General features: G+C 48.0%; 1 protein-coding gene across 1 annotated transcript; it reads right to left on the bottom strand.

The window, feature by feature from the left end:
* Positions 1-31,357: 31,357 nt before the first annotated feature.
* On the bottom strand, positions 31,358-71,073 carry LOC147124649 (ciliary microtubule inner protein 2B-like). Its single transcript, XM_085990935.1, has 5 exons — positions 70,737-71,073; positions 63,336-63,568; positions 61,061-61,242; positions 60,779-60,971; positions 31,358-31,628 (listed from the first exon to the last, which is right to left on the bottom strand). Exons 1-5 carry the CDS (start codon positions 70,802-70,804, stop codon positions 31,528-31,530), a joined length of 777 nt encoding a protein of 258 aa, XP_085847061.1. The 5' UTR covers positions 70,805-71,073; the 3' UTR covers positions 31,358-31,527.
* Between the last annotated feature and the right edge of the window lie 1,016 nt (positions 71,074-72,089).

The raw sequence follows: 72,089 nt of genomic DNA, 5'->3' as shown, positions 1-72,089 counted from the left end.
GGAATTTAACCCTGAAAAGTGCGAGGTGATGCATTTTGGACGGACAAATAAGGCAAGGGAATACACAATGAGTGGTAGGACCCTAGGAAGTACAGAGGGTCAGAGGGACCTTGGTGTACATGTACATAGATCCCTGAAGGCAGCGGAACAGGTAGATAAGGTGGTTAAAAAGGCATATGGGATACTTGCCTTCATTAGCCGAGGCATAGAATATAAGAGCAGGGAGGTTATGATGGAACTGTACAAAACGCTGGTGAGGCCACAGCTGGAGTACCGTGTGCAGTTCTGGTCGCCTCACTATAGGAAGGATGTGATTGCTTTGGAGAGGGTGCAGAGAAGATTCACCAGGATGTTACCTGGGATGGAGCGCCGCAGCTATGAAGAGAGGCTGGACAGGCTGGGGTTGTTTTCCTTGGAGCAAAGAAGGCTGAGGGGGGACCTGATTGAGGTGTACAAAATGATGAGGGGCATAGATAGGGTAGACAAAGAGGAACTTTTCCCCTTAGTAGGGGGGTCAATAACAAGGGGGCATAGATTCAGGGTAAGGGGCAGGAGATTTAGAGGGGATTTGAGGAGGAACTTTTTCACCCAGAGGGTGGTTGGAATGTGGAACTCAATGCCTGAAAGGGTGGTAGAGGCAGGAACCCTCACAACATTCAAGAAGCATTTGGATGAGCACTTGAAATGCCATTGCATACAAGGCTATGGACCAAATGCTGGAAAATGGGATTAGACTGGACAGGGATGGATGGGCGGCGCAGACATGTTGGGCCGAAGGGCCTCTTTCTGTGCTGTAAAACTCTATGACTCTATGACTCTTGTGAATTGCGAACTAAGGGAGCTTTCTTAAAAATGGGAAATGTTGACTTCCCATTTACCAGATAGAGCAAAATTACTCAACATAATCGAGTCTTTTGATCAATAGTTACATGGACTAGGTGAGTATAGTGCCTCACCGCGAGAACACTATCTCTGTTACTCTGTGATCTCATTGAAACGTACAAAATTCTTACAGGGCTTGGCAGGGTAGATGCAGGGAGGATGTTTCCCCTGGCTGGGGAATCTATAGCCAGGGGTCACTGTCTCAGAATAAGGGGTCGGCCATTTAGGACTGAGATGAGAAATTTCTTCACTCAGAGGGTGGTGAATCTTTGGAATTCTCCACCCCAGAGGGCTGTGGAGGCTCAGTCGTTGAGTATATTCAAGACAGAGATCAATAGATTTTTGACTCTTAAGGGAATCAAGGGATATGGGGATAGTGCAGGAAAGTGGAGATGAGGTAGAAGATCAGCCATGATCTTATTGAATGGCGGAGCAGGCTCGAAGGGCCAAATGGCTTACTCCTGCTCCTATTTCTTATGTTCTTATATTCTTATCATACAGACCAGGAAGGACCCTCGTCTCAACCAGTAGGGACCCTGCATCCTCAAGCTAGAGAGACAGAGATGAACCAATTTGCTCAGAGGATCTTGCAGCTAGTTCTCATCCTGTGAGACCTCTCTGCTGGAAGAGCGTATGTGTGGATTCTGGGTGATAGTACTAGGCTCAGTAACTGCGACTCGCACAGTTGAATAGGACACCAGCACTGGTAGCCCAAGCTGCCATGTAATGAAAAGGTCACTTGGATGAGATGCCACAGGGGTGGCCCCATTGAACCAAACACAAAATGAATTGTCACATTCAGGAGGGGAGGGATTAAAAGAGTAATGAAGACAACAATATTTTTTTAAAACCCATCTAATTTATATAAAACATTGGTTAGGCCACAGTTAGAATATTAGGTATCCCATTATAGAAAGGACATTAAAGCCATAGAGGGCACACAGCATAGATTCACCAGGATGATACCAGCAATGGGAAACTATAGTTTTAACCAATTTTCACAGCAAAAAGGCAGTTTTTATAAACCTCTCCAATGAACTGCAACTTACAGTCGTGTGTTTGACATGAATGGGATGGTGTGCAACAGGACTAACTATTAACATACGATTATTCACGGGGATCTGTGGGGGCTGGCCAATATGTTCCCCGTCTACTTTGAAAGATGGTCAATATCACAGTGCCATATTTGATCATTCAGGCTAAAACAAAGTCAAATTTGCTTACAAATGAGATAACACAGTAGCAGAAACATACAATAAGAAACTAAGAATAGAATATTTGGCTTAATTAATACATTAATAATCTTCGAACACATGGATGAGGATTTTAAATTTGAGACATTGTGTGACTGGGAGCCAGTGTAGGTCGGCGAGGTGTAATGGGTGAGCGGGACTTGGTGCGGAATAGGATATGGGCTGTATACTATTCCTGGCCAGAATGAATATGATTGGGTAATTCCCCTGTCAATCACACCTGGAGACTGCACTGCTGTAAGTGACTGGGATTGATTTTACACATGTAATTTGTATTATGTAACTATCCTCTACTCACTGCCTTTGCTGGAGAAATCACCCTGCCTTTATCAGGAGAAGTTGCTGCTGTAAACTCTAAGTACAGGAAACTCTCGATTTACCGGCACCCAAATAACCGGAAATCTCGGTTAACTGGCAAAATTCAGGAGTAAGTTCAGGTAAGTTTTACTTCATATTAGTGGCAGTTCCTCGATCTGTGGCTGTGCAATCGGGGTTCCTGCACATGTTGCTAAGCAACAGGGACGCTTGGTCTGTGGCTGGGGTTCCTGCACATGTTGCTAAGCAACAGGGAAGCCTGGATTTGTTGCTGTGTATGGAGCTCTCGTACCTTTTAACTACACCACTCTGTAATCCGGACTTTTTGATAAACCGGCACCACGCCGGTCCCGTCAGTGCCGGATAAAAAAAGAGTTTCCTGTAGACTCTATAAATAGACTGTTTGCTGTAAAATACATTGGCCCAGAAATTCGTGTCGGGGGCTTCCCGCGGGTGCAAGTCCCTGACCTACACTTACCTAGCGCGCCGGCAGTTGAGGCCTGGGCCTGCGTGGATTTCCTCTCTGTGGCCCGGTCCAGCTCCCGGCGCGCTGTGCTTGCGTGATCCAGCGGCGTAGTTAGTGCGATGCGTCGGCTGGGATCACGTGAGCACAGGGCAACCAATCGGAGGAGGGAAAAGTCCATTCATGAGATTGACAGAAAGACCTGTCAAACTAATGAAAACTCCAGCCCCCAAAACAGTACTTAACCTTCAAATAAATATTTTTAAAAATCACACTTTTAAAATAAACTATAAATAACATTAAATAACTATTTTAAACAATAATTTAAATTTTTGAAAAAAATAATTTTATAAAAAACCGGGCTAAAAATACACTTACCTTACTTTAAAGTATTAAAAAATAATAAACCTGTGGAAAAAATGTTCTAATTTTAATTAATTGACCACTTACCTTTTAAAATGAAGTCCTTACGCCTGGTTTTTAAATGTGTAAAATGTAGAGGCCTTCACGCACAGAAAAACCTGTTTTAAAAAAAAAGGAAGTTCAACGTGCACGCGCAGACTCCCGCGCACACGCGTTCGACCTCTGAACCCCTTCATTCAGAGGATCGGAAATGCCGGTTTCCCGCTCATGCGTAGTGCATGCAAGAAACCGGCGCTTCCATCGGGTCCACGCGTGAGTACTCCGTGCGTACTCACGCATTGGGACCCGAATTTCTGGGCCATTGTTTGCTGTGAGTACTGCCGTAAGTCCCACCCCGCCTCCAACTCATTGGCTAACACAGTGCAAGCATTGACTGACACAGTGGTGTCAATAGACACTCTGTAGAATATGGACAGCAGAGTTTTGGATGAGCTGATGTTTACAGAGGGTGAAGGATGGGAAAGCATTGGAGTAATTGAGTCTGGAGATGATAAAAGACATGGATGAGGCTTTCAGCAGCAGATGGGCTGAGGCAGGGACAGAGACGGGCGATATGGAGGTGGAAGTAGACGGTATATGCGACGGAGAGAATCTGGGGTCGGAAGGCTGCCATGGAAATGTGGATCTCCCTAGACAGTTTCAAATATTGTTTTTGTCTCCTGACACCAGGAGTAAAGAATATGCCTCATCCAAAGCTAACTCAAGTTAATTTAAAACTATTTGCTCTGGCTGCCTGTTTGAGGCACAAAAGAGCATTTCTTCTGCCACAGGAAATCCTGGTTTTAACGACTTGAACTGTTGTTACTGACCCTACATTACAAACAGTGAAAACTGAAGTAGCTGACTGGCGTCTGTACCTTGCAAGCTTCCTAATCGACTAGCCAGGATCACTATACCAGCTATACCATCTCCCGACGTTGCAGGCAAAACTTCCTACTGAATTACACCCATCTCCTACCTGAAGCAGTGCAGCTGGGAGCATCACCTTGTAAGGCGGTTCTGCCTGAATGACTTGTAAAGAAAGAAAGACTTGCATTTATATAGTGCCTTTCACAACCTCAGGATGTTCTAAAGTGCTTTACAGACAATGAAGTACTTTTTGAAGTGTAGTCACCATTGTAATGTAGGAAATGCGACAGCCACATTGCGCGCAGCAAGCTCCCAGAAACAGCAATGTGATAATGACCAGATAATCTGTTTTTGTTATATTGATTGAGGTATAAATATTGGCTAGGACACCTGGGATAACTCCCCTGCTCTTCTTCGAAATAGTGCCATGGGATCTTTTACATGCACCTGAGAGCAGACTGGGCCTCAGTTTAACGTCTCATCCAAAAGATGGCACCTCCGACAGCGCAGCACTCTCTCAGTACTGCACTGGAATGTCAGCTTATATTTTTGTGCTCAAGTCTATGGAGTGGGACTTGAATCCAGAACCTCTGACTCTGAGGTAAAAGTGCTACCCACTGAGCCACAGCTGACACATTGAATGTAGAAAATTCAGCAACCAATTTGTGCACAGCAAGTCCTGCAGACAGCAATGAGATAATGACCAGATCATTTGTTTTAGGTGTTGGTTGAGGAAAAAATGTCGGCCAGGACACTGGGAAAACTCCCCTGCTCTTTGAATAGTGCCGTGGGATCTTTTACGTCCACCTGAGAGGGCAGATTAGGCCTTGGTGTAGCGTCTCATTTGAAAGGTGGCATCTCTGACAGTGCAGCACTCCCTCGGTACTGCACGGAAGTGCCAGCCTAGACAATGTGCTCAAGTCTCTGGAGTGTGGCTTGAACCCACAACCATTCAAAGGAGAGATTGCTATGACTGAGCCACGGCTGACACCGTTTAAGGTTTAGGCCTCACGAATTGTTACACAGATTTCAACTGTGTCTCAGGTGGTCAGTTGGTAAATGCTCTGTGTGGTGTAGATATGAACCATAGAGGTCAAGGACCCTTACTTATTTGACTTAAACTGGGGTAGCAACAAGATGTCACAATTGGCTTCAGTGCCTTTTGATTAGCGGGGGGAAACTCTACCTATGTTCCCATTCCTGATTGCGAGTTGCTGAAAAGAACACGTGTATGGACATCGGGTGAGTACAGGATCGAGTTCAACAGTGATGCCTTCCATGGTGAAATAGCTTGCTATCATTCACTGTCTAGGCTCGTGCAGGAAGAATGGCCACTTGCGTGAAGGACTGGAGGGTTCCTGGCATCCGTGCAATTGTACTCCAGCAGGAGACGAAAATTGGATTAGAACAATAGATTTTAACCAGACTTACAAGATTTACATAAGTAGCTACAGAAAATGCTGGAAAAACTCAGCAGGCCAGGCAGCATCCGTGGAGAGAGAAACAGAGTTAACGTTTCAGGTCGAAGACCTTTCGTCAGAACTGTTCTGACGAAAGATCTTCGACCTGAAACGTTAACTCTGTTTCTCTCTCCACGGATGCTGCCTGGCCTGCTGAGTTTTTCCAGCGCTTTCTGTTGTTATTTCGGATTTCCAGCATCCGCAGTATTTTGCTATTACATAAGTAGCTACCCTGACTGGCTGCCTACTTGGGCGGTTGGTGAGTGGTGTCAGCAAGGCAGTTTCTAAACTTGGTTTCTTCCTTGTCAGAGACATGCAATCTCTAAAGAAAGACTTTATATAGCAACTTTCACAACCTCAGGATGTCTCAAAGTGCTTTACAGTACTTTTGGAGTGTAGTCACTGTTGTAATGCAGCATAGCAAGGTCCCACAAACAGCAATGTCATAAAGACTTGATAATATGTGTTTATTAGTGATACTGGTTGAGGGATAAATATTGGCCAGGACTCCAGGGAGCATTCCCCTCTTCAAATAGTGCCATGGGATCTTTTATGCCCACCCAAGAAGGCAGATGGGGCCTCGGTTTAACACCTCATCTGAAAGACGGCACCTATGACACTGCTGCACTCCCTTAGTACTGTACTGAAGTGTCAGCCTAGATTTTGAGCTCAAATGTGGAGTGGAGCTTGAACCCACAGCCTTCTAACTCAGAGGCAAGATTGCTATCACTGAGCCAGAAGAATGAGGAGGTTACATAGCTGGCTAAACTCATAACTGCTTAAGCAACATGTTTTGTATCGCGCCCCTTAGTCATTTCTTTTGGCAGACACTTCAGGGAGTAAAACCCATTTTGAAAACCCAGATTTGCTTGCGAATTATTAAAAAAATTATGAAGTCTGTGTTGTTCAATGTTATTTTTAAGGGGGTATTTTGGGTAACTTTCCTCCTCTTATGTTCTATGTAAATGCGAGGAGTATTCAAAACAAATTGTTAGAACTGCAATCATATGCTGTATTGGAAAATTAGGGTCGCGTCTATTTGCAACACCAGATTTCTGATTGGTCCCCAAGACACACCCAGCAGTTTATCTGGAATGTGTAATTAGATCCTACCTGCCTAATTTGAGCCATTTATTCTGCCTGCCAGGCTCCAGAGAGAGCTCACCCTCATGGGTTAGGACCTTCTCTCTCCCCCCCCCAACAAGTTCCTAACCTTCCCCCCCACCCCTGCCGAGTTTCTGATCTTTTCCCTCCCCAACACGTTCCTGACCTCCTTCACCTCTGCCCCCCCCCCCCCCGCTCCAAGTTCCTGACCTCACTCTGCCCAAGTTCCTAACCTCCCCCCGGGTTCCTGACCTCCTTCCCACCCCCACTCAAGTTCCACCCCACTGGGATCCTGACCTTCCCCCGGGTTCCTTACCTTCCCCACCCCCCCAACTCCTCATAGTGGGGCATTTTGTGTGGGTCATGGATTGTTAACAAAGTTTATTGGGTATGAAGTGAATAGTGACAGTGCTTCTGGATTTTGTCCAGTCCAATCATGTCACTTGCTGCACATGCTTTCCGAGAAATCAACCAGGTCTAGGGGGAGGAGAGGGAGAATGTAATGCGGGTGTAAAGGGGGTGGGGTTTGAAGAATGTGATCCATCTTCCCATCTGAATCATGTTCTCACTCTCACCCCCTGCACCCACCCCCACCCCCCTGCCTTTAGACCTGGATCATGTTCTTCACCCATTCCCACTGTGCTCTTTACCCTCCCCCCACCCCCGAGTTCCTGACCTTCTCTCACCGAGTTCCTGACCTTCTCTCCCCCCCTGAGCTCCTCTCCTCCCCCCGCCAATCACCTCTCTCTTCCCTCCGATCTCCTCTCCGATTTCCTCTCTTCCCCCACCCCGGCTACCAACGAATCTCTGCACAGAGCCAAGGAAAGCGTGGCTCACGGTGCAGGTCACAACTGCAGGTTGGGTACTGGGTATGTGCAGCTCCGGTATACGCGCTTATGCGCAGAAGGTCGCAAAGGTGTTTGTGCAAATAATCACAGCGGAAAAATTCGATATTTTGTGCATTTCTGAGACATGGCTAGATGAAAGTGATGGGACAGAAATTCACCTAAAAGGCTATGAGGGATTCAAGAAGGATAAAGTAGGTCAAAGAGGAGGTGGGGTTGCTATTTTCATCAGTGAGAAGCTGACCGCTCTAGGGAGACTTGATTTTGCCTCATTCAGTGCAGCTGAAGCTATCTAGATTCAAGTGGACCAAGCTCATGGGCAGGGACTAGTTAGTGGTAATGGTTACAGAGCCCCAGGCATTGGCACATGATGAGTTACTATGGAAAGAGATTTCGGGGGAAAAGTTCGGTTGCGTTGTGCTAATGGGGCGCAAAGCAACTAGCGACCGGATGTGGCGATCTTTGCGCCGCTCGCGAAATTGACCAGACATTTTGCGGTGGCGCTAAACACTACCGGCACGATCTCCTGCGCCCGCAGATTGTGACGTCAGTCGATCGTGCCACACCCTGGTAGCGCCCTGGACTGGATATTGAGTGGCGCCCCCTGCCTTACCGCCTGCTGCTAGCAACGACAGGTTGAGGGGAGCGTTTTGCAGTCGGGAAGGGACTGAGGAAGCGCTATTTAAAGGCGACCGCTTCCTGCCTTTTTTTGTCAGCGATATTTTTGCACCACGCATTCTGAGAGAGAGTGAGAGAGAGACTTCTGGAGAGAATCAACACCGTGTGAAGGAATTTTGGGTACTGAGCAGCACTTTGCAGGTTCATTTTGATTTGACCTTCCTTGCATCGATTTAGAAGAGACTATGGTGGCTGCACTCTGAGCTCTTTCCCTGGGCCTCTCCATTGTTCTTTCCAGCAGATTTGATGTACAGGTCTCTCCAGGCCGAGATTCAAGGCTGCAATGAGCAGGATGTGGATGGAGAGCAAGATCAACCCTCCCCTTTAAGAATTGGCCGGTGCCAGTGTGTCTGTGTTCCACTGCTGACTGATATCACTTGAGCTTCACCAGCGCGCAGAGGTAGCGCCTTGCTCCTCAACGTTAGCGCCTTAAGAAAGGTGTGTAGCGCCTGATTTAGCGCTCCAATCACCTCTGGGGCGATAGAAGCCAAGTTTGCAGTTGGAGGCGATAATTAGCGCCAGGCGCTAAACTTTGCGCCTGGCTGATAATTGCACCCCAAACGGGGCAATGCCGAATTTCTCCCCCTTCTACTCTTATAAAATGCCAATTAAGATGGCACAGGTGTCATCAATAGATTAACAAAAGTGCTCCCTTTTTAAAGGGGCACAAACAATAAAATCCAAATTATAACTAAAAACAAAGAAAACATCAAATTAGATCATAATATTATTTACACTGTCGCGGAAAGTCTCAAGCGTACCAGCAGACACCCTGTGTTCCCTCTCCAGGGACACCTGGGTGCGGACATAGCCATGGATGAAAGGCAGGCAGCTGGAGCGAACAATCCTATTGGCCGTGTCCAGCCTGGACCTGTTAATGGCCACCTTGGCCAGTCCCAGGAGCAGACCCACGAGGAGATCCTTCAACTTTTCCACTCCACCGCCGCACCGGGTAGCCGAAGATCAGGAGCGTGGGACGGAGGTGCAGCCAGAAATTGAGGAGCAGCCTCTTTAAATAGTGGAAGAGGGGCTGCAACCTTTCCCATTCCATGAATAGGTGAAACGCAGACTCATCCAGGCCGCAAAAGTTACAGATGGCCTGGGATTCCATTCAAAATTATGTCACCTTTGTTTGATGGGGGCCTTTAATTTTCCTGGAATTCAGTGGCACAATGGTTTACTGTCTGTTGTGGGAAGTGCAGCTAAAATATTTGTTGAAAATTTACAAAACTGTTTTCTGACTCAACATGTCAATGAAGTAACGATGGATAATCATATATTAAGCAGTGAGCCTGACCTTGTATTGGGCCTCCCTGTGGGGGAACATCTGGGCAACAGTGACCACAACATTATACAGTTTCAATTGGCTGGTAGAACCAAAGGTACCGAAAATCTACAACTCGTACCATATTTCGGAAGGGCAAACTTCGCTAAAATGGCAGATGATTTGGAGTGGGTTAATTGGCTAACCCTACTGGGTGGTGATGAACCAGATGTAGAATACAACTGGAAAGTTTTTAAGAACAAGATAAAAAATGTGGAAGATAAAATATGTACTCAAAGTCAAAAGAAGGGAATGCGGTAAGAAACAGCCAAGGTGGCGGACTCGTTATGTACAAAGACGAATAAGATGTAAACAAAAATGTTTCTACAATCTAAAGGCATCTAATACTCAACTAAACAGAGATAAGTACAAGGAACAGCTAAAGAAAACTACGTCTGCTATTAGATCAGCAAGAGGAGAATGGAAAAAAGTCATAGACTATTGTGGAAGTAATGGGAAAAGCTTTTTCGGTTATGTGAAGAGTCAGAGGACTGTCAAAGACGGTATTGGGCCATTGAAGGATAGGCTACGATGGACTCACTGGGTATGGTGGAAATATTAACTGAGTACTTTGCATTGATCTTCACTCTTGAGATGGGACACGTGTTGTGCGAGCCCTTTGCCGTATTTTTAATAGCTCACTGCACTCTGGCATGGTTCCCATAGACTGGAAGGAGGCTAATGTAGTCCCCATCTTTAAAAAAGGAGATAGGACAGATCTGGGTAACTATAGACCCATTAGTTTGACATCAATAATTTTGACATAATTGAGGAAATCATTAGGCGTGCAATATATGATTACATAGATAGAGAGGCACATATTCAGGACACCCAACATGGTTTCAAAAAAAGGTCATGTCTTACAAATTTGATTATATTTTTTGAAGAAGTCACCAAGGTGGTGGATGAGGGAAGCCCAGTAGACATTTACCTATTTAGACTTCAACAAGCTTTTGAAAAGGTACCTCACATTTTTGCCTTTATTTACGTTCAGTCTAAGTCTTGTTATGCAGCAATTAAAATAATTTTAAATCCACTGCAATAGGAACATTTTAAAATGTATGACACTCCCCTTTCACCTGCCCCTCTATTTCTCTTTTTAATTCATTGCCTAGTTAAAAAGGTATTTTTCATTCCTTCTTCAAAGATAACTGTAGTGAAAATATTAACCTACGTTAATCTATGATCCTTCTGGACAGTCCTATTTACATTTTTTTTGGATTATATTCACTTTAAGCTCTGAATCTCAGTCCCTCTTTAGAAATAAAAATTTTTCCTTAATCTTTGAATTTTTTAACACCTATAATTAACATTATCATTCATTTGCTAAGTTTATAAAAAACCTCTAGATGTCAGCCTTGGCTCAGTGATAGCACTCTCACCTCTGAGCCAGAAGAGTGTGAGAAGATTGTGGATTCCAAATTCCACTCCAACACTCCAGTGTAGTACTGAGTGAGTGCTGCACTGTTGGAGGTACTGTCTTTCAGATGAAATGTTAAACGAAGGTCCTGTCTGCCCTCTCAGGTGAAGTGAAAGATCCCATGGTACTATTTTGAAGATTCCATGGCCAACATTTATCCCTTAAACAACACTAATAACAGTTTAACGGACTTTTATCTCATTGCTATTTGTGGGATCTTGCTGTGTGCAAATTGGCTGCCATGTTACCCTACATTACATAACAGTGACTACAGTTCAAAAATAAGTTGGCCATGAAACATTTTGGGGTGTCCTGAGGTTGCAAAAGGTGCTATCTAAATGCAAATTAGGGAACAGTAGCATAGTGGTTATGTTACTGGACTAATGATCCAGGGACGTGAGTTCAAATCCCACCATGGCAGCTGGGGAATTTAAATTCAGTTAATTAAAGAAATCTGGAATAAAAAACTAGTATCAGTAATGCTGACCATGCCAAACTATCGGATTGTCGCAAAAACCCATCTGGTTCACTAATATCCTTCAGGGAAAGAAATCTGCCGTCCTTACCTGGTCTACCACATAACTGCCCTCTGAAATGGCATAGCAAGCCACTCATTTGTAACAAGACCGCTATGAAAAACAACAATAATAAGAATAAAACCGGACCCTTAACAGAGAAGGTTCAATGAGGAGTGTAGAAGAGCACACCAGGCATACCTAAAAATGAGGTGCCAACCTGGGGAAGCTGAACACAGGGCAAATGCATGCTAAACAGTGGAAGCAGCATGCTATAGACAGAGCTAGGCGATCCCACAATCAAAGGATCAGATCAAAGTCCTGCCACAAGGAGTCGTGAATGTTGGTGGACAATGAAACAACTAATGCGAGGAGGAGGTTCCATGAATATTGCCATCCTGAATGAGGGCAGAGCCCAGCACACGAGTGCAAAAGACAAGGCTGAAGCGTTTGCAACCATCTTCAGCCAGAAGTGCCGAGTGGATTATTCATATCGGCCTCCTCTCAATGTCCCTATCCCTACCATCACAGAAGCCAGTCTTCAGCCAATTCGATTCACTCCACATGATATCAAGAAATGGCTGAGCGCACTGGATACAGCAAAGGCTATGGGCCTCGACAATATCCCGACTGTTAGTGCTAAAGACTTGAGCTCCAGAACTAGCTGCATCTCTAGCTAAGCTGTTCCAGTACAGCTACAACACTGGCATCTGCCTGACAATGTGGAAAACTGCCTAGGTATGTCCTGTCCATAAAAAGGACAAATCCAATCCGGACAACTACTGCCACATCAGTCTACTCTCAATCATCAGCGAAGTGATAGAAGGTGCGTTGACAGTGCTATCAAGTGGCACTTACACACCAATAACCTGCTCGCCGATGCTCAGTTTGGGTTCCGCCAGGACCACTCAGCTCCAGACCTCATTACACCCTTGGTCCAAACATGGACAAAAGAGCTGAATTCCAGTGGTGAGGTGAGAGTGACTGCCCTTGACATCAAGGCAACATTTGACCGAGTGTGGCATCAAGGACCCCTAGTAAAATTAAAGTCAATGGGAATCAGGAAGAAAGCTCTTCACTGGCTGGAGTCATACCTAGCACAAAGGAAGATGGTTGTGGTTGTTGGAGGTCAATCATCTCAGCCCCAGGACACCGCTGCAGGAGTTCCTCAGGGCAGTGACCTAGGCCCAACCATCTTCAGCTGCTTCATCAAGTCAGAAGTGGGGATGTTTGCTGATGATTGCACAGTGTACAGTGCCATTCACAACTCCTCAGATAATGAATCAGTCCAGGCCTGCATGCAGCAAGACCTGGACGACATTCAGGCTTGGGCTGATAAGTGGCAGGTAACATTTGCGCCACACAAGTGCCAGGCAATGACTATCTCCAACAAGCGAGAGTCTAACCACCGCCCCTTGACATTCAACAGCATTACCATCACCGAATCCCCCACCAACAACATCCTGGGGGTCACCATTGACCAGAAACTGAACTGGACCAGCCACATAAATACTGTGACAACAAGAGCAAGTCAGAGGCCAGGTATTCTGCGGCGAGTGTCTCACCTCCTGACTCCCCAAAGCCGTTCCACCATCTACAAGGCACAAGTCAGGAGTGTGATGGAACACTCTCCACTTGCCTGGATGAGTGCAGCTCCAACAACATTCAAGAAGCTCGACACCATCCAGGACAAAGCAGCCCGCTTGATTGGCACCCCATCCACCACCTTAAACATTCACTCCTTCCACCACCGGTGCACCGTGGCTGCAGTGAGTACCATCTACAAGATGCACCGCAGCAACTCGCAAAGGCTTCTTCGAAAGGACCTCCCAAACTCGCGACCTCTACCGCATAGAAGGTCAAGGGCAGCAGGCTCCTGGGAACACTTTCACCTGCAAGTTCCCCTCCAAGTTACACACGATCCTGACTTGGAAACATATCGCTGTTCCTTCATCGTCGCGGTTCAAAATCCTGGAACTCCCTCCTGACAGTACTATGGGAGTACCTTCACCACACGGACTGCAGTGGTTTAAGGCGGCAGCTCACTGCCACCTTCACAAGGGCAATTAGGGATGGGCAATAAATGCTGGCTTTGCCAGTGATGCCGAGATCCCAGGAACGAATTAAAAAAAAATTCTTTCTGGGTCATTCTGTGACAGTGGGACTGGGCAGGTACCCATTACCCTGATTGAGATTAAGATTTTAAGACTAAAGATCAGTTCAGATTAAGGGACTCTAGCTAACACATTCCATTGCCTTTTCTCTTCTCAGATGCTGATGTATTGCTGTTTCTGTTTTTCTTTTGGGTTCTAGGTATAGACCAAGATGATCAAACATACAAGGAGACAGAGGGCTGTTTCAGCTGGGAAATTGGAAACTGTGCGCTCTACCTCTCCCCCAGCTCTTCGACGCCTCCACTGTCCATGCGAAATCAGGCTGATTGTCTGACATTCAGTCTTCAATGAGCCACAATTTTCTCCATTTAAATATTGGGAAGACCAAAACCATTGTCTTCAGTGCATGCCATAAACCCTATACACTTGCCAACAACTCCATCCCCTTTCTGGCTACTGTCTCAGATTGAACTGTTCGCAAGCGCGCCGTCCTATTTGACCTTGAGTGGAGCTTCATAATCCTCTCCATCATAAAGATTCCCTACATCCACCTCCATAACATCACCTGCCTCCACCCCTATCTCAACCTATCTGCCACTGAAACCCTCATCCAAGCCTTTTACACCTCCAGACTTGACTATTTCAATGTTCTCCTCCCATCCTCCACCCTGCAGAAACTCTGCTTCCCATAATCTATCCTGCATTAAGTCTTAGTTCCCCATCACCCCTGTCTTTGCTGACCTACATTAGCTCCATGTTATATCGTTATATTATTATATCGTTAAATGGAACTACTTGTTACATCGTTATATGGAACTACTTTGGTTAGTGTATTTATATTGCTATGGGACACACTGTGAAAGGCAGTGCGCAGTGCAAGGTCGGACATCTTGTATCACTCCGCACCATGCGGCAGCAACATCATAAAAGCAAGAATACAACTGAGTGAAAGTCGTAAACTAAATGAGTTAAAAGTGTCTGTATTACATAGTAATAAGAACACAAGGAGACACAACATGGTGGCAGCGGTATAAGTGAGTACAACTTGTGCCATTCGAACTACGAATAAGACGAAAAGTGAATATATGAGCTGATCGTGAGTGCCGGTGTCTGTGGTGATTGAGCGCGAATCGTACGGGCAACTAAGATGGTGGCTGCTGCTGCACTGACTGCGCAAATGCAACCCCTCATGAACTGGGAAGCCGACAATATAGTAGAGGCATTCCGCAAGTTCAAACAGAAATGTGACCTTACATTCAAAAGCTTCCTGAAGGGTACTGCCAACGAAGAAAAGGTTAGTTACATTCTGTTGTGGACAGGAGAAAAAGGTCTAGATTTGTATAATAGCTGGAGTTTGACTGAAGAGGAAAAGGAAAACCCTGCGACAATCTTTGAGAAATTCAGCAACCATCTAGAGCCTAAATCCAATCACTGTATACACAGATATAAATTTCAGAGTCTAAGACAGGAATCCGGTGAAACAGCTGACAATTTCCTGACAAGGCTGAGAAATGAAGCCAGCAAGTGTGCATTTAAGGAAATGGAGGAAAGGCTTGTGGACCAGCTGATATGGGGGTCAGCGCATGCAGAGGTACAAAAAGCCCTGATAGGGAAAGAAAAGCTCAAAATAACAGAGGCTGTAGATATTGCAAGAGCTCATGAAGCCATGAAGCAGCAAATGAGAACGCTGATTTCTCAAACAGCTGACATGTGGACGGCTTCTGAGATGGACAACAGAGTGGATACAGTGAGAGAAAAGTACAACACACAAAGACATGCACATGACAACGGGAGAAACATGTGCAGAAACTGTGGAAGACCGCACGATTATACAGACAGGAGGAAATGTCCAGCATATGGAACAAGCTGCAATGCATGTGGCAAACTAAACCACTGGGAAAAGAGGTGTAGAACGAAGAAAGAAGGAACATACATTAAAAACAAAGGCGGACAGCAGAACCAGAGAAAGAAACACAATATCCATGCCATGGATGAACAGGATGATGATGATTATGGTCATGACAATACACTAAACATCGAAACCATAAAGGTACAGCTTCACGAGATGTCCAGAGCAGAAAATACTCCGAAGAGAGAATTGCACACCATCATCCAAATCGAAAAGAGGGTCAAAGGTCAGCCCACAACCATCAACTTAAAGTTGAAGCTGGACACAGGGGCTCAGAGCAACATTCTCCCATTGAGACTGTACCAGCAGATCTTTCCCGAAAATCTGAGAGAAGATGGCTACCCGAAAAAGGGTTGTTTAAAGGCAAGTAATGTCACGCTGACAGCATACGGGGGGAGTGAGATTAAACAACTCGGAATAACCTTTGTCAAAGGGACACATAAAAGAAAGAACATCAACTGCATGTTCTATGTCACCGACACTGAGGGGCCAGCGATCCTGGGATTAAACAGCTGCGAGAAGTTGAGATTGATCTCAGTGAATCACGAGCTGACGGAAACATCACTGAGGATAGACAGCAACACCCCGCTGGAGAACTGCCCACAGATCAAGTGTAAAAAAAGACTTGATAGACATGTATCCGGAATGTTTCGATGATACAGTGGGATGTTTTGGAGATTTCCAATACCACATCACCATCGATCCAGAGGTAAAGCCCATTATCCATGCTCCACGAAAAGTACCCATCGAGCTGAAGACAAAGCTTGAAAGAGAGCTAAAGGAGATGAAAGAAAAGGGAGTGATCGTAAAGGTCACTGAACCCACAGACTGGGTAAACTTAATTGTGGTACGAGAAAAGCTAAACGGGCGTCTCAGAATATGTTTGGACCCCAAAGATCTAAACCAGGCGATAAAGAGGGACCACTATCCCACCCCAACGCTGGAGGAGATTACGCCATCACTGGCAGGAGCCAAGGTTTTCTCAAAATTAGATGCCAGAAATGGATATTGGAACGTAAAGTTGGATGAGGGATCAACAACACTGACAACATTCTTCACACCATTTGGGCGTTACAAATTCCTGCAGCTACCATTCGGGTTAAAGGTCAGTCAAGATATCTTTCAACAGAAAGTAGACGAGACATACAGAGGCTGTGGAGGAGCTATAGGAACAGCTGATGATATTCAGATCTATGGAGCAGATGAAAGAGACCATGATATGCACCTACATGAGGCCATGGAGCGTACCAGGAAGGCTGGCATCAAGTTAAATGCCGATAAGTGCATAGTTAAAGTCAAGGAATGCCAATTCTTTGGTATGATTTACACACCAGAGGGAGTCAAGCCAAGTCCTGAGAAGATTGCGGCGATTGCTGAAATGAAACCACCCAAAGATAAGAAAGAGCTGAGGAGTTACCTCGGCTTGGTCCAATACATGAGTTCTTTCATCCCACACATGTCGGAACATACAACAAATCTCAGAGAGCTAATGAAAGAAGACGCCAAATACCAGTGGTCTGAATCACATGCAAGGAATTTCAAACAACTTAAAGAATTGTTGTGCAAAGAAACAAGTCTGTCATATTATGACAGAAGAAAACCAGTCACTCTACAAGTAGACGCTTCTACCAGAGGACTAGGGGCAGCTCTTGTGTAGGAAGGAAAGCCAATAGCTTTCGCATCAAAAGGCCTTGACGTCAGCCGAGATGAGATACGCCAACATAGAAAGAGAACTATTAGCAGTAGTGTATGGATGCGAGAAATTCCATACATACCTGCATGGAAGGCAGTTTACAATAGAGAGTGACCATCGTCCACTAGAACAGATCTACAAGAAGAATCTGTGCAAAGCACCTACAAGACTGCAAAGACTACTTCTAAGGCTCCAAAGCTACGACTTCACACTTAAATATAAGCCAGGAAAGGAAATGGTGCTAGCAGATGCGTTGTCTCGATTGTCACCATATGAGAAACACGAGGTGGAGGGCCTAACAGTAAAAATCCACCACCTAGTGAGTGTTACCCCTACAAAGCTCAGTCAAATCAGAGATGAGACTAGCAAAGATGAGGAATTGCAACTATTCACACAACAAGTGATACAGGGGTGGCCAGAGAGAATCCAGCAGGTACAGGCGACAATTCGTCAATACTGGATGATTAGAGACGACATCGCAATAGAAGACGGTATTACATAAGAACATAAGAAATAGGAGCAGGAGTAGGCCAATCGGCCCCTCGAGCCTGCTCCACCATTCAATAAGATCATGGCTGATCTGATCCTAACCTCAAATCTTCTATCACTCTGCATCCACCCGAACCCATGTGATCTCCCGGGAGAGGCGAAAAACCAGATAAAGACCCAATGGCCAATTTGGGAGAAAAAAATCTGGGAAATTCCTCTCCGACCCATCTAGGCGATCGAAATTCTTCCAGGAGATCACTCTGTCCCTATATTTTCTACAGTACTTACCTTCTGTAAAGGCGATCTCCACCCCAGCCAGGAACAGGAATAAAACCATCTCCTGAAATCTAACACAGAATTAGAACACAGTAGGAGCAGAACAAGGCTACACGGCCCCTGGGCCCACTCCACTACCCACAGGGCCATGACCATTCCGAACCTAGACTCATGTCCAATTTCCTGCCCACTCCCCGTAACCCTTAATTCCCTTTACTTCTAGGAAACTATCTATTTCTGTTTTAAATTTATTTAATGATGTAGCTTCCACAGCTTTCTGGGGCAGCAAATTCCACAAACCTACCACCCTCTGAGTGAAGAAGTTTCTCCTCATCTCAGTTTTGAATGAGCAGCCCCTTATTTTAAGATTATGCCCCCTAGTTCTAGTTTCACCCATCATTGGGAACATCCTCACCGCATCCACCCGATCAAGCCCCTTCACAATCTTATATGTTTCAATAAGATCGCCTCTCATTCTTCTGAACTCCAATGAGTAGAGTCCCAATCTACTCAACCTCTCCTCATATGACCACCCCTTCATCCCCGGGATTAACCGAGTGAACCTTCTTTCTCCTTGCTGGATCGAGGATCATCGTGCCAAAGATGATGCAGACAGAATTTCTTCATCTAATACACGAAGGCCACATGGGAATGGAGAAATGCAAGCTGAGAGCCAGATCAGCTGTATACTGGATAGGCATGTACAAAAATATCGAACAGATGGTTTCTGCATGTGGTATATGCCAGAAATACAGAAATGCACAACAGAAAGAGGAGATGATACCTAGTGAAATACCGTCAAGACCATGGCACACTGTTGGGGCAGATCTCTTCATGTGCAATCAAGAATGGTATCTCATAGTGACAGATTACTATTCCAAGTTTCCTTTTGTGAGAAGGATGAAAGATCTGAGAGCCACAGCTACCACCAGATTGCAAAGAGCTTGTTTGCTGAACAAGGAACCCCGGAAAAGGTCATCTGTGACAATGGAACCCAGTTCACATCGAGTGAATTCAGAGCTCTGGCAGAAAAGTATGGGGACACGGGTTCATCGAAAGACAGATCCAGACTGTCAAGAGAACTCTCATCAAAAGCAGTGAGATGGGGGAAGACCAAGACCTTGCCCTCCTATCACTCAGATCAACACCACTGAAAGCAGACATGAAATCACCTGCGGAATTGCTGAATGGGAGGAAGTTTAAGACTACCCTACCAGCAAAAATACATCCTCCCCAGGACCAGGAGGACTTCAGACAGAAGCTGGCAGAAGCACAAGTCATAGGGAGCAAACATTACGACAAACATGCAAAGATGCTACCAGAATTGCTGAATGGGCAATCAGTGCATGTGCAAGACCCGGTGTTGAAAACCTGGAATCCAGCCAAGGTCATTGGAAAAGCTTATACTCCAAGATCCTACTTCGTAGAGACCGAACCTGGTAACCAATACAGATGGAACAGACTCCACATCAGACCTTCACCTGAACTGGTTAAGCAGCAGACAACATCAGCAACATTGACAACACCAGCTACCACAAGCAATACAATGCCAGAAACAAGCGCCACAAATCAAACAACCACGAGCACGCACACTCCAACTCCAAGTGCGACAGCAACAACAACAACAAGAGCGGAACACACCAAAACACCACAGAGAGGAGTGGTCACTGTTAGGTCCGTGATTCTGAGAGTATGATGTTTTTCAATAACCACACGGATGCTGTAACTTAACAATCAACAGGTATTTACTGGAGTAGGGTAGTCTCAAGACTGGGGGTACAGAGGCATGCTCAAGGCTTATATACAGGTGTGGTCACTGCCGGTACTACAGTATACAGGAGCTGTAAAAGTAGTTCTCTCTTAAAGGTACATACACTACAATTCCTCCCCTTTTAGATTAGTAGTACCCATAATATTCAAATAACAATTAACACTTTAACATGTACATTAAACAACAATAGTCCATTTATAGATTCAGTCTTTGGGGCGGCTTCCTGATCCTTTCGGGATAGCGCCTTTCCTGAGGTTCTTGTTCTTGGTGCGGAGGCGATTCTGGCCCCTTTTCGTCGGTTAGTTCATCGGGTTCCACTGCTACTGGTTCAGAGGTAGATGCTACCGGTATGTCGGGTTCATCCCCAGGTATGCGAGACATGGGGTTGACTCGTTCCTGTGACGCTAAGATCTGATCGACGTGGCGTCTCACAATGTTCTCCCCGACATCCACTGTGTACATTAATGGCCCCTGCCTTGTGCATATCTTTCCGGGTTGCCATTTCTCTGTTCGGTAGTCACGGGCCAAGACTGGTTGTCCTACGTTGAAGCTCCTTGTCGGCTTCTCATTGATGTGCTGGAATTGTTTATCCTCAACATTTCTTCGCACATTTGGTCTGAGCAAGTCCAGACGAGATCTCAACCTTCGGTTAAGGAACATCATGGCCGGGGTCTGGTTGGTAACTGCATGTGTCGCGTTTCGGTAGGCTAATAAGAAATTGTCCACCTTATGCTGTAGTGGAATTTCATCGTCGCACATGGCCTTTATCGCCTTCTTAAAGGTTTGTACGAACCTCTCAGCCAATCCATCTGTGGCTGGATGATACGGGGCGGATGTGTAATGCCTTACCCCATTCCTTCTCATAAATTTTCGAAACTCTTCGGACACAAACTGTGGTCCATTATCAGAGCAAATCTGCTCTGGCAAGCCGTTCCTGTCAAATATGGTCCGTAGGACTGCAATCATTTTCTCTGTAGTGGTTGAGGACATTTTTATCACCTCAGGCCACTTCGAATGAGCATCCACTGCTATTAAGAACATTGAGTCCATGAATGGACCAGCGAAATCAATATGCACCCATTGCCATGGAGAGGAGGGCCACTCCCATGGGTGTAGAGGGGCATGTGGTGGTGCATTTTGGACCTTCTGGCATCCTGAGCAGCTCTTGGTTAGGTCTTCGATTTGTTGATCAATTCCCGGCCACCACACATAAGCCCTAGCAAGGCTTTTCATTTTCACTCCCCCCAGATGACCTTCATGAAGCTCATTTAGCACTCTCTCCCTTAACTTGGGTGGAATCACCACTCTGGATCCACACATCACTGTCCCCTGGCATACTGACAGCTGTTCTCTTCTGGATGAGAATGCTGGCAACAGTGAGTCACCATGTGTTGGCCATCCCCTCACCGTCAAATCATATACCCGAGACAGCGTCGGATCATTGCGGGTCTCCTTCTCTACATCCGCGTTCGTTACTGGCAATCGTTCAATTATTGACGAATAAAATATCTCGATAGCGTCCACTGCTGGTGCTTCCTCCACAGTAGGCAGTGGCAGGCGCGATAGCCCATCAGCGTTTCCATGCTGTTTCGTGCCTTTATATTCTATTTCATATTGATTCGCCCCTAGAAACAGGGACCATCTTTGTAACCGTTGTGCAGTCATCACTGGAACGCCCTTCTTAGGATTAAAGATGGAGACAAGTGGTTGGTGGTCAGTCAGCAAGGTGAACTTCTGCCCATGCAGATAGTGGTTGAATTTTTTTACTCCCCATACTAGGCTGAGGGCCTCCCTGTCAATCTGGGCGTAGTTGCACTCGGCTGAGGTCAGTGACCGAGACACAAAGGCTACTGGACTCTCCAACCCGTCTGGGAATTTGTGCGACAGCACCGCTCCAATACCATAGGGTGATGCATCACATGCCAAACAAATTGGTAGTGCTGGGTTGAAATGGGCCAACACCTCTTTTGATGTGATCAATTCTTTACACTTCTGGAAAGCTCATCTACGTTCGTCATTCCACTTCCATGGTACCCCTGTTTGCAGTAGGGTGTTCAGTGGGTGTAATGCCGTGGACAAATTTGATAAGAACTTATGGTAGTAGTTTACCAGCCCGAGGAACGACCTCAGTTGTGACACATTTTCCGGTGCTGGAGCCTTGACTACTGCCTCAATCTTTTCAGGGGACTTATGTAACCCCTCTTCATCGATGACGTGGCCACAATGCGAGATCTGCTTCTGGAAAAACTCGCACTTGTGGCGATTGGCTCGTAGCCCATATTCCTTTAATCTGTTGAGCACCTTCTCCAAGTTGGCGAGGTGATCACTCTCATTTTCGCCCGTGACCAGGATGTCGTCCAAATAACACTGGGTCCCTGGAATCCCTTGCAGGACTTGATCCATCGCCCTTTGCCAAATAGCCGGAGCCGATGCTACCCCGAACACCAGCCGGTTGTATTGATAGAGACCATTATGAGTGTTGATCGTAAGGTATTGTTTCGAGGCTTCTTCTACCTCCATTTGCAAGTACGCCTGGGCTAGATCAATTTTGGTGAAGCGTTTACCTCCAGATAGCGAGGCGAAAATATCCTCAATTCGTGGAGGCGGATATTGTACCGTGTGAAGGACTGGCTTCACTGTCACCTTAAAATCCCCACAGATGCGGACCTTCTTTGGTTCCCCAGGCGTATTACTCAACGACCTCTTCATTACAGGAATGATGGGTGTAGCCCACTCGCTCCAGTCTACTTTGGACAGTACTCCTGAATGTTCCAACCCTTCCAGCTCTGCTTCGACGGCTGGTCTGATCGCATAAGGCACTGGTCTGGCCTTAAGAAACTTTGGGCTTGCATTTTCCTCTATTTTAATCATTGCTGTTATGCCTTTTAGTGTTCCGAGTCCCTCCTGGAACACTTCTTTTGCATCAGCTAGCATCTTTGACAGTCGTCCAGGTGTGACGTCGTCATCCCTTTTGGTCTCAACCTTCAGTGCCTGTATGGAATGCCAATCTAATTGTATCTTCCGGATCCATTCACGTCCTAGCAGTGGTGGTCCTCCATCTGGCAATACATATATATCCATCTTAGGTATTTCCTGGCCTTTGTGTATCACTTTCACCCTTATTTTTCCTTTGGGTAGACTTTTTGCCCCGTGTACGTCTTCAAGACAATCTCTGTAGCTTTCAAGGGTATATGTGAAAATAGCCGCTTGTAGTCCCTTTGGTTTATGACTGTTAGGGCTGATCCTGTGTCCAATACCATTTTCACTTCGACTCCGTCTATCTTGAGTGTAACCCAGACAGTCTGGTGATCCTCCATTTTGGTTACGTTATGTAGTTTCAGACAACCCAGCTCCTTGCTTCCGGAGTCTGTGTCACTTTTCTGTTCGTCTGAACTACTGTCCATCACCTTGTGTACCTTTTTGTACTTCTCCTGTGGAGATTTCTTGCTGTTGGTTTTCTTCCCAGACCTGCAGACTCTTGCTATGTGTCCTGCTTTTCCGCACTGTCTGCACACTTGGTCCTTGAACCAACAATCCTTCTGGTCATGTGTTGTTCTGCCGCAGCGATAACACTTCCCTGTTCCATAGGACATTTCATTGGTGCCATATTCTTGCGGTCTCCGTTGTATCTCTGCAGCGCCCCTTGCGGCTGCTTCGTGTGATACTGCCATGCTGAAAGCCTTGTCCAGCGTAAGATCCTTTTCTGATAGAGCCATTTCTGGGTTCCTTCACTTTGAAGCCCACACACAAACTTGTCCCTTAACGTATCTGCTAGTCTCACTCCAAACTGGCAGTGTTTCGATAGCTTGCGCAGTTCCGTTAAGTACTCAGCATTGCTTTCGTCTTTGTGTTGGTTCCTTTTATGGAACTTAAATCGTTCTGCTATCAGCAGCGATGTGGGGTTTAAGTGGTCCTGTAGGATTTCTACTATGCTTTCAAAATTCTTGTTCACAGGCTTCTCTGGGGTTATTAGGTTTCGCAGTAACCCATAAGTTTTTGCACCCATGGAATTTAACAAAACCAGTGCTTTCCTAGCATCTGGCACTTCATTCGCCCTGCAGTACACCTCAATATGTTCCACATATGTCGCCCAATCTTCGACTTCATTGTCGAACGTAGAGATACTGCCACTCTTCGGCATCCCTGGGTGTGATTTACTGTCAAAAATGGCGTCTCCCGCGCTTTCCCTTCTTCTCCGCTGGCACAAAATGGCGTCTCCCGCGCTTTCCTTTCTTCCTGCGCTCGCCCTTCTTCTCCGCTGCGGCTTCTAAAAATGGCGTCTCCCGCGCTCTTCCTTCTTCTCCGCGGCTCAATGGCGTCTCCCGCGCTCTCCCTTCTTCTCCCCACGGACACTGTTCAGCCCTTGAGCCCTGGCTGCGCTCTGCACGTTTTTTTTCTTCTGTGCGCCTTTCCCCTTTCCGCCGCTCGGTCCTGAACACGGCTGCTGCTTTACCCTCTCTCTCTCCGTTTTGTTTTTCCTCGACGCCACTCGGTTTTCAACCCCTGGCTGCGCCCTGTGCGCTTCACCCTCTGTCTTACCCTGTCGACGCTGCTCGGCTTTTTCTCCGCCGTCGGTCGGCTCCAGCCGCCGCTGTCCGGGAAGGGTCTGCGCTGTACCTGTCGTCAGTCTGTTGCTGATCGTCGTGGCTGGGGAACCAAGCCCGGCTCTCCACAGCCTCCCCTGCGATGTTCACTCTCTGCCGGACGACTGGGCGGTTGCTCGTGGTCGACGCCCTTGCTTCTGGCCTCGACTTTCTTCCACCGCCCTCCCGGAGCGAATCCTCGAAGGGAAATGCAGAGTTGCAGGTAGATTCGAATCGACACTCGTCGCCACTGTTAGATCCGTGATTCTGAGAGTATGATGTTTTTCAATAACCACACGGATGCTGTAACTTAACAATCAACAGGTATTTACTGGAGTAGGGTAGTCTCAAGACTGGGGGTACAGAGGCATGCTCAAGGCTTATATACAGGTGTGGCCACTGCCGGTACTACAGTATACAGGAGCTGTAAAAGTAGTTCTCTCTTAAAGGTACATACACTACAGTCACCACCAAATCCACAAGATGGAGGTACAATATCCAACCACCCGAGCGATATTGCGAATAAGAAAAGAAAACTCATGATTCTTTGTATATTTGACTAGCTGGCGTGCCCGGCGGTGCCGAGGCTTTTTCGAGGGCATGTTGTTGTTGGAAGAGAGAGAGAGAGCGAGTGGGAGGAAGAGAGAGAGCGACTGGGGGGAAGAGAGAGAGCGACTGGGGGGAAGAGAGAGAGCGACTGGGGGGAAGAGCGAGAGCGACTGGGGGGAAGAGAGAGAGTGACTGTGGGGAAGAGAGAGAGCGACTGGGGGGAAGGGGAGGGGGGAAGGGGGGAAGGGGAGGGGGAAGGGCAGGGGGGAAGGGGAGGGGGGAAGGGGGGAAGGGAAAAGGGGAGGGGGGGGAGGGGGGGTGGGGAGGCGGGGGAAGAGGGGGGGAAGGGGAGGGGGGAAGAGGAGGGGGGAAGAGGGGGGGAAGGAGAGGGGGGGAGGAGGGGGGAGGGGAGGGAGGGAAGGGGGGGAAGGGGGGGAGGGGGGGGAAGGGGAGGGGGGAGGGAAGGGGGGGCGAAGGGGAGGGGAGGGGGGGGAAGGGGGAGAGTCCCCGAGCCCCCTGATCTCTGCCCCCATCACCCGAGCCCCGCCCCCCGAGCCCCGCCCCGCCGAGCCCCACCCCCCCGAGCCCCGCCCCCCCGAGACCCGCCCCCCCGAACTCCCGAGCCCCGCCCCCCTCCCGAGCCCCGCCCCCCGATCTCCGGAGCACCCCCCCCCCCGAGGCTCGCCCCCCCCCTCAACCAAGCACCGAACTCCGGAGGCCCGATCTCCTGAGCACCGGCCCCCCGCCCTCCCGCTCTCCAGAGCCCCGCCCTCCCGAGCTGGCTTCAAGTCCCGCCCGAGATCCGCACTCCCGAGGGCCCCGCCCCCCCCCGCCAGAGCCGAGCGGGGAACAGAGAGAGACGCCACGTCTCAGCTGCTCCTGCTGCGTGCGCACCTTCCCGCTCACTAAGCCCCGCCCGAGAGCTCCTGCTGCGCGCGCACCTTCCCGCTCACCAAGCCCCGCCTGAGATCCGCACTCCCGAGAGCCCCGCCCCCCCCCCGCCCGAGCCGAGCGGGGAACAGAGAGACGCCGCGTCTCAGCTGCTCCTGCTGCGCGCGCACCTTCCCGCTCACCAAGCCCCGCCCGAGATCCGCACTCCCGAGAGCCCCGCCCCCCCTGCCCGAGCCGAGCGGGGAACAGAGAGAGATGCTGCGTCTCAGCTGCTCCTGCTGCGCACGCACCTTCCCGCTCACCAAGACCCGCCCGAGATCCGCACTCCTGAGAGCCCCGCCCGAGCCGAGCGGGGAACAGAGAGAGACGCCGCGTCTCAGCTGCTCCTGCTGCGCGCGCACCCTGACCCTCGTGACCCTCGTGGCTGACGCCGTTGCCCCGGGTAACGTGACACGGGGGCGGGGGGGGGCGCTGAGGAGCTTAGCAGAAGCCGTGGGACAATTACCTAGCTCGGGCCTGGCTGGGCAAGAAAGCCCCAGGCTTTGAGGCCTAACAAAAACGGGGAAAGGTAGGAAAAAGAATCTTCAGGTTAGAGAAAATATTTACAAATGAATGAAGTTTTTTTTAAAACAATTTTAATAAAAGCAATTTTATTTTGCTGGAAATGTATATTTGAAAAGAAAGACGCAGAAAGCAGGAAAAAGAATGGAAGCAAGATGGCGGCTACTCACCTCGGTTCAGAACGATAAGGCCCGCCCACACACGCACCGATTGGTCGACCGTCAGGTCACCAAAGCATAGGATTGGTCAATCGTCCCGTCACTCGACCGTAGGAGGGACCGGCCGCACGTGCCAGCAACCCGGCGTATGATTGGTCGACCTCGAGGTCACTCTGTCGCTAATGAGCGGATAATGAGATGCTAATGAGCGGAATGTTGAAGGTTTTTCGGATACTGCGGGCGCGATTTTTGCCCGGCCGAAACGTAAATACGCTTAAGACCGTTTTGGAAAGGTAAGCTTTCTTTCGACGTAACGCACGCGTAGGTACGCTCTATAACTTTTGAGCGCATAGCCAGACAGACGCACACGTGAGGACAGACAGAAGGACAGACAGAAGGACAGGCAGAAGGACAGACAGACAGAAAGAAGCATCTGTTTATATATATAGATAATAATAGTTTAGATATAATATATTTTTTAATTAAATTAAATTTCATGTTTTAGCTTTTTGAGAAAGAGGGATGTTACATCGTTATATTATTACATCGTTAAATGGAACTACTTGTTACATCGTTATATGGAACTGCTTTGGTTAGTGTATTTATATTGCTATGGGGCACACTGTGAAAGGCAGTGCGCAGTGCAAGGTTGGACATCTTGTATCACTCTGCACCATGCGGCAGCAACATCATAAAAGTAATACAACTGAGTGAAAGTCGTAAACTAAATGAGTTAAAAGTGTCTGTATTACATAAGAACACAAGGAGACACAACAGTCCGTATTTCCCAATGACTTAAATTTAAAATTCTCTTCCTTGTGGCGAAGGTAATGAAAGGCTGCTAGTGGATGTGAAAGTGCACGCGGGCAAGGAGTCAGTTATGTCAGGAGTGGAGAGGAGAAATAAACTTCCCACGACCAGAGTTTTTCAGGCAGTAAGACATCAATTAGAATTCAGTTCTAAATATTCCACATTACCACTTGAAACATTAGACGTAAGCACTTTACCTTTGTGCAAACAGTATTTATTTAATTCTAAGTTAGTTAACAGAAAAAAATAGCATCTCTGTCGGGCATGCAGCCATGTCCCTGATCCTTCAGAATGGCTGTAAAAGTTCTTATGAAGCAGTTTACAGAGTTTATTATTTCTAAGCCCAAAAATATTCCTACTGCACGGAACCAAGTTTAGCAAATTATTGCTGGAGAAAAGGTGGACTACGTGTAATTGGTCACACACATGGATGTGTGTGGCGCCTTCGGGTAAAAACCCAAGGTGATGGAATGAACGACAATACTTCCCGTCACCTTTGTGCCCAAAGGAAAACATTAATACGGGGAGATATTTTCTACTTCATCCGATATTTACTGGGACGGGTTTTGTGAGTGGCGGGGTGGAGGGGAGGAGTTTTGGTCGCACGCTGTGCAGTTTTAACATCGCAGCGTCTGCTTTTGTTCAAGCAGTTTCCCTGCCCGGAAGCCAGGATGATTGACAGACTTGGCTCCCTGTCGGGCGGGGAACGCTCCGGAGGAGGCTGCAGCTGAGTTAGTAGGAGCATTGGTGGGGCGGGGGGGGAGAGAGGTGGGGGAGTCCGGGTCTTGGGGTGAGGGATGGTCGCCGATCCCGGGAGGGGTTTCTGATATCCAATCCCGGGGGTGTGGTGGGGTCCAATCACCAATCCCGGGGGTGGGGTCCAATCTCCAATCCCGGGGGTGGGGTGGGGTCCAATCTCCAATCCTGGGGGTGGGGTGGGGTCCAATCTCCAATCCCAGGGTCGGGTCCGATTTCTGATCCCGGGGGGTGGGGTGGATGGTCTTTGGATCCGGGTGGAGGAGGGGTCCGATGCCAGGCAGGGAAGCAGGTTAGCTTCGGGGGCTGGGGGATGCACTCCTGTCCCTCTTGGCCTACAAGCAGTGCTGGAACGGCACTTATCTTTTCCATGAAGCAGTCCTCGCCTTCCTTTAGCTGCCATGTTGCCCAAGGCCCGGCAAACCCAGCCGGACAGCATTAAACCTGGAAGATAGGTTAAATTTGAGGCACACAGCCTTATTATAATATTTAAATGACCAACCCGCCTCCTGGGAGCGGGTGAGTTGCCCACCAATCCGTCCCAGCTCGGTTAAAGGCGGTTGGAGGCGGGTTGTGGTCGGGTTTGAGATGTTTTAAATTTACACATCTCACTTGACCCAAACCCACCTGTATTTGGAGTTAAAATTCCACCCTCTGATTCTGCTGAGTGTTACTTTGTCACATTCGAGGATGTAACTGGTAAAATAGATAGGGGAGAACCAGTGGATGTGGTGTATTTGGACTTTCAGAAGGCTTTCGATAAAGTCCCACACAAGAGATTAGCGTGCAAATTTAAGGCACATGGGATTGGGGGCAAGGTATTGACTTGGATAGAGAACTGGTTGGTGGACAGAAAGCAGAGTTGGAATAAACGGGTCATTTTCCGAGTGGCAGGCAGTGACTAGTGGGGTACCGCAAGGATCGGTCCTAGGACCCCAGCTGTTCACAATATATATTAATGATCTGGACGAGGGAATTGGATGTAATATCTCCAAATTTGCAGACAACACAAAGCTGGGCGGGAGGGTAAGCTGCGAGGAGGATGTCAGGAAACTCCAGTACGATTTGGACAGGTTGGGTGATTGGGCAGAAACATGGCAAATGCACTATAATGTGGATAAATGTGAGGTTATCCACTTTGGTGGCAAAAACAGGAAGGCAGATTATTATTTGAATGGCAATAGATTGGGAGAAGGGGAAGTGCAAAGAGACCTGGGCGTCCTTGTGCACCAGTCGCTGAAGGTAAGCATGCAGGTGCAGCAGGCGGTTAAGAAGGCAAATGATATGTTGGCCTTCGTAGCAAGAGGGTTCGAGTACAGGAACAAGGAAGTCTTGCTACAGTTGTACAGGGCCTTGGTGAGACCGCACCTTGAGTATTGTGTGCAGTTTTGGTCACCTTACCTGAGGAAGGACGTTCTTGCCATGGAGGGAGTGCAGCGAAGATTCACCAGGCTGATACTTGGGATGGCAGGAATGACGTATGAGGAGAGATTGTGTCGATTGGGCTTATACTCACTGGAGTCTAGAAGATTGAGAGGGGATCTCATCGAAACCTATAAAATTCTGTCAGGTCTGGACAGACTAGATGCAAGAAGGATGTTTCTGATGGCCGGGGAGTCCAGAACCAGGGGTCATAGTCTAAGGATAAGGGGTAAGCCATTTAGGACTGAAATGAGGAGGAATTTCTTCACCCAGAGAGTGGTGAACCTGTGGAATTCTCTGCCACAGAGGGCAGTGGAGGCTAGTTCATTAAATATATTCAAGAAAGAGTTGGATATATTTCTTGAGGCTAAAGGGATATGGGGAAAAGGCAGGGACAGGGTACTGAATTTGGATGATCAGCCATGATCACATTGAATGGCGGAGCAGGCTCGAAGGGCCGAATGGCCTACTCCTGCTCCTATCTTCTGTGTTTCTATTCTATTACTTTTCATACATACAGCTGCACACTGTAAGGTTTTTCGAAATTTTCTGTGCCAGTAATCACTGGGTTTTACATAATTTCAATGAAAGAAATAAAGAGCTCGCATTTATATTGCGTCTTCCACGACCTCAGGATGTCGCAAGTGCTTTACAGCCAATGAAGTACTTTTGAAGTGTAGTCACTGTTGTAATGTTGAAAACGTGGCAGCCAATTTGCACACAGCAAGATCCAACAAACAGCAATGGGATAAATAAGCAGATAATCTGTTTAATCTGTTGGTTGAAGGGTAAATATTGGCCAGGAGAGCGCACCTGCTCTTCTTCAAAATAATGCCATGGGAATTGTTAGATTCACCAGAGAGGCAAACCTCAGTTTACCATCCCATCCGAAAGACGGCACCTCCAACAGTGCAGCGCTCCTTCAGTACTGCAACCTTCTGACTCAGAGAGGAGCTAAAACTAACATTTGAGGGAAATCAAAATTGGGTGTTTCTAAAATGGGCGGCCCATCTGAAACGTCAGTTTTAGATTGTACGGCAAGTTGAAGGTCTATCCCCCTAAGTTTAGAGATCAGAAATGATTTTTCTCCTTATAAATTTTAAGTTCCTTGTAAGATATAATACATTGACTGTAATAAACCTTGACTTTTGAAATATAATACAGGTAGACTATCCTTTATCCGAAAACCTCGGGACCAGCTGTGTTTCGGTTTTCGGAAAATTTCGGATTTCGGAAGGTGAGCGAAAACACTTCGGTTTTCAGAGTAATTCGGTTTTCGGGAGTGCGGATAAAGGATACAATATCCCTTATCCGAAAGGGTGGGGGTCGGCGGGGGGTCGGCGTCGGCGGGGGGGTCGGGGGTGGGGGTCGGCAAGGGTGGGGGTCGGCGGGGGTCGGGGTCGTGCGCACGACTTACGCTGAGCGAAAACACTTCGGTTTTCAGATTAATTCGGTTTTCGGGAGTGCGGATAAAGGCTGGTACACTATATCTTATCCGAAAGGGGGCGGGGGTCGGGGGTCGGGGTCGGCGGGGGTCGGGGTCGGCGGGGGGTCGGGGTCGTGCGCACAACTTACGCTGAACAATTTCGGTTTTCAGAAGTGCGGAAAAATGCTACACTATCCCTTATCCGGCTAGGCCTGCAATCTCCTACCCAGGAGGGAACTCAGTGACACTCTGCCCTGCTCAGCGTAAGTCGTGCGCCACTCTGGTCATGTCGTGCGCACGACTTACGCTGACCGAAAAAACCTTCGGTTTTTAGAGGGTTTCGGTTTTCGGAAGTTCGGATAAAGGGCAGTCTACCTGTACAGGCAACAGAATTCTTCATGAATTTCTGAACACATCATTAAATATGTGAAAGAATTAGTTCCAACTTTAATTTTATGGCATTTAGCAAACATAATCAAATGAGTGACTGGTATGATTATCGGGAAATCAGATCAATCTGTCAGCACCCTCAAATTTTAATGATGATCTTGTAAAAGTCAAAAATGCTATCAGCTAGAGAGCTCATTCCTAAATCGTGGGGCATGGTGATGGCATGGATTCCTTCTCACCGATTCCCAGAGCATTAAAAGTACTGCGACTCCAGCTCTTTCCGGTCTCAAACTGTTGACCTGTAAGAAAAAAAACCAATATATTGATTTATAAATCACAACAACTCACAAAGCAAATAAATCAGTCATAGAAATTAGGAACAGGAGTAGGCCATTCTGCCCCTTGAGCCTGTTCTGCCATTCAATGAGATTATGGCTGATCTGTACCACAACCTCATTTACCCGCCTTTGCTCCATATCCCTTGATACCGATACCCGTACCCATCAAAAATCTATTGATATCAGTCTTGAAACTTTCAATTTTACCAGCATCCACAGCCTTTTGGGGAGCCAGAGTCCAGATTTCTACTATCCTTTGTGTGGAAAAAGTGCTTCCAGATTTCACTTAAATAGCCTAGCTCTAATTTTAAGATGGTTCCCCTTTGTTCTGGATTCCTCCCAGAGGAAATAGTTTTTCTGTCTCTACCCTACTGAATCCTTTTATTCTTTTAAAGGGAACATTTCGATGCAGTCTTTGGACTAATGCAACTTTGACAACAGGTTGCGGGGGGGCGTTGGGAAGGGAAATTAAATCTGTATCAACTTCAAACACAGGGGTACATTATACAATACCTAAAGAAGTTTCTCCTTTGCACTATGCGTAGTGGAATCGTAAAAAAATGCTTTTTAAATAGGATTATGACTTTGTCACACCACAGTGAATTTACTTTGGTGTTGTGGCCAGCTGTGTGCGGCTAGCAGTGACTATTGCAGGGCATTTGCAGTCTGGTAAATAAAACCAACTGGTATAGACTCAGATCGGCAGGGATGGTGAGGAGGCAAACAAGAACAGGAGGATGAAATGGGAAAAGAAGATGGAGTGCTGGAAGGACAGACAATCCCAGGGTATTTGTACTGGATAAAAAAGATCTGCGCCAACAGGTTAAATGTCACATCTTTGTGGAATGTAATTGTCTGTTTAATCTTTACTTGAATTTGGTGCAGAAGGCGAAGGACACAGAATAGACAATTACTTTGTAGCATCAGGTATTGGACTATGGGGAAAAACACGACTGGCAAAATTCTCAGCATACATCCCCAGTTGGTAACGTGTTCTACCTGGGTGGGCTGGTGCTGAATAGCTCCCATTCTGCTCTGATGTTGTGGTTCCCATTAATACCAGCAGATCTGCTCGTGGACACAGCCATCTCTTCTCCATCAGCCAAGTGGTCTGGAGGAAAGGAGACTCCAACGGGGGTCGGAGGGAGGTGGGGATCTTACCACAAAAAACACAAAGGCCAGAAGCAGATGTTTATGTTGACCCACAATGGTACAGGGAAAAACCATGAGCTACTCTGTGCTGCTGAATTCACTACAGATTACACCTGATAAGTCAAAGTCGGGGGTATTTTTGTGCTAAAAAAATCGAATTATTCAATCATTTCAATTAAGCAATCATGAAATGTACTTTTGCCTCATTAGATGATTGACTTGAATCACTTACTAGAAACAGTACACAAAGGGTTACATAAGAAATAAGAGCAGGAGTTGGCCGTGCGGCCCCTTGAACCCGCTCCACCATTCAATAAGATCATAGCTGATCTTCTACATCAACTCCACTTTCCCGCCCTACCCCCATAACCCTTGATTTTCATAGTACTCAAAATTCTATCGATCTCAGCCTTGGGTAGAGAATTCCAAAGATTCACAACCCTCTGAGTGAAGAAATTTCTCCTCATCTCAGTCCTAACTGGCCGACCCCTTATCCTGAGACTATGACCCCTAGTTTGAGACTCTCCCGCCAGGGGAAACAACCTCTCAGCATCTACCCTGTCAAGCCCTCTAAGAATGTTATATGTTTCAATGAGATCACCTCTCATTCTTCTAAATTTCAGAGAATATAGGCCCATTCTACTCAATCTCTCCTCATAGAACAACCCTCTCATCCCAGGAATCAATCTAGTGAAACTTCGTTGCACTCCCTTTAAGGCAAGTATATCCTTAATTTGGTTAATTAGCGAGCTTCTGTTTTAAAGTCTATGTAGAGAGAAAAAGAGAGTGGTATATTTATTATTTTATGTATGGCAAAAGATATATGATTTACTGTTCTTTATTGTATAGTGTTCATTTACCTCTTTCATTTAAATAAACTGCCTGGTTCAGAGCCCAAGTCTTGTTCTGATAGAATGTATATTCAGTCTGCTTTTCGAAGGGAGGAGAAGTACGTGGTGACATATTCTAGTAGTCGATGTACACAGTCGGATTCTCTCTTTAAGTTTTGCTATCATGTACACAGATAGAGAGAAGGTTGTGGCAGACTCTAGATCGTAGAGACATAGGGGGGGATTTTGCCGGCGCTCAGGGGGCGGGTTTGGAGGTGGGACTGGTGGCAAAATTGCAAAGATTGACAGCGGGTCCCGAACACGCTGTCAAGCTGCCTCCAAACAATCTTCATGGGTGTCGGGTCCCCGATTTGCGTATGGACCCAATACCTAGCGGTGGGAAGAGGATTATAGGCACTTAACTGCTTGCTAACAGGTTGTTAACAGCCAGTTAAGAGGCTTTTTTCAGTTTTAACAGGTCTACTGCGGGCTTCCCGACGTCTGGACACCACGCCAGGGTAAGTGTGGCGTGAAGTGTGGGTCTACTGCAATGTTTCTTCATTGATGACAGCTGCAGAAGTGATGTGAAGGATCCAATGGTACACTGGTGAGTTTCAGAGGTAAGAAAATGTTGGGGAAATCATTTTTAATGTATTTAGACATTTCTGTAGGTAACAAGTTTTGAAGTGTTTGTGTAGTTCCAACTCATTGGGAGAACCTCTGCACCAGTGACAGATTGCTTCTGTAACCTCACCTGCAGCTGCCATCTGTTCTAGCTTAAGGAGGGAGTCACTGGAGAGCCTGGGTTCAAGGGCTCACCATTGTACAGTGATTGTCAGTGTTTGCAGCACCTCAATGCTGTCAAACACTGAAAAATCACCTGTCAAAAAAAATTGTGCGTGGCCTCTTTAAGAAAACTGGCAGATGATGCATCATCAACTGATGTCATCTGACACCGGCTTTCTCTTAATTGGCCGGCAAGCCCGCAGGGTGGGCTTAACAAGGCCAATTGACGCAAAATAGCGTCTGTGCGTCAGACGTCATTGGGGGTGGGATCAGAACCCGGAAGGCAAGCCACATCGAAAGGTAAATTCCAGCCCATAAGCTCCGCTTATGGGAGTGACTGGTGAGGTTGAACCCGAGAAAATATCTAACCTAAACACCCATAAATGTGACAATGGTGGCAGCTTTGTGGGATCTGAGTAGCACTCATGGACTAAAAACGATTTCAACATTTATAATGTAAGTTACTTGGACAGTAATGGAATCCAGAATTTGAGATAAAATTAGTGGGCATGGGTTAAAGGATAACCAGCATAGATTTGTTAAAGGCAACTTGTAGAATCATAGAGTGATACAGCACAGAAGCAGCCACTCAGCCCATCATGCCTGTACCGGCTCTTTGGTAGAGCTATCCAATTAATCCCACTCCCCTGCTCTTTCCCCATAGCCCTGTTAATGTTTTCCCTTCAAGTATTTATCCAATTCCCTTTTGAAAGTTACTATTGAATCTGCTTCCACTGCCCTTTCAGGCAGTGCATTCCAGATCACAACAACTCACTGTGTAAAAAATGTTTCCTCACTTTGCCTCTGGTTCTTTTGCCAATCACCTTAAATCTGAATCCTCTCTTTACCGACCTTCCTGCCACAGGAAACAGTTTCTCCTTATTTACACTATCAAAACCCTTCATGATTTTGAACACCTCTATCAAATCTCCTATTAACCTTCTCTGCTCTAAGGAGAACAAGCCCAGCTTCTCCGGTCACTCCACAGAACTGAAGTCCCTCATTCCTGGTAACATTCTACTAAATCTCCTCTGCACCCTCTCTAAGGTCTACACATCCTTTCTAAAGTGTGGTGCCCAAAATTGAACACAAAGCTCCAACTGAGGCCTAAACAGTGTTAGCATAACTTCCTTGCTTTTGTACTCTATGCCTTAATTAATAAAGTCAAGGATTCCATATGCTTTTTTAACAGCCTTCTCAACTTGTCCTGCCACCTTCAAAGATTTGTGTACGTATACCCCCAGTTCTCTCTGTTCCTGCACCCCAGTTAAAATTATATCATTTTGTTTATATTGCTTCTCCTCATTCTTCCTACCAAAATATATTACATCACACTTCTCTGCATTAAATTTCATCTGTCATGTGTCTGCCCATTCCACCAGTTGTGTCTATGTCCTCCTGAAATCTGTTACTATCCTCCTCATTGTTTACTACATTTCTAAATTTCGTTTCATCAGCAAATTCTGAATTGATGCCCTGTATATCCAAGTCCAGGTCATTAATATATATCAAAAAGAGCAGTGGTCCTAATACTGAACCCCTGGGGGACACCACTGTATATTTCCCTCCAATCTGAAAAACAACCATTCACCACTACTCTCTGCTTTCAGTTCCTTAACCAATTTTGTATCCATGCTGCCACTGTCCCTTTAATCCCATTTTGCTAATGTTATTTTGCTAACAAGTCTATTATGTGGTACTTTGTCAAACACCTTTTGAAAGTCTATAAACACAACATCAACCGCACTACCCTCATCAACCCTCTCCGTTACTTCATCAAAGAACTCAATTAAGTTTGTCAAACACGATTTACCTTTAGAAAATTTGTGCTGACTTTCATTTAGGCCCATATGCCAATTAATTTTGTCCCGGATTATTGTCTCTAAAAGTTTCACCACCACCGACGTTAGGCTGACTGGCCTGTAGTTGTTGGGTTTATCCCTTTCCCCTTTTTTAAACAGGGGTGTAACATTTAATATCCTCCAGTCCTCTGGCACCATCCCCATATCCAAGGAGGAGTGGAAGATTGTGGCCAGAGCTTCTGCAATTTCCATCCTTACTTCCCTCAGTAACCAAGGATGCATCCCATCCAGACCGGGAGACTTTTCTACTTTGAGGACTACTGCCAACCTTTTTTAAGTACCTTCTTTTTATCTATTTTTATCATATCCAATATTGCTACTACCTTCTCCTTTACTGCTACATTGGCAGCATTCTTTTCTCCAATGAAGACAGATGCAAAGTGCTCATTTAGTACCTCAGCACTGCCCTCTGCCTCCACAAGAATATCTTTTTGGTCCCTGATTGGCCCCACCCTTCCTATGACTACTGTTTAACTATTCATGTATTTATAAAAGACTTTGGGGTTCCCTTTTATATTAGTTATTAATCTATTCTCAGACTCTCTCTTTGCCCCTCTTATTCCCTTTCATAGATCTCCTCTGTACTTTCTATATTCAGCTTGATTCTCTACTGTCTTATGATCCTTACATTTGTCATAAGCTTCCTTTTTCTGTCTCATTTTAATCTCTATATCTTTTGTCATCCAAGGAGCTCTAGCTTTGGATGCTCTTCCCTTCCCCCTCGTGTGCCTAGTCCGTATCTGAACCACTTCCTCTTTGAAGGCCCCCCCCATTGCTCAATTACTGTTTTGTCTAACAATTTCTGATTCCAATACACCTGGGCCAGATCCTTTTTCAACTCACTGAAGTTAGCCCCCCTCCAGTTAAGTATTTTTACGCTCGATTGTTCCTTGTCCTTTTCCATAATTATTCTAAACCTGATGATATTTTGATCACTGTTCACCAAATGCTCCCCCACTGAAACATGCTCCAGATGCCCCAAATCATTCCCTGGAACTAGATCCAGCACTGCTTCCTTCCTCGTTGGGCTGGAAACAAACTGATCAAGAAAGTTCTCTGTACACATTTCAGGAATTCCTCTTCCTCTTTACACTGTTACTATCCCAGACTTTATTAGGATAATTGAAGTTCCCCATTATCACTACTCTGTAGATCTTGCATCTTTCTGTAATTTGCCTGCAATCTTGCTCCTCAATGTCCTTCCCACTATTTGGTGGCCTATAGTATACACCCAGCAGCGTAATAGCTCCTCTCTTGTTCCTTAATTTGAACCAAATAGATTTTGTCTTTGATCCCTCAACTACATCAACCCTCACCAGTACTATAATGGTTTTTTTGATCAATATTGCCAACCCCTCCCTATCCTTTTTTTCCTTCCCTATCTTTCCTGAATACATTGTAGCCAGGACTATTAAGTTACCAATTTTCCCCTTGTTTGAGCCAGGTCTGTTATTGCCACTATGTCATAGTCTCATGTGCCTGCAGCTTACCAACCTTATTTACCATGCTACGTGCATTTACGCACATGCACTCCAAACCCATCCTAAACTGCCTCCCATTTCACCCCTGTCTGATCCCTCCTATTTCTGAACTATTCTCTACTCTGGTGCTGTTTGTCACTCCCAGTCCTCTGTGCACCTTGTTTTTCCTCTTTAATGTTTCATCCTGGTACCCACCCCCTTGCCAAATTAGTTTAAACTCTCCCCCACAGCACTAGTTAACCTTCCCGTGAGGACATTGGTCCCAGCTCTGTTGAGGCGCCACCCATCCACCTTGAACATGTTCTTCTTGCCCCAGAACTGGTCCCAATGCCCCAGGAATCTGAAATCCTCCCTCCTGCACCATTTCTCCAGTACACGCATTAACCTGTCTTCTCATACTATTCTTATACTCACTAGTGTGTGGCACTAGAAGTAATCCTGAGATTACTACCTTTGAGGTCATGCTCTTCAATTTCCTCCCAAGCTCCTGAAACTCTGACTGTAGGACTTCAACCTTTTTCCTTCCTATGTCATTGGTTCCCACATGGACCATGACTGCTGATTGTTCCTCTTCTCCCCTGAAAATGTTCTGCACCTTCTCAGTGATGTCCTTTACCCTGGCACCAAGGAGGCAACACACCATGTGGGACTCACATTGGCAGTTGCAGAAATGCCTGTCTATCTCCCTATTGAATCCCCTATAACCACTGCACTTCTACGCTGTGCTGCCCTGTGCGATTATTTGCCCCATGGTGCTGTGGATGTGCTTTAGACTGCACTCCCCCAAGGTGTCGTCACCCTCACTGCTGAAAACCAGTTTGAGAGTGCCACACTCCCAGAGGATTCCTACACTACCTGCCTCCTCCTACCCAACTTACTATGCTCCTGAACTCTCTGTAGCTGCATATGTGACCACTCCCTTGGATGTGTGCTCCAGGAAATTCTCAGCCTCCCGTATGCCCTACAGTGACTCCAACTGCTCCTCAAGCTTAGAAACCCTAAGCTTGCGTTTGAGCAACTGGAGGCACTTCCTGTACACATGGTTATTCAGGACACGTGAAGCATCTTGAAGTTCCCACATGGCACAGGAATTGCAAGCAACGGATCTCAGCTGCCCCATCATTTTGCTTTAAAGTCTATCTACTTAGGTTATATAAATGTTTTTAGTTTAGTATCCCCCTTACTCCTATTTCTTATTCAATTATTTATGTATACCAGATTCAGATCCCTTTAATGTTGGTATCCGCTACTTAATTAATTTTATTCCCTTATTTATATATTTACTGTTGTCTCTTGGTTTAAAGTACTTAGCACCTCTTTCTCCCTCTGAACTGAATTCCCACTTTCACCAAATTCCCGTCGCTACTCTCTTTAGCAGAACCCCCCAACTCTGTGTGCACATATTTGATAACTTTAATAGAGCTTTTTGAAGAAGTGGCCGTTTGGATAGATAATGAAAAATAGTATGTGCAGTGTATATTGATTCTCAGTGTGTTCAATAAGGGGTCTCACAAGAGGCGTGTTCAAAAATATCAGGAACTGTAGCAGCATGGATGGAAAGTTGGTGTTGGACCGATAACCAAGATTTAAGGTAAATGAGTGTTGCTCGCTTTGGAGACAGGTTCAAAGAGGCGTACACCGAGGGGGTAATTTAACCCCCAAGAACGGCTAGGTTTGGGTTGGCTGAGAAGTTAAAATTAAAAAAATTCGAACTCCACCTCAACCCGCCTCCAACCCACCCACTTCTGGATTTAACGGAGACGGGTCAGGGGCAATGTTCCCTGTCATTTTTTTTGGGCTGCGCGGCCCCTTCAAAAGTTCACACATGCGCAGTTTCTTCAATTTAAAAGCCGGCTCAGCGGCTGCGGGGGACCCCTGGAGAACATTGATGGGGGTGGAGGACCAATCCGCTCTCAGCAGTCCGGTCGCTCAGTTCAAGCTTTTAAGGAGGCAGCGCGCCTCCATTTTAACGGCATTTTTATTTTTTACCCATTTCAGCTGGGTTTCCCAGGCCTCGAGAAAGCCAGCAGGTAAAATGAAGCGAGAAGGGCCGAATCCGTAAGCACTACTTGTGGGCCACGGGCAGCAAGAGTGTTTCACCCCAGCCCAACAGGAACCAGCTTCCCTCCCCGCAATCGGGTGACCGCACACACACTGTAGTGTATGTACCCGTCTACCTTTAAGAGAACTATTGTATGTAACCGTTCACCTTTAAGAGAACTATTTTAGGTGTGGCACTACTTTGTTTGGCTTCTGTATACTGTAATACCGACGGTGACCACACCAGTATATAAGTGTTGTGTCAGGATTTATTGGGCAGATTCGACCTGGCCTTCGAATAGTAAAGTCCTGTTTTAAGTTACTCTGGTAGCCTGTGTATTAATTAACTAAACAACCCACAGACTTTACAGTGGCGACGAATCCGATCGTACCCTACAGCAACAATACTTCCGAAGCAGTTAACGAGCGTCGAGAAGAGGCAACCGCCCTCGTCATTCTGCTGGGAGAAAACTCGAGTCTGCAGAGCTGGAAAGGAGGAAGAATTCAGAGACAAAGACTTCCATCAGCAACAGGCACTGACTGTCCCTTCTGCCACGGTGAGGAGTGAGCCGATCAGCACGAGAAGCAAGGCGACCACGGTGACTGTGAGTAAGGGAAAGTAAAAAGAATAACCGGAGGATAAGGGCGGTGCACTCGACCACGGTCGAGGGGGAAAGGAGCCGGACAGAAGTCGGGTCCAGAGGCGCTGAGACTGGGGCAGCGTGGAGCAAGGAAGCCGCGGTACAGACAGGCTGGGGGACGCAACGGCGTCGTGAGACAGCTAGACCGCGACCGGCGAAAAAGGCCGGGCAGCGACCGAAGCCACGAAGCGCTGCGACCGGGAACGTAGGCGCGGGAAGGGATAAACTCAGCTGCAGCCGGGGAGGGAAGCACCGGACTGCGAGAGGGCTGGGAGGCGCGATTGGGAGCCGAGCGAGCGGGAGAGGCAGAGCCGACCAAAGGAGACTGAGCGAGAGCCAGTCCAGCGGCTGAAACTGTTCTCCGTCAACGGGGTGTACCCAGCGCCGGTAGAGCCGAGCGAGCGGGAGAGAGACAGAGCCCGAGCAAGGGAGACTGAGCGAGAGCCAGTCCAGCGGCTGAAACTGTTCTCCGTCAATGGGGTGTACCCAGCGCCGGTTGCCCTGCCGAGAAAAGGGAAAGCACTGAAGCCGATGTGCAGGCTGTGAACCTGAAAGCCAGCGGCCGTCGCCCGTGGGGAAAGTGTACCCCTCCCGCCAGGGAAGAAACGCGGGAAGCCGCCATTAGGCGGGGAAGAAGACAGAAGCGGGAAACCGCCATTGAAGTGGGCAGGGAGAGAAGATAAGCGCGGGAAACCGCCATTTTCGCGGGAACCGCCATCTTGGAAAAAAAAAAATTTTTTTAAAGAAATAATTCGTGGTGTTTATCAGGAAGAGAGGAAGATGCCTAAGCGTGGTAACATCAATGATTTTAATTCCGAGGTAGAAGACTGGGCCACGTATGTGGAACGCATTGAGATCTATTGTGAGGCCAATAAAATAGAAGAAGATGACAAAGCTATAACCTTGCTAAACTCGATGGGCGCGAAGACATACGGGCTCTTGAAGCATCTACTAGCACCGGCTAAACCGGCGGATCAGACTTTCGATGATATTGTGGCTGTTCTGAAGGATCACTTGAACCCCACACCGTTGATGTTGGCGGAACGATTCAAATTCTATGCGAGAACGCAACGGAAAGACGAAAGCAACGCAGAATACTTGGTCGAACTGCGTAGACTAGCGAAATACTGCCAGTTTGGAGGGAATCTGACAGAGGCATTGCGAGACAAGTTTGTGTGCGGATTGGCAAAGGAAGGAACGCAAAAGCGACTACTCGAAGAGAACGACCTTACACTTGACAGGGCTGTCCTTATTGCAGCATCGCACGAAGCCGCAGCGAAGGGAACTGCGGAAATGTAGCTAAAGACAGCGGCACTCAGTGTGGATCAAATTACCTCGACAACAACAAAATGCTATCGTTGTGGGAAGACAACACACGACCAGAACCGACCAGAACCAATGCTGGTTTAAGAACCAGGAATGTAGGAAATGTGGCAAACTGGGTCACATAGCTAAGGTATGCCGGTCAGGGAAGAAGACCAACAACCAAAGGACCAACAACCAAAGGAAGCCATCACAGGAAAAGTACAACAAGGTACACAAGGTGGCTGAGAAGAGTTCAGACGAACAGAATTCGGACTCAGACCCAAACGGCCAGGAGCTGGGTAGTCTGAGAATTCACAATGTGAGTAAGGAAGCTGACCTACAAACTATCTGGGTCATGCTAAAAATAGCTGGAGTCCAAGTGAAAATGGAGTTGGACACTGGATCAGCTCTATCAGTCATAAATCGAAGGGATTACCACCAGCTATTCTCACATATACCCTTAAGAGATACCAAGTTCGTATTGCAGACATACACGGGGCATAAAGTATACCCCATGGGAAAGATAAGAGTCAAGGTGAGAGATAGGGGTAAAGAACACCCAAGAATGAACTTATACGGAGTACCTGAGGGAGGACCACCACTTCTAGGACGGGAGTGGATCAAGAAAATAGACATGGAATGGCACTATCTAAAAGCCATAACGAGTGAGGACTCGGTGCAGACAATCAGCTCAGATTCTGAATCGGATGACGATAAGACCAACCCAAATGTGAAAGACAAGGCTAAAATGGACTTGCCGACTAAGGTTGGAAAAACGAAGGCATGCAGAAAGGCTTATGCTTCAGAGAAGAACAAAGTTTCAGAACAGATCTCCACCGAACAACGACAACATAGTTTGACAGAGAATTCTGAGTCTGTTCAGTTTAAGGACATATCCATGACGGAAGAACACCGAGCTCGGACTCAACTTTATTTCAAATTACGACAACAATTAGAACAATTGAGTTACCGTCTCGTACAAGAGATGAAAACAATGAAAAAGTTCTATGACACCGAATGGGAGAATCTGGAAAGACAACAGAAGCAGCTAGCTCAAGCAGAGAGCGACCATAGAGCCATCGTGACCAATCACCGATCACATCTCCCTTATGATGTTCAGGAGTTAGAATATTTGCAGAAAGAAGCAAATGAAGAGGAATCTTCAGGAAGCCAGGATTTTATTCCAGTTCTTCTCTACGACTCCTTACAAGCAGAGTTTGAGAAGTTGAAGGAACAGCATGAACAGGCCCAGGCTACAATCCTGGAGGGGGTTAACTCGGCAACCTCCGAAAAGCTAGTTTCAGTGGAAGCATATGAGCAACTAAAGGTTGAACATGAGCAAGAAGTCCAAAGGCTGCAGGAAATTCTTGATGAGCTCAAGGCCAAGACAGACTGATCGGTAGAAGTTCCATCCATAGATGAGAAATTAGAGGTGAAAGACATGGCAGAACATGAAAGTCAAGATGTCCAAGAACTCATATATTGAAGGAAACCCAAGACAAATATGAGGCGGCAATGACCGAGGTTCAACAACTTGAAGAACAGATTCAACTGGGAATTCTTTCAGTGAAAGAAAAGGCAACTGTAAGAAACACAGAGACTGTAAGAATGGCCCCTGAACATGAGCTAGAGAGCATCAAGGCGCAACTTCTCCGAGCGCTTAAAGCCAAAGTACAAGAGGAAAAAAAGGTGAAAGCATTGGAGGAAAAGGTGGATGAAATGGAGAAGACTCTGATCCACAGGGTCCCCGTGGAAGAGTTAACGGTCAGCCAACTCCTTCATATGCTGAGAGACAAGACTCTGCAATGGGAACCATTTGAACACGAGCTTCAATCTTCAAAGGGAAGGGGTTCGGAGCTCTCAAAAGTTTGGGGAATAGTTGAGGTTGCAACACAGATTTTACGGGGCTGCCGAAAGTACGCTGAATCACGTCAATGTGAACTACAGAATGTTGAAACAGCTGCTCCAGTAGAAGGATTGAATAGCCCGATCAATCAATCCCCGACGGAAGGGGAAGTATTGGAATCACAAATGAGGTCATTAGTGAAGGATTGGCAGGAAACCCAGGAAGAGCGGGATGAATATGAACGCATGAAGAAGTCTCTTCAGGAAAGATGTCTAGGGAGGGAACAACAGTCGGCTAACGTCCAGTTGGGTAAGGAAGAAGTAGCAGGCCCTCTCGCTAGACTAGCTCAGGACGACACCGAATATTACCATGACCTGTTGAGTGACACGGAATATTACGATGACTTGGTCTGCCCAGCTTGTGATGAAAACTCCCAAAGTGCAGAAATCAGGATGAAACACTTAAAGTCTAAGGAACATAGGGAGATGGTGGCGCTACAGCTGGCAGCGGATAAGGGAGCCCCGAGAGTCTCCAAGAAGCAGAAAAGAAAAAGACGAAGCAGAAGACGATAACCATCTAAATCATTATCACTTCTATCAGATCATGCACGTGGGCCCTACGAAGGGGGCCAAATCAGTTGGAAAGTAGGAAAAATTACCAAGGCAGTCCAGCTGTTTGTAAAAGTCAGCACTGCTGGTTCAGCAGGACGGAAGTTCAAGCTGTTAAGCCAAGGGAAAGACTATTGGATGAGTCACGCTAGAAATGTGAACCGGCTACACCACAGAGATGTTGTTCGGACCGAGTCAAGACCAGAGACTGAATCTGTGAACTGTTCCCGCAGAGACTGAATCTGTGAACTGTTTCCCGCAGAGACTATATCTGTGAATTGTTTTACATGAAGTTGATTATATGTTATGTTTAATGGGGAATAAGTATGTTGTAAGCTAAAAAGGGAGGATTGTAGTGTATGTACCCGTCTACCTTTAAGAGAACTATTGTATGTAACCGTTCACCTTTAAGAGAACTATTTTAGGGTGGCACTACTTTGTTTGGCTTCTTTATACTGTAATACCGACGGTGACCACACCAGTATATAAGTGTTGTGTCAGGATTTATTGGGCAGATTCGCCCTGGCCTTCGAATAGTAAAGTCCTGTTTTAAGTTACTCTGGTAGTCTGTGTATTAATTAACTAAACAACCCACAGACTTTACACACACCTCCATGATCCCCAACCCCGCCATCTTCCCCCGACCTCCTCTGATCTCCTCCCTGAACTGATCTCCCCCGACCCGCCCACCCCCCGCGATCTCCCCAACCACCCCCCCGCGATCTCCCCCGACCCCCCCGCGATCTCCCCCGACCCCCCCCGCGATCTCCCCCGACCCCCCCCTCGATTTCCCCCGACCCCCCCTCGATTTCCCCCGACCCCCCCGATCTCCCCGACCCCCCCATGATCTCCCCCGACCCCCCCCCGATCTCCCCCGACCACCCCCCCGCGATCTCCCCCAACCCCCCCTCGATCTCCCCCGACCCCCCCGCGATCTCCCCCAACCCCCCCGCGATCTCCCCCAACCCCCCCTCGATCTCCCCCGACCCCCCCGCGATCTCCCCCGACCCCCCCCGTGATCTCCCCCGACCCCCCCGCGATCTCCCCCAACCCCCCCTCGATCTCCCCCAACCCCCCCGCGATCTCCCCCGACCCCCCCGCGATCTCCCCATACACCCCCCCGCGATCTCCCCCAACCATCCCCCCTCGCGATCTCCCCCAACCATCCCCCCCCGCGATCTCCCCCGACCCCCCCGCAATCTCCCCCGACCCCCCCGCGATCTCCCCCAACCCCCCCTCGATCTCCCCCAACCCCCCCCGCGATCTCCCCCAACCCCCCCTCGATCTCCCCCAACCCCCCCGCGATCTCCCCCGACCCCCCCCGCGATCTCCCCATACACCCCCCCGCGATCTCCCCCAACCATCCCCCCTCGCGATCTCCCCCAACCATCCACCCCCCCGCGATCTCCCCAAACCCCCCCTCGATCTCCCCCAATCCCCCCCCGCGATCTCCCCCGACCCCCCCCCGCAATCTCCCCATACACCCCCCCGCGATCTCCCCCAACCATCCCCCCCGCGATCTCCCCCAACCCCCCCTCGATCTCCCCCAACCCCCCCACGATCTCCCCCGACCCCCCCGCGATCTCCCCATACCCCCCCGCGATCTCCCCCAACCATCCCCCCATGCGATCTCCCCCAACCATCCCCCCCCCCGCGATCTCCCCCGACCCCCCCGCGATCTCCCCCGACCCCCCCACCCTTGTCGAGAATGCTGGCAACAGTGAGTCGCCATGTGCTGGCCATCCCTTCACCGTCAAATCATATACCCGAGACAGTGTCGGGTCATTTTGGGTTTCCTTTTCGATACAAGCGTTAGTTACCGGTAGGTATTCAACTGTAGTCGAATGGAATATTTTGACAGGATCCACTGCTGGTGCTTCCTCCGCAGTAGGCAGTGGCAGGCGTGATAGCCCATCAGCATTTCCATGCTGTTTCGTGCCCTTATATTCAATCTCATAGTGGTGAGCCCCTAGAAAAAGTGACCATCTTTGTAGTCGTTGCGCAGTCATCACCGGAACGCCCTTCTTCGGATTAAAAATGGAGACAAGAGGCTGGTGATCAGTCAGCAAGGTGAATTTCTGCCCGTGCAGATAGTGATTGAACTTTTTCACTCCCCACACTAGGCTGAGGGCCTCCCTAACGGTGAAGGGATGGCCAGCACATGGCGACTCACTTTTGCCAGCATTCTCGACAAGGAGAGAACAACTGTCAGTGTGCCGGGGGACCTTGATGTGTGGATCCCGAGTGGTAATTCCACCCAAGTTAAGGGATAGAGTGCTCAATGAGCTTCATGAGGGTCATCTGGGAGGGGTAAAAATGAAAAGCCTAGCCAGGGCTTATGTGTGGTGGCCGGGAATCGATAAACAAATCGAGGACCTGACCAAGAGCTGCTCAGGATGCCAGAAAGTCCAAAATGCACCACCACAGGCCCCTCTACACCCATGGGAGTGGCCCTCATCTCCATGGCAACGGGTGCATATTGATTTTGCTGGTCCATTCATGGACTCAATGTTTTTAATAGCCGTGGATGCGCACTCGAAATGGCCTGAGGTCATCAAAATGTCCTCCACCACCACGGAGAAAACTATTGCAGTCCTACGGACCATTTTTGCCAGGAATGGCTTGCCAGAACAGATTTGCTCCGACAATGGACCACAGTTTGTGTCCTACTTTTCCACACTGTCTGCACACTTTGTCTTTGAACCAGCAATCATTCTGGTCGTGTGTTGTTCTGCCGCAGCGATAGCACTTCTCTGTTCCATATGACATTTCGTTTGTGCCATATTCTTGCGGTCTCTGTTGTATCTCTGCAGCGCCCCGTGCTGCTGCTTCATATGATACCGCAATGCTGAAAGCCTTTTCCAGCGTAAGGTCCTTTTCAGATAAAAGCCGTTTCTGGGTTCCTTCACTTTGAAGCCCACACACAAACTTGTCCCTTAAGGTATCTGCCAGTCCCGCTCCAAGCTGGCAGTGTTTCGATAGTTTGCGCAGTTCTGTTAAATAATCAGCATTGCTTTCATCCTTATGCTGGTTCCGTTTGTGAAACTTGAATCTTTCTGCTATCAGCAGCGGTGTGGGGTTTAAATGTTCCTTTAGTATCGTTACTATGTCTTCAAAACTCTTTTCCATTGGCTTCGTTGGGGTTACTAGATTTCGTAATAAACCATACGTCTTTGCACCCATTAAATTTAACAATACCGACGCTTTCTTGTCATCTGACACCTCATTTGCCTTGCAGTACACCTCTATTCGTTCAACATATGTAGTCCAATCTTCGACTTCATTGTCAAATGCGGTGATACTGCCACTCTTCGGCATTTTGGGTGTGGTTTAAAATGGCGTCTCCCAATGGCTTAAAATGGCGTCTCCCGCGCTTTCCTTCCTCCCCCGCTGCTGCCAACGCCGCTCCCGGCGGTTCTCGTGGCAATGGCGGCGCCTGGCGGGTTTCTGCGCGTCTCTCTCCCTCTCTCCAATGCTGCTCGGCCCCTGAACACCGGCTGCACCCTGTGCACTCTGCCCTCTCTCCCGTCGACGCTGCTCGGCCCTTTGCTGTGCCGCTCGGTCGGCTGTAGCCCGCCGCTGTCCGGGAAGGGTCTGCGCACTACCTGTTGCCAGCCCGTTTCGCTGGACCACCTCGACTGGAAAGCCAAGCCTGGCTCTCGACAGCCTCCCCCACAATTCTCGAGTCTCTGCTGGATGACTGGGCGGTTGCCTGTGGTCGACGCCCGAGTCTCTGGCCTTGACCTCCAATCCACTGATCTCCAGGAACGAATCCCCGGGAGGTGATGCAGAGTTGCAGGTAGGTTCGAACCTGCCTCGTCGCCAATGTTACGTCCGTGTATAAGAAGAAACAGACTGCGGAGAACGGTAAAATAAGTGTTTACTCAACGTGGCTCTGACTGCAACTGATCTGTACAGATTACTACTCTGGGCTATATACAGGTGTGGTCACTGCCGGTACTACAGTATACATGAGCTGTAAAAAGTAGTTACCCCCCTTATAAAGGTACATACATTACATCCCCCAACCCCCCTGCGATCTCCCCAAATCCCCCCGCGATCTCCCCAACCCCTCCCGTGATCACCCCCAACCCCCCCGCGATCTCCCCAACCCCCCCCGCGATCTGCCCAACCCCCCCCGCGATCTCCCCAACCCCCCGCGATCTCCCCAAACCCCACTGTGATCTCCCCCCAACCCCCCCGCGATCTCCCCCAACCCCCCCTGCGATCTCCCCCAACCCCCCCCGCGATCTCCCCCAACCCCCCCCCCGCGATCTCCCCCCAACCCCCCCGCGATCTTCCCCCCACCCCCCCTCGATCTCCCCCGACCCCCCCGCGATCTCCCCCGCGATCTCTGAACCCCCGAACTCCCCCGACCCCCCCGCGATCTCTGAACCCCCCGATCTTCCCCCGACCCCCCCGCGATCTCCGAACCCCTCCCCGCGATCTCCCCCCCCCAACCACGAGGCCCCCTCCCCACGATCTCTTCCCCCAACCATGAGGCCCCCTCCGCACGATCTCTTCCCCCCCAACCACGAGATCCCCTCCCCACGATCTCTCCCCCAACCACGAGCCCCCTCCCCACGATCTCTCCCCTAACTACGAGCCCCCCCTCCCCACGATCTCTCCCCAACCACGAGCCCCCTCCCCACGATCTCTCCCAACCACGAGCCCCCACCCCACGATCTCTCCCCTAACCACGAGCCCCCTCCCCACGATCTCTCCCCTAACCACGAGCCCCCCTCCCCACGATCTCTCCCCTAACCCACGAGCCCCCCTCCCCACGATCTCTCCCCTAACCACGAGCCCCCCTCCCCACGATCTCTCCCCTAACCACGAGCCCCCCTCCCCACGATCTCTCCCCCAACCACGAGCCCCCCTCCCCACGATCTCTCCCCTAACCACGAGCCCCCCTCCCCACGATCTCTCCCCCAACCACGAGCCCCCTCCCCACGATCTCTCCCCTAACCATGAGCCCCCTCCCGCGATCTCTCCCCCAACCACGAGCCCCCCTCCCCACGATCTCTCCCCTAACCACGAGCCCCCCTCCCCACGATCTCTCCCCCAACCACGAGCCCCCTCCCCACGATCTCTCCCCTAACCATGAGCCCCCTCCCCACGATCTCTCCCCCAACCACGAGCCCCCCTCCCACGATCTCTCCCCTAACCACGAGCCCCCTCCCCACGATCTCTCCCCTAACCACGAGCCCCCCTCCCCACGATCTCTCCCCCACGAGCCCCCCTCCCCACGATCTCTCCCCTAACCACGAGCCCCCCTCCCCACGATCTCTCCCCTAACCACGAGCCCCCCTCCCCACGATCTCTCCCCCAACCACGAGCCCCCCTCTCCACGATCTCTCCACCCAACCACGAGCCCCCCTCCCCACGATCTCTCCCCCAACCACGAGCCCCCCTCCCCACGATCTCTCCCCTAACCACGAGCCCCCCTCTCCACGATCTCTCCCCCAACCACAAGCCCCCCTCCCCACGATCTCTCCCCTAACCACGAGCCCCCCTTCCCCACGATCTCTCCCTAACCACGAGCCCCCCTTCCCCACGATCTCTCCCCTAACCACGAGCCCCCCTCCCCACGATCTCTCCCCTAACCACGAGCCCCCCTTCCCCACGATCTCTCCCCTAACCACGAGCCCCCACCCCATGGTCTCTCCCCCAACCACGAGCCCCCCACGCCACGATCTCTCCCCTAACCACGAGCCCCCCTTCCCACGATCTCTCCCCTAACCACGAGCCCCCCTTCCCCACGATCTCTCCCCTAACCACGAGCCCCCCTTCCCCACGATCTCTCCCCTAACCACGAGCCCCCCTTCCCCACGATCTCTCCCCTAACCACGAGCCCCCCTTCCCCACGATCTCTCCCCTAACCACGAGCCCCCACCCCACGATCTCTCCCCCCAACCACGAGCCCCCCTCCCCACGATCTCTCCCCCAACCACGAGCCCCCCTCCCCACGATCTCTCCCCTAACCACGAGCCCCCCTCCCCACGATCTCTCCCCTAACCATGAGCCTCCACCCCACGATCTCTCCCCCCACGAGCCCCCCTCCCCACAATCAATTCAATTCAATTCAAATCGCTTTATTGGCATGACAAGGTACATCTTATATTGCCAAAGCAATCTCTCCCCTAACTACGAGCCCCCTCCCCATGATCTCACCCCTAACCATGAGGCTACTTCCCCGTGATCTCTCCCCTAACTACGAGCCCCCTCCCCACGATCTCACCCCCAACCATGAGGCTATTTCCTCGTGATGTCTCCCCTAACTACGAGCCCCCTCCCCATGATCTCTCCCCTAACTACGAGCCCCTCCCCATGATCTCTCACCCAACCATGAGCCCCCCTCCCTGCAATCTCTCCCCTGTTCTCTGCTCCTTGACTGTGGCCTTGTGCCACAGGCTTTCTCGCCCGACAGGCAGCCTGGCTGTCAGACGGAACCTGGTGAAAAGATTTAAAATACATGCTGCTGTTAATTTCAGCAGGATGTCCAGAAAACCTGTACTCTCAGCACAGACGCAGCGGCTTTGCTTCTCCCAGGACGGTGCTATTTACGTTAAATGTTATTTGTACTGGACTCATGGGAGCTTGCAAGATCACATTTCGTTGTGCATTGTACAATGACAATAAAGTTGAATTATTATTATTATTTCCATCCAGAACTCCTGCCCCCTGCTTCCTCCCCGTCTCCCTGAAAATATTAGGGCTCAGAAGTCATGGCTGGGTTTATTTTTCTGGTCTATACAAATGATTTGTACTTGGGCATAGGGAGTACAATTTGCTGATGACACAATGGTAAGAGGTTTGGCAAACAGTGAGGAGGACTGTAAAAGACTTCAGGAAGATGAACAGGTTAATGGAATGGGCAGACAGGTGGTAGATGCAATGTCATGTGGACAAGTGTGAGGTAATATACTTTGAAAGGCAAGAAAGAACTTGCATTTATATAGCACCTTTTATGACCTCAGGACATCCCAAAGCTCTTTACAGTCAATGAAGTGCTTTTGAAGTGTGGATACTGTTGTAATGTAGGAAACGCGGCAGCCAATTTGCGCACAGCAATTTGACCAGATAATCTGTTTTTTAGTAATGTTGTTTGAGGGATAAATATTGGCCAGGACATGGGGAAAACTCCGCTGTTCTTCTTTGAAATAGTGCCATGGGATCTTTTACATCCACCTGAGAGGGCAGACAGTTTAATGTCTCATCTGAAAGATGTATGGTACCACTGACAGTGCAGCGCTCCCTCAGTGTTGCACTGGAGTGTCAGCTTAGATTTTGTGTCACCACTGAGCCACTGCTGAAGAACCAGGAATGAGAGTACACACTCAATAGAAAGATGCAGAAGTGTGTCAATGAACACAGTAATATAGGAGTTCTAATCTATAATTCCCTGAAAGTGTGACACATGTAGATAAAGCCACAAAGAACTCAGCATTTTGGGTTTCTTAAATAGGGATACAGGATACACAAGTAATGAAATAATGGTAAATTTGTAGAAAACATCAGTTAGGCCACAGTTAGAGTACTGTGTGCAGTTTGAGACATCCCATTATAGAAAGGACATTAAAGCTATCGAGAGTATAAAGTATAGATTCACCAGGATGATGTCAATTATGCAAAACTACAGTTATGAGAAACTGGGATTGTTTCCACTGGAGCAAAGAAAGATGAGAGGAGATTTAATAGAGGATTTTAAAATTATGAATAGTTTTAATGAGTAAATTGGAAAAGACAGTTTCCTCTGATTGGGGAGTCAGCTACAAAGGATCACCAATTTCACATTATTACTAAGAATGAAGGGAGAGGTTAGGAGATTGTTTTTATGCAGACGGCTGTTGGAGAACAGAATGTTTTACCATAGGAACTGGTTGAGGCAGAGACCATCACATCTATTAAGAGAAAATTAGATAAATATTTGAAACAGAGGAAGATGCACGGCTATGGTGAGAGAGTGGGTCAGTGGGATTAGTGCTGGATTTCTCTAACAAAGACATGATGGGCCGAGTGGCCTCCGTTTGTGCTGTAAACTTATATTGTTCCATGGTTCTGTAGTAACAAAGTGATGACACGATGACAAGAATTACAAGACCTGGGCCGGGAATTTCCTTGGAGCTGCTGCCTGTTCCGCCACCATATTTTCACCAGAAGTGCGGTGGAAGCCCCATTACAAGCAGCTTCAAGGAAACTCCCGGCCTTAGGTAAAGAGGTAGGTTTAGCTTCCATAACTGCTGAAGAGAACACAAAGAAAAAAAATGGGAGTTTAATTTCATGAAGAAAAGAAAAAGCATTGTGGACGTGAATTCAAAGCCAAAGAAAGGAGAACGAGTGGCGGCACGAAGTTGATGAGAAGACACCCCCATCATCAAGCTCTTGAACCGGTAGAGAAATCCATATCGACAGTGAGTCTGACAGGTGAGGGAACAGAACATATCGACAGTGAGTCTGACAGGTGAGGGGACAGAACATATCGACAGTGAGTCTGACAGGTGAGGGGACAGAACATATCGACAGTGAGTCTGACAGGTGAGGGGACAGAACATATCGACAGTGAGTCTGACAGGTGAGGGGACAGAACATATCGACAGTGAGTCTGACAGGTGAGGGGACAGAACATATCGACAGTGAGTCTGACAGGTGGGACAGAACATATCGACAGTGAGTCTGACAGGTGGGACAGAACATATCGACAGTGAGTCTGACAGGTGAGGGGACAGAACATTTTTGCCGATAATTTTATTAAGTCTAATTTAATTCCAAACTTTGAAGGAAAAGATTATGGCCTAGAAATTCAGTGGATAGCGCCAGCCGTTAACGCCATAAGAGGGGTCTACTTCCAGCGCTAGGCACTTTGCGCCCGGGCGCAGCGCGATCCGCGCCGACGCCCAAATTCAGTTGACATTTAGCGCCGGCGCAAAGTGTTTGCGCCCGCTCAGGTGCGCGCGCAGCTTATGACGTCATATCGTCGCGCAACGCTGTTTGTGCGCCCCAAACCGGAAATTCAGTGGCGCCCGCCCAATGTGGGCGTGGCGCTGCTAAGAACTGTGAAGTGGAACGCAACAGAGGCCCTGTGGGCCTCGGGGAGCGCTAATTAAAGGGCACTTACACTGACCTATAAAGCCCAGCCATTTTGCTGCAATGACTTTACTGCTTTGGATTTCTTGACAGAGACCAAGGGACAGAGCTTACTGATTTGGGACAACATAGGAGAGGTATTTTTGGCTTCTGGCCAGTGCTTTGACATTTGACTCATTGTGATTTCACTGTTTTCAACTTCATTATGGGGGCTGTATGGGGGTGCAACCCTGAGTTGCAGCATTATGTGCGAAGGGCTCACAGACGCTGTGAGAGAGGGCCAGCCATGCCTAGACGCAGAGGGGCCATCAGGCGTCGGCAACGTAGGCCTTACACACTCAGGCAATACCGGCAGCAGGTGTCCTATCTCACCATGACTGCCGCGCATTGTGTTAAGAGGCTGCGCTTCAGAAGGGAGGTGGTTGCAGAGATCTGCCAGCTGCTTCACAGAGATCTGCGTCCACAGCTGATGTGCAGGACGTCTCTCTCGGTGGAAGTGAAGGTCACGGTGGCTCTGAGCTTTTATGCAAGCGGCTCCTTCCAAGCCGCTGCTGGGGACATAGCGAACATCTCCCAGTTTGCCGCGCATCGCTGCATCCGGCAGGTCACCGATGCACTTTTCGCGAGGAGACACCAATTCATCTCCTTCCCCATGACCCGACAGAGGCAGGAGCAGCGTGCAGTCGGATTTGGCAGGTTCGCGGGCTTCCCCATGGTGCAGGGCGCCATTGACTTGCACGCATGTGGCTATGCGGGCACCTATCCACAATGCCGAGGATTACCGCAACCGGAAGGGCTACCATTCCCTCAATGTACAGCTGGTGTGTGACCACAGGCAGCGCATCCAAGCTGTCAATGCCCGCTTCCCAGGAAGCAGCCACGATGCATTCATCCTGCGCCAGACTACTGTGGCTGACATGTTCGAGGCACAGCCTCCACCAAGGGGATGGCTTATTGGGGACAAGGGCTACCCTTTGTGTACATGGCTCATGACCCCGCTCCGCGCGCCCAGGACCCCAGCGGAGGAGGCATACAACGAAAGCCATCAAGCCACAAGGAACATCATAGAGCAAACGATAGGTGTCCTCAAGCAACGGTTCCGCTGCCTGGATCGTTCCAGCGGCTCTCTACAGTACTCGCCGGATAGAGTCTCCCAGTTCGTCGTCGTGTGCTGCATGCTGCACAACCTGGCTATCCGCAGGACTCAGGCACTGCCACCTGACATTGCACCACCACCTCAGGAGGACGAGCAGGAGGACCATGAGGAGGAGGAGGAGGAGGAGGAGGAGTACCAGCCCAGGAGGGAGCCACAAGGTCCAAGGGCCGTCTGCCGGGGGCTTATTGCTCGACACTTCTAGGCCCCCTGTTAGGGAATGGGCTGTGGAAATGTACGCACCTGAAGGCAGCCGCTCCGCAAGCCCTCAGCCGGTTAACGCAACAACCACTTGAAACATGACACCTGGACATGCTGAATAAATAAAACGCTTTATTTCACAAAATCAGGGCCCTTCCCACATGAAACAGAAAAACAGACAAGAGCCCCAAAAAACAGTCAAAAACATCTGTTGCTCCCAAAACCTGGGGAGGACTTACAAAACTTGGCCATCCAAATGGCCTTCAACATCGGCCTTACAAAAATAAGGGCCCCCCTCCACAACACAAACACCCCCATAAAAACAATCAAGGCCTTGATCTTCGGCCTTCCCAAAATAATCCCCCCCAAAACACAAGACCCCCCGTATATAAAAAACCGCTCTCACCACACTCTAGTGGGTGTGCCGAGAGGGCGAGTCCTTAGACAGCCTTCCCCGGCCCCTGCCCGACCTGCTGCTCCGCCTCAACCTGGGCCCTGTGGCTGGGACAAGGCTGGGGGAAGGCTCATGAGGGCCCCGAGGCGTGTCGGCAGATGCCCTTGGGGGTCGGCCTAGACGACGCACGTCCCGGGAGGGGCCGGCTGCTGACTGCTGCAGCTGTCCAGCATCAGTGCCAGCAGCAGCTCGTCGCACCTTGGCTGGGGGAGTGGCAGTGTCGGCTGCACGAAGGGGGGCAAGCTGGCTGATGGCAGGCACGCGATGTTCGCCAGAGACACTGGCACTCGGCCGGCCTGGCAGTGCAGCAGGCGCAGCTATCTGGTGGAGGCCAGACCGCTGTGCTGCAGCAGGGCGGCGGGTGCCGTGGCGAAGCCTCTGCGCCACAGCGAGTGTGGCAGAAGTGAGTGCCCGAACTGCCCTGGTATGTGGCCGCATCAGCTGTGCCAGTGTCTGGACGGCACCGCTCATCTCGCGAGTCGCGTCCTGCACTGCCGCGAGATGCTGGACACCCCTGTCATGGGCTGCCGCGAGTTGTTCCACCCCCCTGGCCTGTGATTCCCCGAATGCGACCACACTCTGAGCCAGGGACTGAATGGCCTGAGGCATCTGGTCCACAACCCCCATGAACTCCTGGTGGTGCCGCTCAGAGGCCGCCGAGATCTCTTCGAGGAGGCGCACCTCCTGGGCGAGGACCCTCTCCGGACTGGAGGGAGGACTCTCCCTCTGGGGAGAAGGCGGCCGAGTTGGCCGAACCCTCCCGCCTGCCTCAACCCCACTGGGCCCAGGATCTGCCCTCCCCTGCAACACCTCCCCCCTCTGGGGAGCAGGCCGGCGTGCTGCCGGACCCTTCCCGCGTGCCTCAACCCCACTGGCCACAGGATCTGCCCTCCCCTGCAACACTTCCCCCTGGCTCTCCTGCAGGCCAGACGTCCCCCCTCCATTGCCATCCCCTGGCGCGGCTGAGGGTTCCCCCGATGTGCCGCCTTCCTCCTGGTCCTCGTCGTCCTCCTCCTCCAAGGGCCTGGCACTCGGAGCTTCAGGGACCACCTCCTCCTCAGCAGCTGAAAGCAGGAAGGCATAAGAGTAGCTTTAGAGTGAGGACACGGCGTCAGCGAGGGAGGCCTGAGTGGTGGCATTATGCGCATTTGTCGGTCAGTGGGAAAGGATCTAGATCTGAAGCGCTAGGGCAACGAGAGAGGTCCAACCGGTCATGTCCTTACCAGTGGGTACCAGTACAGGGTCCGCCTCGCCGATCGCAACAGGGCCAGTCACCCGGGAACGCATGAGTCCAGCCACGCTCTCCTCCAGATCAGTGAGCGCCTGGTACTGGGGACGGCCTCCACCGGTGACAGTCTGGCTCCTCAAATTCCTTGCCAGCTTGGCCTGCAAGAGAAAGGACGGACTCTAAGTACAGTGTGGTGCCCTGTTGCTGTGTGCACTGCCTCCCATGGTGGAATAGCTTGGCCAGTGTGGTGCCCTGTTGCTGTGTGCACTGCCTCCCATGGTGGAATAGCTTGGCCAGTGTGGTGCCCTGTTGCTGTGTGCACTGCCTCCCATGGTGGAATAGCTTGGCCAGTGTGGTAAGTGCAGAAAGTGCTATTGATGATCATGCCAGTGCCATTGCTGCGGGAGGAGGGCTGCCCATTAGGCCTTTGAGGTCCCTTTGCCCATAATGTGAGGTGCACATGCAAGGGTGAGGAGGACACTGGAAAGGGTACTCACCTTCACCAACCGAGTGAGGTCGTTGAACTTCTTGCGGCATTGGTCCGCACTCCTGGGGACATCGCAGGTGGATGACACCCTGCGGGCGATTCTCCTCCAGGCTTTCCTGTACTCGCTCCTGGGAGCCTTGTTGCCACTGTCCGGGCACAAGATCTGTCTTTTGTCCTCCACACCATTAATGAGCACCCTCAGAGCATGCTCGGAGAAGCGCTGCGCTCGTTCACGGGCCCTCTCCATGTCTCCGATGGCGCTATTTTGGCCCACCAGCAGTGTTGAGGCCTAGCTGCAGGGCTCCAGTATGCAGGGCGTGGCAGCAGTCAAAGTCGATCCTTCCCCCTTTAAGAGCAGGCCGGCGTCAGGGTGTCTGCTGTCAATCAAAACATGACCGCACCTGCGCTGCGCCCGGCCTCGGCGTTATCAGGCCGCATTGCCGGATTAGCGCCTGAACAGAGCATTGCAACGCCAGTTTTAGCGCTCGGCCAAACTCTTGGCCAACTCTACTGAATTTCGGCGAGGTGGCCTGCACTTTCCGGCGGGCGCTAACTTTAGCGAGCGCCCGACTTTAGCGCCCCAAAAGTGTCCAGACTGAATTTCTAGGCCTATATATTAATAAATGTACTTGAGTTTGTAAATTATTGACAAGCCACCCTAAGTGTAAACGTTCTCTGTTGCATTTCCTGGGTCTTCATATCATTGCATAGTTATGTCTGGGACACAGGGCACATGAAGTCAGCTTATGAGAGTGATCAGCCATGCTGCACAGAAGAAAATATCTGGTGTAAAAATCCAAAAATGGAACAGCTACATATATAACACAGCAAGATGGGAATTCAATGCCAAAACAAATTTGGATCACCTGATAGTTTCAAGTAGGCAACCTTGAATTAAGAGGTGTAGATTGTAGGACCACCTCATTTATATTACAGAGCTGCTGGTGGATGTTAGTGGCAGCAGCAGTATAAGAGTGGGGAAGTGAGGAAGAAGAACCTTAGTACACATTACATTGATAACTAATGCAGGCCGAAACCTGGTATTATACAGAGTCTCTTCCAACAAGGGGCATGAGTGCACCCGGGGGAGGTAAGTTAATGCAGAATGAAATGCATCAGTTGAAACATATAGAGCTCAATTGAAATATGCTCACCATGTTATTATGGGTAAAGTATGCAATGAGATGTGTTGTGAAAAAGATCATCATCACTAAAACACAGAAAACACAGAAGATAGGAGCAGGAGTAGGCCACTCGGCCCTTCGAGCCTGCTCCGCCATTCAATGAGATCATGGCTGATCATTGAAATTCAGTACCCTGTCCCTGCCTTCTCCCCATATCCCTTGATCCCTTTAGCCGTAAGAAATATATCCAACTCTTTCTTGAATATATTTAATGAACTGGCCTCCACCGCCCTCTGTGGCAGAGAATTCCACAGGTTCACCACTCTCTGGGTGAAGAAATTCCTCCTCATTTCAGTCCTAAATGTCCTACCCCTTATCCTTAGACTATGACCCCTGGTTCTGGACTCCCCGACCATCGGGAACATCCTTCCAGCATCTAGTCTGTCCAGGCCTGACAGAATTTTATAGGTTTCGATGAGATCCCCATTCAATCTTCTAAACTCCAGTGAGTATAAGCCCAATCGACACAATCTCTCCTCATACGTCATTCCTGCCATCCCAGATATCAGCCTGGTGAATCTTCGCTGCACTCCTTCCATGGCAAGAACGTCCTTCCTCAGATAAGGCGACCAAAACTGCACACAATACTCAAGGTGCGGTCTCACCAAGGTCCTGTACAACTGTAGCAAGACATCCTTGCTCCTGTACTCAAACCCTCTTGCTACGAAAGCCAACATACCATTTGCCTTCTTAACCGCCTGCTGCACCTGCATGCTTACCTTCAGCGACTGGTGCACAAGAACACCCAGGTCTCTTTGCACTTCCCCTTCTCCCAATCTATTGCCATTCAACTAATAATGTTCCTTCCTGTTTTTGCCACCAAAGTGGATAGCCTCACATTTATCCACATTATAGTGCGTTTGCCATGTTTCTGCCCAATCACCTAACCTGTCCAAATCGTACTGGAGTTTCATGACATCCTCCTCGCAGCATACCCTCCCACCCAGCTTTGTGTCGTCTGCAAATTTGGAGATATTACATCCAATTCCCTCGTCCAGATCATTAATATATATTGTGAACAGCTGGGGTCCTAGGACCGATCCTTGCGGTACCCCACTAGTCACTGCCTGCCACTCGGAAAATGACCCGTTTATTCCAACTCTGCTTTCTGTCCACCAACCAGTTCTCTATCCAAGTCAATACCTTGCTCCCAATCCCATGTGCCTTAATTTTGCATGCTAATCTCTTATGCGGGACCTTATCGAAAGCCTTCTGAAAGTCCAAATACACCACATCCACTGGTTCTCCCTTATCTATTTTACCAGTTACATCATCAAAAAATTCCAGTAGATTAGTCAAGCGTGATTTACCTTTTGTAAATCCATGTTGACTTTGTCCGATCCTGTCACTGCTTTCCAAGTGCTCTGCTAGTACATCTTTTATAATGGACTCTAGCATTTTCCCCACTACCGATGTCAGGCTTACCGGTCTATAATTCCCCGCTTTTTCTCTGCCACCTTTTTTGAATAGTGGGGTAACATTAGCTACCCTCCAATCCATGGGTACTGTTCCAGAGTCTATCGAGTTCTGGAAGATGACCAGCAATGCATCTACTATTTCTAGGGCCACTTCCTTAAGTACCCTGGGATGTAGATTATCAGGCCCTGGGGATTTATCGGCCTTCAGTCCCATCAATTTTCCTAACACCATTTCCCTACAAATAATGATTTCTTTCAGTTCCACCCTTTCATCAGACCCTATGTTCCCCGGTATTTCTGGGAGGTTATTTGTGTCCTCCTTTGTGAGGACAGAACCAAAATATGTATTTAGTTGGTCTGCCATTTCTTTGTTCCCCATTATAAATTCCCCTGATTCTGACTGCAAGGGACCTACGCTTGACTTCACCAATCTTTTTCTCTTGCCAAACTGGGATGAACAACTTCTGTAGTTCATCCATTCGGTCTTTGAATGTTTGCCATTGCCTATCCACCGTCACCCCTTTGAGTGCCATTCCCCAATCAATCCTACCCAACTCGCTCCTCAGACCATCGTAGTTTCCTTTATATAAATTGAGGACCCTTGTTTCTGAGTCAACTACTTCATTCTCCATCTTAATGAAGAATTCGATCATATGATCGCTCTGACCCAAGGGGCCTCGTACAACAAGATTGCTAATTAATCCTTTCTTGTTACATAATACCCAGTCTAAGATGGCCTGATCTCTGGTTGGTTCCTCGACATATTGGTCCAGGAAACCATCCCGTAAACACTCCAGGAATTCCTCCTCCACAGTATTGTTACCAATTTGATTAGCCCAATCTATATGTAGATTAAAGTCACCCATGATGACTGCTGTGCCCTTATTGCACGCTTCTTTAATTTCCCTTTTAATGCCATCCCCAACCTCCGCCTTACTGTTTGGAGGTCTATATACCACTCCCACTAATATTTTTTTCCCCTTAGTATTTCTCAATTCTACCCATACAGATTCCACATCATCAGAGCTAATATCCTTCATTACAATTGTGTTAATCCCTTCTTTAACCAGTAATGCTACCCCACCTCCCTTTCCTTTTTGCCTATCTTTCCTGAATATTGAATACCCCTGGATGTTGAGTTCCCAGTCTTGGCCATCCTTGAGCCACCTTTCCGTAGACCCAACCAAATCAGATTCGTTTACCTCTATTTGCACAGCCAATTCATCCATGTATATATACATTTTACCTACAACCTACAGATTGCAGGCTGGTCAGTTAAACCAAGAAATATACTAAAAGATATCAACATGGAAGTGAAAGAGCTGAAGAAAGAACGGTAACATCATACCTGGAGCAAAACCATTATAACCGGAATTGAGTGCAGAATCACGTCTATAAATAGTCCTGCTGAGCTGCTCTGTTGGTTTTTGATCTGCTGTTTGGAACGTACCCATCCTGCTTGGGAGACAAGGGTCAAAAACCGGCTCACATACCATGGGGATCAAAGTGCAGTTATTCGGAGGTCTAATTTCATCTGGAGCCTAAGGAAATAGGAAAAGAAGTTGCAGTATGTGTTATTTCAGACATCATAGACTGATTTGTGCATCACAAAAAACCCACAGAATCTTACAATGGCAGATAGAGGCCTCGATGACATCTGTGGTGCAATCATATTGTTCCTTTTGCACTCCATCATTTCAAGTTGTTTCAGTTCTTCTATAGTCTGAATGGTACATGTTGCTTCAGGATTGTTGTCGTAAACATAATTCTTTAGAGCAAAGTGATATTTACCATCCCTCGGATAGAAGTAGCCTACGGTTAAAAGTGACACAGTTAGTGTATTTTACACAGTGAGGAAAAAGCATGCTGGCTGTCTTCATTCAAGCAACTTAAAATGGGGAAGGGAAACAACTGGCACAGCTGAAAAGTTGCAACACAGTAATTTTGCACCACCACTGCAATCTGTTGAAGAATAAACAGAATACGAGGCAGTCAATTCTCACTTAATTGTGCCCTGGTGGTCAAATTTCAACTGCTGTCCATGTGTCACTGGAGAGTTATCTGGGGGTAATCAATGTAACAGCAGAGATTCAGTGAAAACACTAGGCTGATTCAGCTGTGGCTCAGTGGTAGCACTCTCCCCTCTGAGTTAGAAGGTTGTGGGTTTAAGTCTCACTCCAGAGACTTGAGCACAAAATCTAGGCTGACACTCCAGTGCAGTACTGCACTGTTGGAGGTGCCATCTTTCAGATGAGATGTTAAATGGTCTGATGAGACCCCGTTTGCCCTGTCAGGACATAAAATATTCCATGGCACTATTCAAAGAAGAGCAGGGGAGCTCTCCCAGTGTCCTGGCTAACATGTGTCCCTCAACCAACGTAACTAAAACAGATGATCTGATCATTGTCTCATTACTGGTTGTGGGAGCTTGCTGTGTTCAAATTGGCAGCTGCACTTCCTATGTTACAACAGTGACTACACTTCAAAAGTACTTCATTGGCTGTAAAGCACTTTGGGGCATCCCGAGGTTGTGAAAGACGCTATATATCTTTTCTTTCCAGTTTTGAAGAAGGGTTCGACCCGAAACGTCAACTCAAATTTCTGTCCACGGATGTTGCCTGACCTGCTGAGTTTTTCCAGCATTTTCTGTTGTTATTTCTATATAAATGCAAGTTCTTTCTTTTTTTCACCCCCTCCTGCGTACTCTAGGAGTGTCTTCAAATGTTGCACTGACTGAATCACCACAGACTGGGGATACAACCGGAACCAATGTTCCCTATAAGCAGTCGCCCATCTCTCTGACGGTCCAGTGTAAAATTTTGCATGCGCGAAACTGTGACTGGGCCACATAGTCCCTTAAAGGGGCCACGCACCCAAAGAAAATATAAGGGAACATTGCCTGGAACCTTCCTGGTTTGCCACACAACAGTGTTTTTCCCAGTGAGTTACCACGGGATCCCCTTAGCCTTTATACAAAATTAATTATAGTATGCTCAAAAGTACAACTTGCATTTATAAAGCACCGTTAATGTAGAAACTCGTTCACAAGGTGCTTCACAGCAGCATAATGAGTAAAAATGGACATGGAGCCAAAGAAGGAGATAGCAGAAGGGGGTGGCCAAAAGCTTGGTCAAAGAGGTGTCTTGCGGAGGGTCCTAAAGGAGGAGAGGGAGGTGGAGTGGAGTGGTTTAGGGAGTGAATTCCAAAGGCATGATGGTGGGGCAAAGGGAGGGAGGGAAGTGGGTATGCACAAGAGGCCAGAATCAGAGTAATGGAGGGTTCAGGGCAGGGGGCTGTAGGGGTTACAAAGGCAGGGAGACCACAGTGGGATTTAAACATGAGGATGAGAGTTTTAAATAACCAAGAAACACCTGAACTGAATCGGATGGGTCTGTAGTCTGTAATGTCCCTGTAGAACCAATCTCAAAAATGGTCCTTTGATTAGCTGATGATTTTTGTTACCCACATACAGTATATGCAAATCATGAACTCATGTAACATTTTTAGAACATCTCAGTCGGTACTTTAGTACAAAATCTTTATGATGGATACAGTAACTAGGAATGGGCAATAAATGCTGGCCTTGCCAGCAATGTCCACATCCCAAGAATTAATTTTTTTAAATTCAGCTCCCCTTCTGATTTTCAGTCATCTTGTTTGCAAGTGTACACAAGCAACAAAGACTATTTTAAAAAAATCAGAGATTAGTTTCAAAGGGATCATCTTTTTAGAACTTGTAAAAAAACCTCCTTTCCTGATATTGTATGAAGAGGAGCATTATTTCTTTTACAATGTGAGATGATGTTGAACTAAACATTTCTCATGCATCTTATTCATCTGGTGGGTCCTGTGAAATCCATCACAAAACAAGCCTCAATGAATCACAAAGACAGAATCAGCGTCACCGTTTTTAATGTTTGTCTTCTGCACCTGTCCTGCGTATGTGGTAATTTCTGGATGGCCGTAAGTCCTATTCAGCAGGTGCCTCGGGACCTGGGGATTGTACAATGATTTTGTTTGGGTCAAAGTTAAACGCGGTGACTTGGGCTGCCCAGGTTCATATGACAGCAGTCCAAGAGTAGCATTGCCATAGGTCTCCCCTAACCGACTTCGTAACTTTGGCATGTAACCTCCATACCTGCAAAACAAACAAAAAAGAGTTTTTAAATCATCTATTCTTATTTAGGTTGGGGAAATACTTCAGCTGTTAACTGACTGTATCAGAGGAACATAGGAATTACTAGATGAAAAAAAAGACCACAGTCCAACTAAGTCGCCTTCTACCATCCTGGTACGTAGGAACATAGGGATGGGAGGAGGCCATTCAGCCCCTCGTACCTTTTACATAGAAACATAGAAACTAGGAGCAGGAGTAGGCCATTCGGCCCTTCGAGCCTGCTCCGCCATTCAACGAGGTCATGGCTGATCATCCAAACCCTAGCACCCGGTCCCTACACCGACAGCCATTCCACCCAAGCCCTATCCCCGTAACCCCACATATTTAATCCCCCCTAACACTAAGGGCCAATTTTTATCATGGCCAATCAACCTAACCCGCACATCTTTGGACCGGAGGAAACACACGCAAACACGGGGAGAATGTGCAAACTCCACACAGACAGTCACCCGAGGCCGGATTTGAACCCGGGTCTCTGGCGCTGTGAGGCAACAGTGCTAACCACTATGCCACCGTGCAAGAGAGAGTCAAGGGAGAGTCAAGAGAGAGTCAAGAGAGAGTCAAGAGTGTGTTAAGAGTGTGTTAAGAGAGAGTCAAGTGAGATTCTAGAGAGTCAAGAGAGTGTCAAGGGAGTCAAGGGAGAGTCAAGAGAGAGTCAAGAGAGAGTCAAGAGAGAGTCAAGTGAGAGTCAAGGGAGAGTCAAGAGTGTGTTAAGAGAGAGTCAAGTGAGATTCTAGAGAGAGTCAAGAGAGTGTCAAGGGAGAGTCACGTGAGAGTCAAGGGAGTGTCAAGAGAGAGTCATAGAGTCATAGAGTTTTACAGCACAGAAAGAGGCCCTTCGGCCCATCGTGTCTGCGCCGTCCATCAATCCCTGTCCAGTCTAATCCCATTTTCCAGCATTTGGTCCATAGCCTTGTATGCAATGGCATTTCAAGTGCTCATCCAAATGCTTCTTGAATGTTGTGAGGGTTCCTGCCTCTACCACCCTTTCAGGCAGAGAGTTCCAGATTCCAACCACCCTCTGGGTGAAAAAGTTCCTCCTCAAATCCCCTCTAAATCTCCTGCCCCTTACCTTGAATCTATGCCCCCTTGTTATTGACCCCCTTACTAAGGGGAAAAGTTCCTCTTTATCTACCCTATCTATGCCCCTCATCATTTTGTACACCTCAATCAGGTCCCCCCTCAGCCTTCTTTGCTCCAATGAAAACAACCCCAGCCTGTTTAGTCTTTCTTCATAGCTGAGGCGCTCCATCCCAGGTAACATCCTGGTGAATCTTCTCTGCACCCTCTCTAAAGCAATCACATCCTTCCTATAGTGAGGCGACCAGAACTGCACACAGTACTCCAGCTGTGGCCTCACCAGCGTTTTGTACAGCTCCATCATAACCTCCCTGCTCTTATATTCTATGCCTCGGCTAATGAAGGCAAGTATCCCATATGCCTTTTTAACCACCTTATCTACCTGTTCCGCTGCCTTCAGGGATCTATGTACATGCACACCAAGGTCCCTCTGACCCTCTGTACTTCCTAGGGTCCTACCACTCATTGTGTACTCCATTGCCTTATTTGTCCGTCCAAAATGCATCACCTCGCACTTTTCAGGGTTAAATTCCATTTGCCACTTTTCCGCCCATCTGACCAACTCGTTTATATCTTCCTGTAGCCTGAGGCTTTCCTCCTCACAATTTACCACCCCACCAATTTTCGTGTCATCTGCGAACTTACTGATCATACCTTTTACATTCTCATCCAAATCATTTATGTAGATCACAAATAGCAAGGGACCCAGCACCGATCCCTGAGGTACCCCACTAGACACAGGCTTCCAGTCACAAAAGCAACCTTCGACCATCACCCTCTACCTCCTGCCACTCAGCCAGTTTAGGATCCAACGCGCCAAGGCACCCTGGATCCCATGGGCTCTTACCTTCTTGACCAGTCTCCTATGCGGGACTTTGTCAAAAGCTTTACTGAAGTCCATGTAAACCACATCCACAGCATTTCCCTCATCCACACACCTAGTCACCCCCTCGAAAAATTCAATCAGATTTGTCAGACATGATTTACCCTTGACAAAGCCATGCTGACTATCCCCGATTAATCCTTGCCTCTCCAAGTGGAGACTAATTTTGTCCCTCAGAATTTTTTCCAATAATTTCCCTACCACAGATGTTAGGCTCACTGGCCTGTAATTCCCTGGTTTATCCCTGCTACCCTTCTTGAATAATGGTACTACGTTAGCTGTTCTCCAGTCCTCTGGTACATCCCCTGTGGCCAGAGAGGTTCTGAAAATTTGTGTCAGAGCCCCTGCAATCTCCTCCCTTGCCTCACACAACAGCCTGGGATACATCTCGTCCGGGCCTGGGGATTTATCCACTTTTTGGCCTGCTAAAACCGCTAGTACCTCCTCCCTCCCGATGCTAATATGTTCAAGTATGTCACAGTCCCCTTGCCCGATTTCTATGTCTACATCATCTTTCTCCATAGTGAACACAGATGCAAAAAATTCATTTAAAACCCCGCCTACATCATCTGGCTCTACACACAGATTGCCACTTTGGTCCCTAATGGGCCCTACCCTTTCCCTGGTTATCCTCTTGCCCTTAATATACTTATAAAACATCTTAGGATTTTCCTTTATTTTGCTCGCCAGTGTTATTTCATGGCCCCTCCTCGCTCTCCTAATTTCTTTTTTAAGTATGCCCCTGCACTTTTTATACTCCTCTAGGGCTTCCTCCGTCTTTAGTCTTTTGTAACTGCCAAAAGCCCCCCTTTTTTTCCTAATGCATTTTTGTATATCCCTTGTCATCCAAGGTTCCCTTTGCTTGTTGGTCCCACCCTTGACCTTTACAGGAACATGTTGGCGTTGTACTCTCTCTATTTCCCTTCTGAAAGCCTCCCACTGCTTTGATGTGGATTTTCCTATAAGTAGCTGCTCCCAGTCCACTTTGGCCAGATCCTGCCTTATCATATTAAAATCAGCCATCCCCCAATTTAGAACCCTTATTTCCGGGCCGTCATTGTCTTTTTCCATGACCACCTTAAATCTCACCGAATTATGGTCACTGTCGCCAAAATGCTCTCCTACTGACACTTCCACCACTTGCCCGGCTACATTCCCTAGAATTAGGTCCAGTACCGCCCCCTCTCTTGTAGGACTTTCTACATGTTGGCTCAAAAAGCTCTCCTGGATGCACTTTAAGAATTCTGCACCCTCTAAGCCTTTCACACTCTGACTATCCCAATTAATATTGGGGAAGTTGAAATCCCCCACTATTATTACCCTATTATTTTCGCACTTCTCTGAGATTTGCCTACATATCTGTTCCTCTATCTCCCCCTGACTGTTTGGGGGCCTATAGTACACTCCCAGCAAGGTGCTTGCCCCCTTTTTGTTTTTAATTTCTACCCATATGGCCTCATTAGAGGAACCCGCTAATATATCATCCCTCCTTACAGCAGTAATCGACTCCTTAATTAATATTGCAACACCCCCTCCCCTTTTACACCCCCCTCTGTCTCTCCTGAAGATTCTATACCCCGGAATATTGAGCTGCCAGTCCTGACCCTCCCTCAACCATGTCTCCGTGATAGCAACAATATCGTACTCCCATGTGTTCAACAACAACTTCAGTTCATCCACCTTATTTGCAAGACTCCTTGCATTAAAATAAATGCCTTCCAGCCTTGCCATATTCCCTTTTGCCCTCACATATTTTCTCTGCCTTCCCAGCTGACTTGTTTTTTCCTCTGTATTTGGCTGTAAATCACCCCCTACTATAGCTCCACTCTGTATCCCATCCCCCTGCCAAGTTAGTTTAATAGCTGATCTGTACTTTAATTCCATCTACTCGCCTTGGTTCCGTAACCTTTAATACCCTTGCCTTATAAAAATCTATTAATCTCCGTCGCATGATACAATAATAATGAAGTTGTTGACTAATCATAGAAATCAGTCTCTATTAATTAGTCTACAACAGGCCCAAACATGATGTGACGAAAACCCTAGTGCTAGAGAGGTTTGGGAAGCCATCCGTTCTTCCCAAACCTGCGACATTTACCACATCTCATGTCTCAAATTTCCCATATACTGTATCCCAAAATTTTATTTTCCGAAAGAAATGTATTCAAACTTGTATACTTTATAGTGCAGCATAAATATATAAAATTTACACCTTAAACCCAAACATTCCCCCTTCCCCACTGAACTCGTCAGGTATTTTCTTTTCTCACAGCTATTGTTACATAGAAGCAGAAGTAGGCCATTCAGCCCCTTGAGCCTGTTCCACCATTCAATTAGATCATGGCTGATCTGTATCTCAACTCCATTTACCTGCCTTTGCTCCATATCCCTCCATACCCTTACCTAATACAAATATCTCAATCTCAGTCTTGAAAATTTCAATTGACCCAGCCTCAACAGCCTTTTGGGGAGAGAATTCCAGCTTTCCACCACCCTTTGTGTGAAAAAGTGCTTCCTTATTTTACTCCTGAAGGGCCCAGTTCTCATTTTAAGATTGTGTCCCCTCGTTCTGTAAATAGCTTCTCTGTATCTACTCTATCAAATTCCTTTATCATTTTAAACACCTCCATTAGATCACCCCTCAACCTTCTAAAACCATTTAACCATTTTATTTTTTCCTTTCTCCAGTTTTCCCACCAATTTTCTCCTTTCTTTTTAAAATGGAGACTCATTCTAAAAGCCACAACCACCCTCCAGCACTTCCCTCAACATTGCCAAAACTCATTAACTAGTCATTCACTTCATTTGCTGTTTGTAGGACCTTGGCTGCTGTGTTTGCCTAGATAACAACTGACCACACTTCAAAGGCAATTAATTGGCTGTGAAGCACTTTGGGTGTCTTGAGTACATGAAAAATGCTGCATAAATGCAAGTCCTTTTTCTTTCGTTGCTCCTATTAATTTTATATCTCTTGATAAATCCTATTCATAGTTTTTGGTGCGAGATGTATAATCTGACAATGTTATTTGTCCATCTGTTGAATAGAATTGGAGAGTGTGAAGCAGCTTATGGTATATTCAGTAACCTTAACCTTATCAGAAGTGTACTACAACAAGAAGTTGTATTTATATAGCGCCTTTTACTTAGAAAAATATCCTGAGGTGCTTCACAGAAACGTAATCAGACAAAAATGGCTGCCAAGCCTAAGAAGGAGCTATTAAGAGGGCTGACCAAAAGCTTATGCAAAGAGGTTGGTTTTAAGCAGTTCTTAAAGGAGGAGAGAGAGGTAGAGAGATTTAGGGAGGGCATTCCAGAGCATGGAACCCAGGTGGCTGAGGGCACAGTCGCTAAGAGGCACAAGAGACCAGAGTCGGAGGAATGGAGAGTTCTTGAGAGGGGCTGGAGGAGGTTACAGAGATAAGGAAGAGTGAGTCCATGAAGATATTTAAACATAAGGATGAGAATTTTAAATTTGGGTGTTGGAGGCCATGAGACAATGTACGTCAGCGAGGTAAAGAGTGATGGGCGACTGAGTCTTGATGCGGGATGGAATACGAGCAGTAACATTCTGGATGAGCTGAAGAGGCTGTCCAGAAGAGAATTGGAATAGTTGAGTCTATAGGTGACAAAGGCATAAGTGAAGGTTTTCAGCACCATACATTCTGAGGTAGGGACGGAGGTGAGCGATGTTACGGAGATGGAAATACGCAGTCTTTGTGATGAAGAAAATATGGAGTTGGAAGCTCAGCTCAGAGTTGAATAGGATGCCAAGGTTGTGCAGTCTGGTTCAGCCTGAGACAGTGTCCCAGGAGGGAGTTGAAATCAGTGGCAGGTGCTGAAGAGGATGACTTTGGTCTTCCCAATGTTTAACTGGAGGAAATTGCAACTCATCCAAAACAGGATGTTGGACAGTCTGACAACAAAGATTAGTAGAGAGGTCAAAAGAGGTGGTGGAGAGGTAGAGTTTGCGTGTGGAAGCTAACCCCATGTCTGCAGATGATGTCAAGTGGCAGCATGTAGAGGAGGAAGAGGAGGGGCCAAGGATATATCCTTGGGGGGCCTAACAGTGCAGGGGCAGGAAGAGAAGCGATTGCTGGAGATGCTCTGGCTATAATTAGATATGTAAGAGTGGAACCAAGTGAGGGCGGTCCGACTGAGCTCGACAATGGAGAAAAGGCATTGGAGGAAGATGGTGTGATCGACCATGTCAAAGTCTGAGAGAGGTTGAGGAGAATGAGGAGGAGGATGCACCACGGTTATAATCAAAGAGGATGCCATTTGTGGCAGGGTTTATTGTTCACCTATGTCACACTACCTCCTAAGAACATTGTGATTCACAGGAAGCATTCACTTGCCTGTGTCCTTCAAGAAAAAGTATCTGGAGAGTACCATGATGGCAACAGCTATTCTGTTATATATTTTACTGAAAGATGTTAACTAAATTTGTGGCATACCTATGTAATTATTTAGTTATACTGATTCAAAAGAGTATATTGCATAAAAGTAAATAAAATAAAACAAAAAGAGCCACCCGCTAATCTGTATTAATATTACAACTACTCGCGTTAGAAGTATCAATGCAAAGAAAGAACTTGCATTTATATATCACCTTTCATGACTTCAGGACGTCCCAAAGCATTTTACAGCCAATTAAGTACTTTTGAAGTGTAGTCACTGTTGTAATGTAGGCAGCCAATTTGCGCACAGCAAGCTCCCACAAACAGTAATGAGATAATGACCAGATAATTAGCTTTTTAGTGATGTTAGTTGCGAGATAAATATTGGCCAGGATACTGGGAGAACTCCCATACATTTCTTCAAAATAGTGCTATGGGATATTTTACATCCACCTTAGAGGGCAGATGGAGCCTTGGTTTAACGTCTGCATCTGAAAGACAGTACCTCCAACAGTGCAGCACTAAGTGCACTGCAGAGTAAGTCTAGGCTATACAATCAAGTGCCTGGAGTGGGACTATGAACCCACAACCTTCTGACTCAGAGGTGAGTGTGCCACACAGAACCACAGCTAATGAGTGTTTTATTTTACCCATTTTTCAAGCTATTTTTCTGCCTCCTCTTCCGTTGTGTTGCACCACCCCATTCCCCGATCAGGGCAGTGCAGCGTCACAATACACTAGTTACAAAAGTACATTTCTCAAGTCTTACCCAGGCATGAAGTTCGGATCAAACGTACTAAATACATTTTCTCTTTTGAGAGGTAATGGAAACGGCATCTTAAATCAAAGTGAAATGAATGAATCTAAAATTAATATCCTGATCGATTAAGTGTGGTGTAGCCCAAGCTGCTCCTGGCTATTTATCCGGTGCCATTTGTTGCTGGGCTGAAGTTCAGCAGTAACCAGGCACCGGGGCTAAAGTTACTTTAGCGACAGCGTCACGTGACTGGTCACAAACATCCCGGGAGCCTGCAACAGAGGGCTTGTCAGTAACATTGCACTGAAACTACCAGCTTGACAGTAACTGAAAGAAAGGGAATCACAGCCAGTCAGTGCAGACTTCACTAGCCCCTCGAGTGCAACATTATTGGAATGTATCCAACCGTTTGTCAAAGCTATCAATTATTATTTTAATAATTGGACGCAGCACAGAACGTGCTTATTTAGTTGGAAGCTGGCTTTCCAGTTTGCTTTGTTTTTTATATAGATATATTTTGTTTACTTTGAGACGTCCGGTGATCGTGAAAGGCGCTATATAAATGCAAGTCTTTCTTTTATGGTTGCTCAGGTAACATGAGGTGGCTCTGGCGCTGAACTTGTGTCTAAATCCAAACACCACGTCCTCTGCACCGTAGGGAGAGAACGACTGGAGTCCCACTAAAATCCAACTGTCAATCCACTCAAATGAAAGGAATGACCCGTTTGTTTTCAACATCTCCACTTCTGCTTAAAGTTATTTATTGTAATGCTCCAAAGGTTTATTTTGCTCGCTTGTAAAGAATAGAACCACGACGGGCTTTTTCCTCTCTCAGTTTCCTGCAAAATGTTTTTTCTATTCGTTCGTGGGATGTGGGCGAGGCGGACAAGGCCAGTATTTATTGCCCGCATCCTGTTCCTGAACAGGAAATGTTTCGCAAGGATTGGAAAAAATGCAAAAAAGTAATTGTGCAGTTGTATAATACAGGCTGTAAGATTAACGCGATACAGTATGCTGTGAGGCTGAGAGTAGGAGAGAAAAAGCGAAGCCTTTTGGCTCATCAGTCCCTTTCCTTCAAGGAATTGTACTCTTCTATAGTCCAATAAATGATATAAATCGCTGGTAATTTGTTGTCTCACTTGACTGTTGTACAGCTCCTCTGCCTCTGTATGTTGCCCCACTTTGCTCCTCTACCTCATTTCTTGCTTCTCTCCTCTCCCTGGCATGTACCATTTGCACTTTTCCTCCCTGTTTCATGCACCACACCCCTGTTACATAGGAACAGGCGTAGGCCATTCAGCCCCTTCAACCTGTTCCACTATTCAGTTAGACCACATCTCATGTGTACTTCAACTCCACTTTGCC

Source organism: Somniosus microcephalus, chromosome 1 (assembly GCF_052327205.1).
Source record: "Somniosus microcephalus isolate GS21.2 chromosome 1, FLI_Smic_1.0, whole genome shotgun sequence".
NCBI lineage: Eukaryota > Metazoa > Chordata > Chondrichthyes > Squaliformes > Somniosidae > Somniosus > Somniosus microcephalus.
The sequence above is the reverse complement of the archived record's forward strand: the minus strand, read 5'-3'. Positions and strand labels throughout refer to the sequence as shown.

Coding starts and splice junctions, on each gene's coding strand:
- LOC147124649 (XM_085990935.1), bottom strand. CDS start 70,804: ATGCCGTTTCCATTACCTCTCAAAAGAGAAAATGTATTTAGTACGTTT. Junction 63,569..70,736: donor GATCCGAACTTCATGCCTGG/GTAAGACTTGAG, acceptor TTTGTTTTGCAG/GTATGGAGGTTACATGCCAA. Junction 60,972..61,060: donor CGAGGCCTCTATCTGCCATT/GTAAGATTCTGT, acceptor CTATTTCCTTAG/GCTCCAGATGAAATTAGACC.